General features: G+C 53.1%; 1 protein-coding gene and 1 long non-coding RNA gene across 2 annotated transcripts; one reads left to right on the forward strand and one right to left on the reverse strand.

The window, feature by feature from the left end:
- Positions 1-15,354: 15,354 nt before the first annotated feature.
- On the reverse strand, positions 15,355-29,125 carry LOC135364769 (uncharacterized). Its single transcript, XR_010412463.1, has 3 exons — positions 29,001-29,125; positions 28,055-28,226; positions 15,355-18,377 (listed from the first exon to the last, which is right to left on the reverse strand). It is a non-coding gene; the product is annotated as an uncharacterized LOC135364769 (long non-coding RNA).
- Positions 29,126-29,414: 289 nt separating this feature from the next.
- Positions 29,415-46,095, forward strand: LOC135364768 (collagen alpha-1(XIII) chain-like). The gene is made up of 2 exons (XM_064594744.1): positions 29,415-29,711; positions 45,983-46,095. Exons 1-2 carry the CDS (start codon positions 29,415-29,417, stop codon positions 46,073-46,075), a joined length of 390 nt encoding a protein of 129 aa, XP_064450814.1. The 3' UTR covers positions 46,076-46,095.
- Positions 46,096-70,666: the final 24,571 nt, after the last annotated feature.

Consider the following 70,666-nt stretch of genomic DNA (forward strand, 5'->3'; position numbering starts at 1 on the left):
GAGCCTCCCTGGGAGTGATGAGGGGGCCTGGCCTTCTGTCCCCATCTGTCACTGCAGCTCTGAGAGCCTATTCATCTCATCAGCAGTGGAGCTGATGCTGTGACTCAGCCCCCCATTCAGGCCATCACACTTAGCAGTGGCTTGTCCCCGCACCAACCCCACCAAGCATGGCCCATGGAATCACAGGGGGTTTCAGGATGCGAGACTCAAAGACCTGTGAGCATCTCCACGTTGTGCCTCTCTTCCCGAGCAGTCATTTTAGTGTTGCACTAGACTTTCAGACTCTGTGGTTGGCTCATTAAGGGGCTGTCAGTGCAAGGGGCCTGTGGCCTCAAGGGAGAGGCAAGTGGAGGACTTTCCAGAGAGGGCGCGTGCCAGTGGGTAGAATCGTCCTCCCCACCCCCCCGCACATTTGTGGCTAACCACCAGTGAGCTGGTTGCCCAGAGGCATTTTATCTCCAGGGTCTTGGTGCCTCCCTGCCTCCTGAGTTATGGGAGCTCAGAGACAGGAACAGAGCAGCTGAGTCTCTGCTGTAGCCCACGCTGCTGACTCCATCACCCCAACATGCGACCAGCAAGCACTCACTGCATCTCCGCACGTCAGGCACTGTGTGAGGCCCCCGCGGTCCAGGGAGGAAGAAGGCAGCAGGCTGCTCAGGGTCAATCTTAGGTCTCTAGCCAGCCTCGGTACCTCCTCCCAGTGGCAGGGCCCGCCGATGCCCCTGGGCACCCGCCCCAGGACAGGGCTGGCCTTGTGACAGAGGCAGCACGGAGACGGTGATGGTTAAATTGCATCCATCCCTGTGATTGAAGGGATTTTTTTTTCAGGCGTCCTGGGCTCTTCCAGCCTGGGGCCCGGAGTTCTCTGACTGTGGAAGTGTACAAGGAGAAGGTCTTAGAAGGAGGAGGGGATCCTGGAGGGAAAGACCAAGGGGAAGAGTTAAGTCCATCAGCAGAGACGCAGCACGGAGGCTGGAAGCAAGTCTCTGGGGTGGGGTAGCCCAGGATCAAAGCTCCGCATGGATGAACAGAGTGGACATAAGTGAGTGACTGAGCCTTGATGAGCCTCAGTTTCCTCATCTGTAAAATGGAGACAGTAAGAGTACCTGCCTCCTAGGATCACTGTGAGCCTGAACTGAGCTACCCTGTGCAAGTGTTTGGTTCAGTGTCTTGCACTTATTGAGGACCAAATGAATATGAGTTCTTATTATTGTTATTCCATAGGAACTGAGGAATGCCTCTAACCCCAACACTATCACAGGATATTAGGGCTCAGGGCACCCTCTATCTAAGCCAGTTCTTCCAAAAGGGCCATTTGACAGAATGGATGACTGAGGCCCAGATATGAGAAGTGACTTGCTTAAGGTCACATAGGTTTCCAATAAGATGCAAGGCTGGGGTCCAAACCCCAGTCTCTGACTCCCCACTTGGTGTCCTTTCCACTCTCTTTTGCTCTGCTTTTCTAGTGGAGTGAACTCAAGGAAGTCTCTGAAATGTCTACCCAGGGCTCCCTTTTTCTCCAGCTCTGCTCACGGGGAGATTGATGGGCTTCCCCCAGCAAGAGTCTCAGAAGCTGGTTCCACTCTGCGCCACAGGGCCTGAGGTGTGCAAAGGGACACAAACAGCAAGGAGCAGCAGACTCCTCCTTGAGTGGTTCCCACTCCTTCCCAGACTCTCTCTGGCCCATTTCCATGGCTGTCTGTACTGGGTTCCCAGGGGGTTTTGGGGGGCCAGAGGTTAATGATGACAGGTGAGCCAGTCATCTGGCCTCTAGCACCTGAGCACAAGTGCCCTTCCCGAGACGAGGCCATGAAAGCTGGCCCACAGCCTAGGGCCTGGGCTGGGGTCCATCATAGGGCATTTGGCACCAGAGGGAGACAGGGGTGCAGATGTAACATCCTTGCTTTCATCCGGAGTCTTGTCTGGCTGGACCTTCTTCCTGCCTCTCCTCCCTCACCACCACTTCCCATTCATCAAAATCCCAGCCCAATGACATGAAGCTCCTCCGTGAGGCCAAGGGAGGAGCAGGATGAAGCCATGGCTCCCATCGGGCTGGCCCACAGGAAGCGGGGAAGTCAGCTCACTGTGTTGGGGAGCTCCAGCCCTGGGTGCTGGTCCAAGATGAGCCACAATTCCCTGTGTGATCTTGGGCAAGTCACAGGTCCACTCGATCTTGTTTCTCCATCCAGAACTCCCTTAATGGCTCTTCCAGGTCTGATAGTTTCATATTCTTTTCTGATGCCTGCCCGCAAGGCTCGCCTGATAACCAAATACGAAGCACTCATTGTGTGCTGTGCACCGACTAAGTGCTCACTGCTCTACCCTGGCCGTCTAGCAGAAGAGTTATGTCAGTTAGCTACTGCCACCATAATGCTGCATAACAAATGACCCCAAGACTCAGTGACTTAGCACAATAATCCCTTATTCTCAGGGAGATTGGCTGAGACTCAACTGATCCAGGCTGGACTTGACCAAGGGCTCTACCTTGCGCTACTTCCCATCACAGGTCTGTGGGTTAGTTGGAGGGGTTCTACTCCTTGTCTCTCTTCTCCTCCCAGGACAAGGGGGTGGCCAGGGCATGTTCCCCTCATGGCAGTGACAGAAGTGTAAGAGGGAAGCAGAAACACATGCAGCCTCCTAAGGAGCAGGTGCATTTTCACTTCTGCTCTAGGCCATTGTCATATGGCCTCGCCCAGAGGAAAGAGGCAGAGAAAAATGCTCCACCGTAATGGGGCCATGACAAGGCATGGCTGCCAAGAGGGGTGAAGAAAGGAAGCTTGTCATCCAATCCAACACAAGAATGATTTAGCCTTTTTTTTAACTATAGTCATCACATTGTACATTGTATCCCTAGTATTTATTTATCTTATAGCTGGAAGTTTGTACCTTTTGACCACCTTCCTCCAATTCCCTTCCCCCAACCCCCTGCCTTGGTCCCACAAATCTGATCTCTTTTTCTATGAGTTTTGTTTTTGTATGTTTGGGGTTTTTTTTAGATTCCACAAATAAGTCAGATCGTACAATATTTGTCTTTCTCTGTCTGACTTATTTCACTTAGCATAATGCCCTCAGGGTCCATCCATGTTGTTGCAAATAGCAGGGTTTCCTTCTTTTTCGTGGCTGAATGATATTCCATTATTCATATATACCACCTCTTTATCCTTCATCTATTGGTGGACACGTGGCTGCTTCCTCATGTTGGCTATTGTAGATAATGCTGCAGTGCACTGGGGGTGTGCAGTGAAGTGGGGGTGAAGATATCTCTTCCACATCATGTTTTTGTTTTGTTTTGTTTTTAGATTTTATTTGTTTATTTATTTATTTGAGAGAGAGAGAGAGCAGGAGCAGAGGGAGAGGGAGAAGCAGGCTTGCCGCGGAGCAGAGAGCCCGATGCGGGACTCGATCCCAGGACCCTGAGATCATGACCTGAGCCGAAGGCAGATGCTTAACCATCTGAGCCACCCAGGCGCCCCACATCATGTTTTTGTTTCCTTCAGATATATGCCCAGAAGTAGGATTGCTGGATCACATAATAGTTCTATTTTTAATTCTTTGAGGAGCCTCTATACTGTTTTCCACAGTAGTTACACCAAGATTCATTCATACAGTCATTTTCCCATCCTTGTGCTTATACCCTGGGGACTTCTGTCGATGCTGGTTCTCTGGTACTCTGGTAATCACTTACGCCTTGTCGAAGGTCTTCTGTCCTCTAATGAGATGTTCTTTTTGAAGTGGCTTTTTAAAAATAACACTTCCTGGGGCGCCTGGGTGGCTCAGTTGGTTAAGCGTCTGCCTTCGGCTCAGGTCATGATCCCAGGGTCCTGGGATCGAGCCCCCCATCGGGCTCCCTGCTCAGCGGGGAGCCTGCTTCTCCCTCTGCCTGCAGCTCCCCCTGCTTGTGCTCTCTCTCTCTCAAATAAATACATAAAATCTTTAAAAAAAATAACACCTCCTGAATATAGGCTAGTTTTCTCACCAGGGCTCTCTTTAATTTGGAAGTTGAACTGTTTTTTTTTCCCCCATTCTCCATCACACTGGAAAAGGTTGGGTACAAATATTTCCTCTTACTTCCTCGTTTGAGGATTGGAGATTTTGAGGATTGGAGATTTGTCTATCATCAGGCAAAGGAAGCTGGTTTCTCAGTTGCTGGGAGGCTGAATGGGTCCTTAGGTGAAAGAACCTGAAGGAAATAAGGTCTAAGACCAGGGTGATGTTGGGAGAGGGTCTCCAGAGTCTGGGGTAAGGTGAAGGGAAAGGTATAGATGAGGGAGGCATGGGGACCAGAGTGTGGGAATGGTGCCCAAGAAGAGTCAAGTGAGCCGCCCTGGTGAGAGACCCTCATGGAAGTGTCACGTTTGAGGGCACAGGGGCCACAAGGGCTCTGAGTCTTCACCTGCCAACCCAAGAGCAAGAAATTCCCACCACATGTGCATAGGCCGATACTATTTGACCCATGACTTCAGTTTAATCATCAGGCCAGAAAGAAATAGCCACCCAGGCCACCAAACTTTTCTGAGCCCCTGTCTGATGACCCTGTATGAAAATTCTCACCACTTCCCCAGGGTACCCACAAGCAGGTGCCCCATCACTTGGGGGGTCCAGAATAAAAGTACAAATGGTGTCCCACATCCTATATGCCAGAAGTGTTCTCCTCACCATCTTCTCCAAGCTGGGAAGCATCTGTCCACGAGGTGCCCCCCAGTACCCACCCACAGGGAGAGCCCTGGTGAGAAAACTAGCCTATATTCAGGAAGTGTTATTTTTTTTTTTTAAGATTTTATTTATTTATTTGACAGAGAGAGAGAGCACAAGCTGGGGGAGCTGCAGGCAGAGGGAGAAGCAGGCTCCCCGCTGAGCAGGGAGCCCGATGGGGGGCTCGATCCCAGGACCCTGGGATCATGACCTGAGCCGAAGGCAGACGCTTAACCAACTGAGCCACCCAGGCGCCCCAGGAAGTGTTATTTTTAAAAAGCCACATCACATAATAGTTCATTAGAGGACAGAAGACCTTCGACAAGGCGTAAGTGATCACCAGAGTACCAGAGAACCAGCATCGACAGAAGTCCCCAGGGTATAAGCACAAGGATGGGAAAATGACTGTATGAATGAGTTCAGGACAGTTCACCCTTCATCTATTCAACATCTACCATGTGCTAGGCTCTGTAACAGGTACCCAGGAGACAACGTTGAATGGTTTCTGCTCTTGAGGCATTCACAATCCTAAAAGAAAGATCTGGAGAGGCTTTGTGGGAGGGAAGGGATTGAATCTACATTTTGAAGAATAGGAAAAATTGGGGTAGACAGAGGAGGAGGTGAACGCTTTCCAGGCAGAAGAAAGCAATTTTTGGAAGGAGAGAGGGACTTCCTTCCACAGGAAATTTGGCTTGTAAGAGTTCCACAGGAGAGGATGATGGATAGTCAAAAGGGGTGACTATCTAATGGTGGAATTTTGGTAAGAGTGGCAGTTGGCAGAAAGGGACAGTCCGACACCCCCCAAGTTGTCCACATCCACAGTCACACCCCTTATGGATGCTCAAGGCACATCCTGATTTCCATGGCCTAGAAAATTTTCCAGCAACTTCTCAGATCCATGCCATGCTCTGTTCACATTTTTTCTTCTTAAGCCATGATTCTTTGCTTCTGGAAACATAATACCCCTTCCAAGAGAAGTGCTATGGAAACTTCACCACAAATACACTCTTGTCCCTGATTGTACTAATTAAAGGAAAGTGCTGGTGGGAAAATGATTTTAAGGAAACACAGTTTTATTATTTTTAAGTTAATCTACTTACTCGAGTGAGCTAACCACTAAGCATTCCAGAGATGGTCTGTAGGAGACCAGCTCTAAGGGATTTATTGGGTGATTCATTTAGTTGTTAAACATTCATTGCACAACTACTATAGGCCACAGCCTGGGACTCAAGACTAAGTAAGTCCCAGTGTCTGCCCTCAAGGCACTCAGTCTGGAGGAGGAGAAAGACACACAACCATGCTTGCAAAGCGAAGTGGTAGGCATGGTAGGAGTGATGTGTATGAAGATTACTGGGGCACAGAAAAGGATAACTGTACAAGATTGGAGGTTGGTGTCACCATGGAAGATTCTAGATGAAGGAAAAGGTGACCCTCTACTTGGTAGGATGTATAGATGCTTGCAGGGAAAAAGTGGGGGATGGGGTAGAGTTGGCAGGTGGCATCTCAGGGAGGGCACAGCATTCACAAAGGCTCAGAGAGGAGAAGAAGCAGGGTGACTAAGGAGAGCAGCCACAAATTAGTGTTACTGGGATGTAACATGAAGACAGGGATTGGCAAGAGTTGGGGCAGAAGAAGTCAGCAGAGGCCAGAACCTGGAGCCTTGGTAAGGGTTTGGATTTCATCATATAAACAAGGGCAGGGGCATTAAAAGGTCCTAAGCAGGGGAATGATACAGATAAATTTGAGTTTCGGAAAGATAGATGCAGGGCAGAGGATGCACTGGAAGGAGGGGAGTGGCTGTGAGTAGCCCAGGAGAGAGGCGCCAGGGGCCTGTCCTCATTAGCAGTAGGAAAAACGGGAAGGAGGGGATGTATCTGAGAAATGCTTAGGGGACAAAATTAGTAGGACGTGGTGATTTATGGATATCAATAGAAGAGCGAAAGGGGAATTCCAGAATGACAGCCAGGCTTACAGTTTGGGTTACAAAGCAGATGGTGGTACTTTCAACTGAGGTTGAGAATCCTGAGGGAAGGCAGTTTAGGAGGGAAAATAAGATCGATTTTGGATGATGCATCTGAAGCACAGGGCAGGACGTCCTGTGGTGAGGACTGCAGGCAGTGGATGTCTGAGCTTGCCCCTGAGGGGGAAGATCTGCACTGGTGACAGTGACCTGAGCGGCATGAGTTTAGAAACCATAGAAGGAGGGGGGACCACCCTGTGTCCATCAGGAAGCTCTAGGCTTTGGGGAATAGAATGCACATCTAAAGGTGCCTAAAGCAAATAAAGGCATTTATTTATTTCACTTAATAAGTTTGGAGATAGGTCCTGGGCTCCTTTGTCATCTTGATATGTTATCAAGGACCCAGATCTTTAGCTCTGCCACCTCCATCATGTCTAACTGTATGCCCTGCAATAACATGATGACAGATGAAGGATCCAAAGGACTTGTAACCCCAGGAACAGAAAACACTAGAAAACTCTAGTTAGTAGCTATGATGCCTGCCTTTGGCTGCGCTTGGCAAGAGACAGAAAGGGATAGGGTCAGGAAAGAACCGGCTGGTTGACTAGCAGGAATGAGAGAGAATTAAATGTCCCCTAATTAGTGCTTGTGGGGTTGGAAGAGACAACTGCTGCTCAACCCCAAATGGTAAAATGTAAAATTGAGAAATGCTTTCAGTCAGCAAGGCTGAGGAAAACTTATCTTGTGTGGACTTCTGCTTTGGGCTATGATGGAGTCACAGATACTGGGCTAGCCCCTGCCCACCATAAACAAGTAGAGAACTGAATAAAATACACAAAACATCTGTTTTCAGACCCTGGATAACCAGCAGAACAAGACTGTGTTCCCTGAGGGAAGGAAAACAAATAAGATGAACTCACTGATCAATCTTTCCGCCTAGAGGCATTTACCAGACCAGGGCCTGGGAGGGGAAGCCCGAGTGGAGCACAGAAGTCTCACTGTTTTGGGAAGACAAGAGATCAGAATTCAGAGAACAGATGCAGCTGGAATTTGCAGAGCAGAGTATTGGAGATGAGGGAGCTATGCAGAGAAAGAGTTTCAGAAGGTTGCATAGGACTCATTTGGAGTCTTTGATTAATAACCACTCTGTGCACATGTACTGTGAGTCTCCATGAGGTTGGACAAGAACAAATATCGGAGACAGAGTAACCACTGGGTGTTGTAATCCAAACCACTCTCTGGGCTCAAACAGAGTTGGGAGATGTTCAGGTTCAGGCCAGGCAAGGTGGAGAAACCTCATTAAGCACCCAGAGTATTTAGTGGAAACTTCCAAAAGGCCACACCTAAGGAATAAAGCTAAACTAGCAAGTCCTAGAGTGAAGACTATTACAGACCCATCCTAACAAAGCGTACAGATGAGCTTTGAAAGGATCGAGCTGACCTCTGAGTAAATTGCCAGCATAAAACTCAACACTTTTTAAATAATGATAGAAAAATTCAGCCTTCAAGAAGATGTAATATTCAAAATGTCCATCTTCCAATCAAAAATCACCAGATATGAGAGGCAAAGAAATGATACTTACAACCAAAAGAAAAAAAAAAAATCAGTCCAAAGAAATCAACTCAGCCATGAGAGATGTGACAGAATTCGCAGACAAGAATTTCAAACAGCCATTATAAGTAGATTCAATTATGTAAAGGAAAATATGAAAATAATGAGAAAATAAATGAACATATTTTTAAGATGCACCAAATGCAACTTTAGAACTGAAAAATACAGGGTTAGGATAAATTTTATGTGTCACCTTCACTGAGGCCAGAATGGCCTTCACTGAGGCAGATGTCTCACTAAACATTATTTATGTATATGTTAGTGTGGGTGTTTCCAGAAGAAATTAGTGTTTGAATTCACGAACTGAGTAAAGCAGATTGCCCTCTCTAATGTGGTTGGGCATCATCCAATCCACTGAGAGTCCCCCAGTAGAGCAAAAAGATGAAAAATCATTGAATTTTCTCTCTCCACCTGACTACTCAAGCTAAGATATTGGTCTTCTCCCACGCTTGGCCGAGGCTTCTATTATCAGCACTCCTGGTTCTCAGGCCACTGGTTTTTCCCAACTTGCACATGGCAAATCATGGGACTTGTCAGCGTCCATAATTGTGTGAGCCTATTCCTTTTAATAAATCTCATTCTTGGATGGATATAGAGATAGAGATAGATTCTGTTGGTGCTGTCTCTCTGGAGAATCCTAACTAACACATACAATATATGAAATGAAAAATTCACTGGATGGCCTACATAGCAAATTAGACATGACAGAAAAAAGATCAATGAAACCTGAAGACAGGAAAAACTGAAGCACACAGAGAGGAAAAAAAAAAAAATCAGAGAAAAACATTAACAGAGCTTCACTGACCTGATGGACAAATGGTCATACACACATGTAATGAGAGTCCCAGGAAAAGAGTGTGGGTATTTGAAAAAAATAATGACCAACTAGTTTCCAACTTTGATGAAAAATATAAACCCATAGATTCAAGAAACTCGATGAATTTCAATCAGGATAAACACAAAGAAAACCACACCAAGACACATTACAATCAAATTGCTGAAACCAGTCACAAAGCAAAAATCCCCTTAAATGCAGCCAGAGAAAAATCTTAGCCTTGGCAACTATCAAATGGATGGCATGGCTGCATATCCATTGTTGAAACTCTGAAGAGACTAAGAAGCCAACTTTTCAATTGGACAAACTGACTTAGGGGAAAGAGACTGGAAGGAGGGCTCTCCTATCTAAGTCTGCCAGACTCAACTTACCTGTGATAAATTGCCCACAAACTTAGTGGTTTCAAGGAAGTGGGGCCAACGGGGGCAAGAGAGGAAAGAAATTCAGCCAATTTAAAATGAATATCTAGAATAAAAACTTACGATGTAGTTAATGGTACATGAAGTTGTGCAGAATCAAATAGGAAGATTGCTACATCTTTAAATGAGTGGTACTGGGAGAAAAAAAAATCACAGTCCTGGACTTAAAAGGTCTATGACTGTTCAAGGTTGAACTCTTGGGCTTGCTGAGAAAACTGCTCAGCCCCCAAGGAGGGCACCTTCTCCTGGGTTTGCTGTCAATGTGGCCAAGGAATATAATGGGGGAAAAAAAATGCACTTCCCAGAATAGCAGATGTTATAGCTCCAAGCATCATGCTTCACATGACATTTAAAAGCTGCAAGGCAAAAGGAGAGCCTCTCATTAATTTCCCTCCTTTTATTAGGAAGAGAAACTTTTCTCAGAGCACACAGCAGACTATTCCTCAGGTACCTAGGCCAGGGTTGGATCTTGTACCCATACTCTAGCTGCAAGGGAGGCTAGTAAACAAGTCTCTGGTATTTTCAGCCCCAACTATGGGAAGTGGATTCTGCCAGCAGGAGAGAAGTAGGGGGTGTGGGATGACTACTGGACAGGCAACCCATAGTGTTTGCCCCACCCCCGCAGGGCCAAGAGGGAGAAATGAGGTCACCCAGAGTGGAATCCCACAGAACAACAACATTTCATGGAGCTCCATTATGGGGTCAAGGAAAAGGACTCATTAATTTCTGAGTAACAAGTTGCCCTAAAACTTAGTAGCTTAAAGAAACAAACATTTATTTTCTCATAGTTTCTGAGGGTCAGGAACCTGGGAACCACTTAGCTGGGTGGCTCTGACTTAGGGTTTCTCATAAGGCTGCAGTCAAGCTGTTAGCTGGATCTGCATTATCTAAAGCCTTGATTTGGGCAGAGGATTCACTTCCAAGAAGGCTCGATTATGTGGCAATTGGTTGGAGTCCTCAGTTCCTCATGGCTATTGGCTGGAAGCCTCAGTTCCTTGAGAAGTGGGCCTCTCCACAGGCTACCTGAGGGTCCTCAATATATGGTCACTGGATTCTCCCAGAGTAAGTGAGCCAAGACAGAGAATGAGAGAAAGGCCAAAATGGAAAACACACGGTCTTTTATGACCTAATCTTGGAAGTGACATATCATTACTTCAGCCATATTCTACTGGTCATGCTGTCCAACTCTGTTACAATGTGGGAGGTGACTATGTAACTAGGTAAACTAGGTAAACTCCAGGCAGTGGGAATCTTTGGGGGCCATCTTGGAGACTGGCTACCACAGAGCTCTTGAAAGAGACAAAGAAGACAACAAGAAGTATGAGGTGATATCACAGAGGCCAAGGGAACAAGTTCCAGAAGAGCAGTGTTTGATAGTTAAGGATTATAAAAATTCCATTTGATTGGTCAATCAGGGTCATTAAAACATTGAGAGTAAAGAGCAACTTCAGTTGACAGTGGACTGAAGTATGAATGGGTGGACTGAGCAATGGGAGAATGCATGTGTGTACTACTTTTTAGAGAAGATTGGATGAGGATGGGAGGTTTAGACAGAAGCTAGCAGAGCATAAGGTGGGATTTAGGGGGTTTTTTTGCATATGAGAGGCCTGAGTATATTTTTAGGCAGAAGAGAAGCAGCCAGCGACTGGGAGAAGTGAAGATCCAAGAGAGGGAAGGATGACTGATGGGGTAGCCTCTCACAGGAGGCAGAAGAATTGGAGGTCAAAGACACAGGTGGGGTGGTTGGCTTTGAACAGAAAGATAGCTCATCCTCCGAGACTGCAGTGAGGGGAGCAGGATGAATCTGGCTGGTGCAAGGGCCGGGCATGAGGACTCCTGGGAATTGAGAACTCATACCTGATGACCTCCATTTTCTCAGGAAGAGTGGGAGGCAAGGTCTCGGTGAACAACGAGCTGGGAGTGAACAATGATGTCAATTACCAGGGTGATTGCTTTCATATGAAGGAAGGCTTGGAAACAGCCTGCTCTCATAGGTAAGGCAAGTCCTTCCCTTGTGATCTAATTTCACGTTCTAGCTCTCGTTTTTCAGACTTGCTGATGCCTTCAGGCAGCACCTGTCTAATTTAACACGAGATATGGATTAGTGGGATTGATTGAATGAAGGTGGAAGATACCAGAGCTCAGTGGGAGTGAAGAATCATGACATCTCAGGGGACAGACACCTTTGAGGTCTCACTGGATGTTCCATCCAAGGGTCTGTCTTACCATCAAAGTTTCATCATCCTCTGCTTCATCATTGCACTGACGGGGAACTCACCACATTTTGTTTCCATCTTCAGACAAATCCTTAGGTCTTCCCTTGAGCAGGACTGAAGTCTGACTCCCTGTGTCCCTTGGGTCTTGCAGAGAGTCCCAGAATAAGTGCTTTCCCCCCTACCCTGCTCCTTAACAGCTTTAAGAGATGCTTCACCTCTAGAAAAAAATCTTCCTTGTTTCTTCACCCTCCCTCATATGACAGCGTTCTCTGACCCCTCACCAAAGCCCACTTCTCCAGATTTCCTCCAAGAAAACAATGCTGCTCAAGAATCAGCTGGGACCTGGCTCAGCAGCTTTTTTCTGCTTGCTCAAAGTGCTTAGAAGCATGCCAGGCAGCTCGTGGGCAATGGATGGAAACTACTTCAGGTCTTTCTCTCCCAGGTCGGTCTAGTCAAACTGGTGGACACACAAGTTTTCTCACCATCCCTAAGCATGACCAAATACTGTATTTTGGCATCCAGAAGGAGGTTCCAGATTCTCATATTGGATCTGTCTGTGACTAGTGACATTACCTTTACAGCGTCACTTAAACCTCTCCAAATTTCAGGGGAGCCCTGACAACACTTCAGGTTAGTGTTTTGAAATATTAACCAATGTTTCCCCACCTCTGGTATTTCCCCCTCCCATACCTTGCTCCTTGCCTTGACTATAATTCCCGCATCCTTTGCTCCCTGCCCCATCATACTCCAGGTCCCTCCTGGCTCCTCAAGTCCCTTCATCTCCAACTAAACTGAATGCAGAACTATACCCAACAAGCCTTAACCACATCTGCATTTGCTTTAAATGATGAGATTCTGGACTTTGAGCTGATGTTTTCAGGGGGCCTGGGAAGCATGTGGGAGGGTCATGCATCATGGGGGCTGGCAGGAACACTGGGCTAGCTAGCCTCTTGACTCCTTCGGTGGGCACCCCCACACACATGGAATTAGGACAGACTTGTGTGACAAACGGAACACAGCAGAAGTGACAGTATGTGACTTCCAAGGGTAGATCATAAAAGGCACTGCGGTCTCCATGTTGGTCACTTGGATCCCTTACACTGGGGGAAGACAGCAGTCATGTCATGCGGATACTCGAGCAGCCTCGTGGAGATGTCACCTGGAAGGGAGCTGAGTCCTGCCACCAAAAGCCATTGACAGCTTGGAAGTGGATCCTCAAGCTTTCAGATGAGTACAACCCCGACTGACATCTGACTGCAACCTCACGAGAGACCCCAAGCTAGACCTGCCTAGCCAAGCTGCTCCTGAATTCCTGAACCACAGACACCATCGGAGATCATCAATTTTTTGCTGTTTTAAACCACTACGTTTTGTATGATTTGTTATGCAGTATTTGATCACTAATACATCATCACCCACTATCAGAGGTTCTAATTATTTTTTAAAAAGATTTTATTTATTTATTTGAGAGAGAAAGAGCACATGCACACAAATGGGGGGAGGGGCAGAAGGAGAGGGAGAGAGAGAATCCCAAGCAGACTCCCTGCTGAGCACGGAGCTGGATGTGGGGCTCAATCTCACGACCTCAAGATCACGACCTGAGCCAAAACCAAGAGTCAGACACTCAACCGACTGAGCCACCAGGGCGCCCCCCAATTATTTTTATCTCTCCTAAAGGAGGTGCAGGGAGGCTGAATGGTTGTCCCAAGCCCCATAGCAGAGCTAGTAAACTCCAGCAAATAATCAGTGTCTATGCCCCCAGATCCGGCTGCTGTGTCTGCCCCACCCCTCTTAGCTCCCCCTCTCCTCTCTGAGCAACGTCTTCACTCAGTGCATGCTCCCATCCCACCCCATCATCACCTTTTGGAAACAGATTCAGCCCCCCTTCTCGAATCCTTTGTGCTCAAAAGCCAACCCCCAACAGTATGGCAATGGTAACCACCACCACCACCAGCTCATGATCTCATGTGGCCAATTTGTGACAGATAGAGTCTGGAGCCACAATATTTGCCAGCGGTTTCTCCTGCAGTAAGCTGGGTTAGAAACCACCATGATGCTACAAGACATACAATTTTTGGCTTTGCTTTGAGCTTGTCGCATTGGCTCAAAGAAAGGAGAGTCCTGGCCAAGAAAGCAAGAACTTAATTAGGGATAGGAGCCATAATATGCCCGTGAAGTCTCAGTTTTGACAGTTAACCCCTTGAGCATGATATTTTCATGACCTCCTTTGAGCTTTAGATGCAGAAACACAGCCTAAGGAAGATGGGAGGAAAGATGATCACACGGCTTCGTATTATTTGCGTCCCTGCTCCACTGTTCCTTTGGCCTGGAGAGCCTCCCCGCTCTCCCTGGCATGAGTTTCTCCCACCATTGCAGGGTAAGTGCCAAGGCAGAACCTCTGAGTCCTGCCATGCCTGCATCCCCTCTCCCCCTGCTCCCAACATTCCCATGCTGCAACCCCAGCCCTCACGTGCCCTTATTTCTTTCAGCCTGGCGTAATAGCTTGTCGCCCTCACATCCTCCATCCCCCAGCTCTGAGCTCTCTGAGGCACAAGGGGTTGCATCTAATTCACATCAGTGCTCACCGAGGACCTGGCAGGGGAAGATGCTCGGTGACGTCGGCTCAGTTGGACACGATCAAAGCCACACAGAGGGACCATGGACACACAGTCCCTCCAGTTACGGGAGTCCATGAACTTGAATTCTGCAAGAAGAATGTCTCTATCGGGTTAAACTTGGCCGGCTGTGCCAGGCGGGCAAAGCAAATAGTGTGTGGAATGAAAAATACATAGCAAAGCTCTTCAGATTATTTAGCCATTTGAGGAAGGGCTTGTGTAGGAATTTGCAGCAAAGCCAGGCACATTCTCTTGGGAAACATTCCTAACAGCCAGGCTTAATTTCCCCAGGGAGTGGCCCATAGTTGCCCCAGCGATGTCTTTGTCAGGGTGACCCGTGCCTGCCTTTCTCTTCTGCTCCCATTGGAGCACCTCTTTCTTCAACACTTCATTGCAATGACCACAGTGATGATGGCCTGACCACATGACTTTAACCCATTATAGACAAATCTTTTTTCTTCTTAACAGACCTCATGTTTCAACACCCCCAGGAGGAAGCATTTGGCAGGGAAACCATGTCCTCATTGAAAGTCTGGGTCCTGCACAAAATAAATCAGTGGCTTTTAGCCCAAGGTGTGTGGGGGTGGGGTAAGTCAGACACATGCTCTACCAGTTAGGACACTTTGGGGTGCCAGGGAAAGAAAACCCAGTGCATCAGCCTTGGGCAAAAAGACAATTTTTGGAACATATTCCTGAAAATCCAAGACAGCTCCAGCTTTAGGGGCAGTTTGTTCCAGGGTTTCAAATTATCACTAAGAAGCAGTCATGGTCCACTTCCATTTCTCAGACTTACCATTTTCTGATTGTCTTTGTTTTCAGGCTCCCAGTTGTGGTAAGATGGATGTCAGCAGCTCCAGGAGACATGCTCCTGGATTCAAAGTCAACAGAAAAGAGGAGCTTCTGCTTCCCTAAGTATGGGAAACAAGCTCCTGGGCCTAGCGGTCACTGGCCCAGATTGGGTCATGTGTCTATCCTTGAACCAATCACTGAAACCAAGAAGGTGGCGCTGCATTGCTCTGCTAATCCTAGGTCACATTATTGCAACCCAAAGCCTTCTAACTGATTCACTCCAAACATTTTTGAGCTGCTTTCAAGTCTGGGCAGCCCACAAAAGTGTCCATATAAAAGTGCTAGGAAAAGAAATGTAGTGGGAAAGCACAGACATCTTGTTTGCATTTTATTTAAAACATTTTTTTTTCTTAGGGAAGCAATGTATGTTCATTGCCAAAAAAGTGGAAAATTCAGAATAGGCAGATCCATTCATCAATATCCCCCAAATCCTTCCTTGTGAAACAATGATGGTTTCTTTTGTGTGCATTTGAAAATATATACTGAGTCCTTGCTACGTACTGGGACCTTCACGCAGCAACCCCTTTCTGCAGAGAAGACAAGGGAGACTCAGGGCTGGTAGTGACCTATAGGGGGATGGGGGGGGTTGGGGGCGAAAGTGTAGTTGGACAGAGCCCGTGGCTTCTAACTCTGGACTCAGGTCTCCTTATCAGGCCCAGACCAACAAATTGATGTCAGAGTGTCTGGAGTTTGTGCTTTGAGGGGGCAGAGAGTGGCAGGTATGGGAGGAAATTAGGCCAGGATATCAAAGCCTTCCTTCTAGTTCTGGCTTTGCCATTTACTGGCTGGGTGATCTGGGACATATATTTTCTTTTTTCTTTTAGATTTTATTTATTTATTTATTTATTTATTTGACAGAGAGAGAGAGAGAGAGCACAAACAGGGAGAACAGCAGAGGGAGAGGGAGAAACAGGCTCCCCTCTGAGCAGGGAGCCTGATGTGGGGCTCGATCCCTGAGATCATGACCTGAGCCAAAGGGAGACACTCAACCAACTGAATATTTTCATTTGACCAGGGCCTGGGTGTGGGGTGCCGGACTCCTGGTCAACCTTGCTGAATTAAATAGGGTTAGTGAGTGCGGTGGTTTTGGATGCCTGCAGGGGGCATTGCTGAGAAGGAAAAAAAGAACTAAAAGGAAGGGAGTGGCCTCCTCCTCCTCCCCCAAAAGAGACATACCCTTTGCAGAGCCCCCAAAGGCCTCCCAGGGGCACTGGGGATGGGTGCTCGCTCCTGAGGCTGCTGTAGTCTCCAGCAAAGCTCCAACCACGTCAGGGTGGGGGCCGGAGCTGGAACTTCCTACGTCTGTGTAGAAGGCTTCATTTATCTTTCTTAGTTCTACTTGGCCCAGGGAAAAGACAGGAGAGTGTTTTACTTTCTTTTTTATTTTTTTAAGGAAAATTTTCCATTGTGGAAATGGCATGTGTTTATTTGTAAAAGTACAGCTACAGGAATCTGTAATTTCTGGGGGAGGGAGATGGATCTGGGGTCATTACTGACCCTCTTGTATTAAAGTCAGGTCTGGGTTTCTTGAGCCACAGGATTCTTCCCTCCTAGGCCTCTCTCCTTAGAGCAGAACAGAAATCTTGCTCATGAGTGAGAAGGGAAATGCGAAAGAAGAAAACTGAAGTCCAGGGAATTGATATATCAATATAAGAACTGGCTGACATTTATTGAGCGCTTCCTGTATGCCAGGCACTGGGCTGGACCCTTTATACATTGAATGCTCTCAACAACATGGGAAATGGGAATTATTGTCTACACCTTACAAGGGGGAAAATTGATTCTCAGAGAAATAGTTACCAGCCCAACTTGGTGAAGTGAAAATTATATACCCCAAAGTCTGACCCCAAAGCCACAGTCTTATGCCTGAGGCAGAAACATAGAGCTCACTACTGCTCACAAGAGCCTTCTATTTGAGAGGAGAAGTTAAACCCCAAGGGAGAGGTGGTGTCTTCCCAATACCCCAGCTCTCCTCCATCAGAGCTCCTCCCCACATGGGAAATGGCACGACAAGGCAGCCCCCTAAAGCCAGTGGCTTTTTCCGTGGGACCCACAGAACTACACTTTGTCCTTATTGGCCTTAGACCCTCCTTCTGGAAAATGCTTTCTTGGGTAAAATAGAATAGAAGGGGAGGCACTGGAGAAGGTCCTGGACCAGAAGCATTCCTGGTGCTCCTAACCCCCCTGAGCACATTTCCCAGAGGGGTAGGAGTCAAGGGATGGGATCCAGAGCCCAGACCGCCTGGCTTCCCACCCTGTCTTCCTTAACAATGTGGCTTTGGGTAAGCTACTTAACCTCTCTGCATCTCAGTGTTCTCATTTGTTACATGGCAAATAGAAATACGTACAGTTGGGAGGATTTCATCCTGCAAGATGATATATATAAAGCACTTAGAACAGTCCTTGGCACATAGTAAATGCTTAACAAAATTAGTTGCTATTATTCTCCAGAAGTAACTCATTTCCCCCAAGTAGACCATGATGAACAAATAGTCCCAGATCTCCACAGTTAAACTGTAAATGGTCAAACACAAGATGCAGTGATCTCTTATGTTTGCTGGCCCACCCCAAGTTCATCTTGCCTGATGTCTGAACCCCTAGAGGAACCTGGGATTCTCAAAAGGACCTGGTTGGGGATGCTGGGTCTTTCTGTTCCAGAAGGTTCCAACATAGCTATGAAGTTCTACGGGGTACCATCCGTGACCCTCTTCTCCGGGTCCAGGTTCAACTAGGATTTATTGAGTTAAGAAAAAGGGCAGCGCTTGACATTCTGGAAAAATTTGTTCTCCTTCACCCATCATTTCTTTGTGGTCATTTCTTGAATCTTTTGGACCTGTGTTTCTCAGACATATACCCAGATTAGGCTGGCAAAGCCTTAGCCTCTTCACCTTGATTCTCATGATCGATCACATGACCACCACCATCATCACCACTATCATTCCCATTGATGTCACCATCTGATGTAAACCACGTTTACCATGACCTCTGATATGAGCAGCAGTTCATCACCATAGCCACCTCCAACACTGATGTTGTCTTTGCTATTTTCATTGTCATCTCTACTGTCATCACTGTTAGGCTTCCTCTCATGTGATCATCTAAACACCTCCACGATCACCTTCTGCTCATGGTCCGTCGGAGCCCTTTGGTAGGAAGTGACAGAAACCTAAGTCAATGAGCTTAAAGAGAGAGAGAAAAAGACAGAGAGATGAGGGTTTACACACCCAAAATCAAAAGGGCAAGACCATCCCAGGGATAATGATGCCCAGGGCACTCAACATCCAAAAGCCAAAAGGATGCTTTCCTTCTCTCCATCTCTTATCCCTGCTTCTCTCTGCTGTTCATTTAATTCTCTCCTTCTGCAGACAGACCCCTGTCCAAGTGAGCCAGAGATTTACATCCTTACTGCATAGTGACCCAAAAGTAAAAGAATTTCTGTCTTCCAACTTCAGATTGGAAAATTCTGAGCAAAGTCCCTGATTGGTTGTGACTTGTTCATCCTTTGGACCAATCACAATGGCAAGATACATGTGTTCTTGCAATCGGTCCAGCTTGGTCATGTGCTGAGTACAGATGTGGCAACTGGGAGAAATTTGGTGAGCAGGTGGGTATCCTAGTTTGTATACACATTCACCTATCCCATTTACTCCCATCACCTCCACCATGACCACCATAACTACCACCACCGCCGCCACCATCACCACCTCCGCTACCACCATCACCTTCACTACTATCATCACCACCACCATCACCTCCACCACCACCACCACCATCACCACCACCACCATCTCTACCACCATCATCACCACCACCATCACCATCTCCACCACCACCACCACCACCATCTCTACCACCATCACCACCATCTCTACCACCATCATCACCACCACCACCATCACCACCACCATTACCACCGCCACCATCTCCACCACCACCACCACCATCACCACCATCACTACCACCACCATCTCTACCACCATCACCACCATCACCAACAGCTCTACCACCATCATCACCACCACCACCATCACCACCACCATTACCACCGCCACCATCTCCACCACCACCACCACCATCACCACCAGCTCTACCACCACCATCTCTACCACCATCACCACCACCACCACCATCTCTACCACCATCATCACCACCACCACCATCACCACCACCATTACCACCGCCACCATCTCCACCACCATCACCACCATCACCACCATCTCTACCACCACCATCTCTACCACCATCACCACCACCACCATCATCACCACCACCACCATCACCACCACCACCATCTCTACCACCATCATCACCACCACCACCATCACCACCACCATTACCACCACCACCATCTCTACCACCATCATCACCACCACCACCACCACCATCTCTACTACCACCATCACCACCATCACCACCACCACCACCACCATCACCACCATTATTACTCTTTTCCTGAGAATTATAAGGTGCTGAGCCCTGAACTTCACATTTGGAACCTCAACAAATTTGAATTTGATGAAGTCTCCAGACTTTCAGGAATTTTCCATCTCTGGGAAACAAGAAAGGTGACATGTTCAAGGAGCTGTACTCCTAGTCCTTGGCCATAGGACGGGAACCAAAAGGGAAGTTGTGCAAACTGGGTCCAGCACCTCTGCAGCACTGTCCCTAATCCCTGGGCAGGCCCAGCATGACAGGCGTTGTGTCCAGCCCCAAAGGGGAGCTGCTCTTTCCGATGTGCCAGGCTCCCACCCTCGCCCAGCACCCACAGCCTGCCACAACCTTCCGCACATCTGCCCCCCTTCCCTGGGGGCGGGGCCTTGCTTTTGGCCTAGTGCCTCCTACTCCTGCTCCATCTCCAAGCAAACATCTGTTCCCAGATGTTGTCCCAGAGCCTTAAAAAGCTGAGGGAAGACAAAAGTTAACACAACCACAGCCGACCTGACTGTCAGCAGCGAGCTCATGTCAGGAATGAATTGCTCAAAGAAAGCAAGACCCCTCATTTCCTGATGGAGGGTGGGGTGTGTAGGAAAGACAAACAGGGCATTTCTCTCTCCAACTTCAGAAATAACCTTAACAAAGCTACAGGCTTTAGGAAAAAGAGAAAGGAAAAAAGGCCTTCGTAATGAGGTTTACAGGAGTAATGTTCCAGGCAGTTCTGCGTTCATAGCTACTGCGGGAAAAGGAACTAGAGGGCAAAGCATCCTCTGGATTTACTGGCCATTGGCTGCAGTGCAGACACTGGGATAGGCTTAAACTTGGGGGCTGTGCAATGCCTGGTAGAGAAGAGGCCTGGCCCAGCTCTGGCTCTGCACTAGTGTGCTGTGTGACCTTGGACCACACTCTGACCTCTCTGTGCAGTTTCTGCAGGTGCCATATGCTCGTGGAGACTTGGGGGATTTACCAAGTTTCTTCTGGGCAAGGCATAGGGATACTCCCCACTTCACACCAGGAGAGCTGCTCCTAAGGGAAGACTCGATGACTGAGCTCCACGGTCAAGACGAAGACTGTCACGGTGGTGGCAGGGGTGGCTGGTGGGAGTGGCAGAGGGCGGGGAACAGTTGAGCACCCAGAGACATGACACCATAACTTGCAGCTCCCAGATGCTGGTAAACAGGAATCGGCTTCAGTAAACTAATTGTGCTCTTCCTTACCCATCTGTCATCAACCAGAAACATCTGTCTCTTCACCCGCAGTTGCTTGTCTTTCTGACAGCTCTTCCCCCCATCAGGGAGAGCCCAAATCCTGGGCTGCTCCTCCAAGCACATGCTCGGGATGCCCTTCCGCCCTCCCCGTGCCGAGGCCCAGATTCTGAGCCCTGTGTTCACAGCTGACAGCTCAGAGGGTCTGCCCCTCACTCCCACCCCTCAACTGATTGTTCTTACTCCAAAAAGCTGCAAATGGGACCCAAATGGATGCCTTTGCTCATGGTTTCTGACGTCTGTCAGTGGCACGATCGTCATCATCATCTCTTATGGATTTTGTACTGTATTAGAGCCTCACACACATGATCTCATTTGAGGCTCCCAGGTTCCTCTGAATAGGAATTAACATTCCCCTGCCCCCGGCGGGAGGCTGAGATCCAGAGGGGTAAAGACACTGAAAGCCATGCAGTTTGCACATGGAGAGGCCAGGACTCAGAGTTTCGAGGTTTCAAAGATGGTGCTTTATTTCAACTTAACCTGAGTCAGCAGAATGTTTTCACCCCAAGCACTAACCTCGGCTGGTTGATAATAGCTTCCTGGTTTGAGAAGCCTAAGGGGTGTGTGTGTAGTGGTGTTCTGTAATTGATTAGTAATGTCTGCCCATGGCATGGGAATGGGAGTGTTTGTATGTATGCCAAACATGACCTGCCCCTGCCACCCGAGAAGAAAGAGATGGAAGACACAGATGGTTGGGGCTATTGGGGCCCAGGGGATCACGTGATACATCCCTGGCAAAAATCAACCACAAGAGTTTGGAAGTTCTGTTCTATCCTCTCAGCCCTTTTTAAAAATCTGGATCCTTCCATGCTCCAGAACCCTGCTCAGGACTCACCTCCTCCAGGAACACTTCCTGCATCTTCTCCCCAAATCCAAGTCTCCATCCATCTCCTCTTCTCCAAATCCCAAGTCACTCATCTGTCTGTATTTTTGGCCTTCTGCTCATGCTGCCTGGCATGGCACGTAGGTCCCTACAGAGGCCCCATGAGATTGCAGACCCTGTGAGCACTGACTCTGGGTTTTGTTTCCACCCAGGAGCTCAGTAATAGGTGTGGACAGAATGATGGGTCAGTGACCTCCACCATCCCTCCTCTCAGCAGTAGGAACACAGGATTTGAGGGGAGGTATGGACTTTTGTTTGGTCTTTGTCATGCATCCCCAAATCTCTGCAGTATTATAGTGGCAATGATGGTCTCGTGTTGAGTGCTGACGTGGCGCTTAGCATGACCACTGCATCCAATCCTCATGATGGCCCTACGAGATAGGACGTGTTCTCACCAGATTTTGGATTTTAAAACCAGGTGCAGAGAGGTGACATTATTTGTCCAAAGTCACACTGTCAGTAAACAGTGGAGCCAGTTCCCGAAACCACTCAGAACAGCCTCCAAGTGAGCAGAAAATGGGTCCCCGAGCTGCATCTGCCCGGTGATGGAATGATGCCACGTAGGAGAAGTCTGCTGAGTTATTCTTGGACCACCAGAGACCAGAGGGATGTGGGCTGCTTGGAGCCTCCAGTTACTGGTCTAGGGAAGGTCTGGGCACTAGGGTGGACAGTTGGGCATGGCCTTTGCAAACACAATATGCCCCAAATCCTACTTTTACGAGTCAAATGAACTTATAGCAGGTCCTACCAAACATTTGTCTCAGACTGGGGGAGACAGTTACATCTGTGGCTTCCAAGGGACCACACCTCCTGGATCAGCCTCTTGGGTAGTCCCCGCCCACATGTATCTGGCCTTGGCCATGTGACTTGTTTGGGCTACATGTTGGACATGAGCAAGTGTCATCCAAGCAGAGGCATCATAAGCACTTGCTCACTGGGGTTGTCCTATTGGAATTCTCCCTTTGAAAGACAGCCACCAGGCTGTAAAGACTCTGGAATGATGAGAAGCCACGTAGAGTGGCCCCTGGAGAAGGAGAGGCCATCTAGAATGTTGCAGCCCCAGACGAGCCTGTGCCAAGCTTCCCCAACACAGCCACGACTCCATGGAACAGAAGAACCACTCCGCTGAACCCTATCAACTCCCAGAATTGTAAGAAACAGTAAATCATCCTGTTGAGGGCACTAAGTCTCGGGGTGGTTTGCTATGCAGCTACAGAGGACTGCAGTACTGTCCTTGGTCACAGCCACACTCACTCCAAGACAGTTCGGGACCCCAACTGCTCAGAAGCAGGCACGTGTTCCTGTACGCACATCTGGACCAAAGCCGATTATACACACGAGGTCAGCACACACCCCTTTCTGGGCACATGCACACATGCTCGCATACACACACACACACACACACACGGGGAATGGCTTGGAGACAGCCCACCGGCACTGTTGGGCAGCTCTGGTCAGCCATGGCATTTGCACTCCCTTGCACATGCCTTCTCGTGCGTGGATGCAGAAATGAGCATGACGTCACGTGCACCGAAACACAATAGCAGATAAAGGCGAGTATACGCAGTGAGTCTAGCTAGATGGCAGCTGGGGTCACACCCACCCCTAGACATGCACACAGTCGATCATGGCCCGAAACCACGTGCGCCCAAACGCCTCCAAGCCCTGCGGCTGGCTTGAAGGGGCCCCTGGCGATGTCATCAGTGCAGCCTCCGCACCTGGCTCCGCTCTCTACTTAATGAGAGAGTTTGTTTTGGCCCCAGTTAACAAGGCTCCCAGGGCCCCCTGGGCTGGTTGGCCCTCCCCCGCACATCTGCAGCCCCTGCCCCTTGACCCCCATCCCCTGCTCTGCAGCCACAGCCGGTGAACTGATTGGCGTGGCTGTGTGGGAAGGAAGTGGAGACTCAGGAAAAGGCATTTCCAAATTTCTGATCTGCAGCTCCAAGTGGGGGCCCTCGGCTGGCCCCCAAACCCCAAAGCACTCTCCCTGGAGACACTGCATGCTACTGTACTCTAGCCGGGGCAGACGTTTCATTCAAAGCTTGTGCAAAGGCAGGATTGACGGCTGGAGCCCAAGAGAACTGTCTTGCTCCCCGTTTCTCTACCCAGACCTCAGCTCATGCTCTTTGGGAGATGGGTCAGTAGCTTCCAATACCCAGCACAGGGGTACCCTTCGCCCTCAGGACAGAGTCCAAACCTCTCATCTTGCCCAGGCCTTGCTTGCCTCTTCACCCTAAGCCCTCACTCCTCCACGCTGTGTATTTCAAGCACGGTGAGCCACTCACAGTTTCCCCACAGTGCCATGCTCCTTCTTACCTCTGGGCCTTTGCACAGGCAGATCCTTCTGCTGAGCAAGCCCTCCCCACACTGCAGTATCTGACTAACTCGGCTCACCCTTCAGGCCTCACACCCCAAGCTTAGGAGGGGCTCCTCTTTTGCACTCCCCAAGCAGCCCCCATGACCTGCATTGTAGCACTGTCCCTGTGCACCTCCACCACAAGCCTCCCATGTGGCACAGTCGTGTCCCCAGCACCAGCTGGGGGCCTGGCAACAGAAAGCACTCCATAAATATTCACTGAGTGGATGAATTTTCGAGCTGGGAAGGCCTTATCCATCCCAGTTCTCCTTTCCCTCCCTCGCCCTAAATCTTACGAAAGAGGAAGCAGCAGCACAAGGTAAGCAATACGGCTGGGAGAGAGCAGGAACCAGAGCTTATCTGTCGTCCACTCCTTTGTGCATTCACTCAAACGTCATCTCTTGGGCATCTACACTGTGCCGAGTGCTGAGCATACAGAGATAACCACAGTTGACCCCTGCTCTCTAGAAACTCACAGCCTAGGGGAGAGGGCAGCCACAGGTCATAGGACATGGTTTAGGTGACACAAGACAGACCAGAATAACAGTGGCTCAAATGAGACAGGTTACTCTCCTTCACATGGAAGTCTAGGCTTGTCTGGCAACTCAATCCCACAAAGCCACCGGGGGCCCAGGCCCCTTCTATCTCGTTGCTCGCTACATGCAAAAGTCAGAAACAGAGCTGGGAGGAGCGCTGTCTGTGCCAGCCATCATAAAGCCTGGGAGAGAAGTAAGCAACAGGGAGTGTGCAGTGCATGGGGAATGTTCTGGCAGGTCCCGGGCCAGGCCACCTTGGGCTCGGTTTCACTATTATGCGGGAAAGTTGGGTCAGCTTAGATGCTAGGCATGGGACAGGCAGTGGGAGGAGAGGAATCCAAGAGGAGGAACAGATCTGAAAGAAACTAAGGAGATGGAATTGACAGGACTTGGTCCCAAATGGATGAAGGATGTAAGGGCGAAGGAGAAGGCACCCATCCAGCCTGAGCAGCAGGATGATGCCAATGCCACACACCAGGGGAATGACAGGGAGGAAGAACAGGGGACACTGAGTATGAGGAGAGCTGGTGGGGAGGGGAGCCCTTAACGGAGCTGCCAGGAAGCAGCTGGAGGTGGGTGAGGAGTGCTGGGCATGGGCTGTGGGTTCACACTGGATAGTCATCATCAACAAGACAGAAACCGGAGCTTGGGAGGGACACGTTCACCCCAGGAGAAGTGCTCAGCGCAGTGACTTTCTACCTTGCATGCACACCCCAAAGTGTCAGGGATCTTCTATAAACAGGATGGGAGACTGGGATTCCCTGTGCCCCTACTCTGACCATAAAGTTTCTGACTCACTCTCTAAGGTGGGGAGCCCTTATCTGTGACTCTAGGTTCTTTTACTTGTGAGAGAAGACACCCAACTCAAACTAGCTTGAGCAAAAATGACTCCTGTAATTGAAAAGTGCAGGCATGGATGAACTTCAGGCACAATTTGATCCAGGAGTTTAAATAACATCTTCAGGACTCAGTCTCTCTGCACCTCTGCTTGCCTCCATGCTCGCTTCATGTTCAGGTAAGATCTTTATGAATTGTGGCAAGATGCCTCCTGCAGCTCTGGTTGGTACTCTCTTAAAAAGCCCTTCCCAATCTTAGAAGATAAGAGTCGGGCATGGGGTCAGTCCCATCAGAGCCACATGGACTGGGAGTAAGGGGTCCCCTAGGGGAAACTGAGCCACAGTTATGGGGAGAAGTGAGAATAGGCTCTGGAGATAAAACAACAGGGATCCACACTCCTGTGGCCTCTATGGGTGATTCTGATGTGCAGTCAGATTAAGAGCTGTGGGAGCACAGCCGAGCAGAGTCTCTGTGACTGTCCTGAGGAGACATAACCCCCATTTTGACCCAGGGAGAGGAAGAGGAGTCTTCAGGAAGGACTAAAAATCAGGCCGGAGGGACAGGAGTAGACAAAGCAGTGGGCTCTCAGAATCCAGGATGGTAACAGGTTCAGGAAGTGTGAGGTCGACGCTGTCAAAGCCCCAAACAAGGAGAAAAGAAGTGGAGTTTGTGGGTGAATGACAGGATTTTCAGGTGCAGAGAGCTGATGAGCGAAGGGTGGACGTTCTGACAGAGAGTCCAGCAGGAGCAAATATGGGGAAGCAGAAAAACACAGAAAATACTTAATGAACAGCACAGCCTATGTGCATAGGAGCATTTTTTTCTTAACTCTCTATCCGGGTACCCAGAATATCTCTTTTTCTCTAGGAGTAGAAGCATGGCCACAGAGCAAGTTCAAAGTCTTTGGGTTAACGTTGAAAGCCTTCTTCTTGGTACAAACAAGAAATTCTTCCTGAGCTACGGGACCCCTGCCCTTCTTCCTGGGAATCCCCAAAGCACTTTCTTGTGGCCTGTGCACTGTTTTGTGGATTTTCACTGTTCTGCTTCATGTGGCCATTGTTTTTGCACATATCCAATCTTCCCCACTGGATTTCGAGCTCCTGGAAAGTAGGGTCTTTTCAGCCCTGTGTCCCTGGGTCCCAGCCCCCACTTCTGCAGAAAGAGCATTCAAGATAAGCCCAGTTCCTCTGTGCCTGTGGTAGGCAATGCTTCACTGGAAGGCGGAATTCCCCAGAACATACAGGGAGAAGGGAAGGGACATCTGGGGATAGGGCCCCCCACTCAGCTACTACCCCCAGTCATGGGAAAATGGAGACTGTGACTCATTTGCTTTCTCTTGGGACTGACATTTCTTTCTGTTTCACAACTGGGAGCCCAGAAGTGGCTGCATCTTGGCTGGGACGAGCAACCCTGAATCCTAAAGAAGCAGATGCCATTTCTGAGAGCCTGCTCGGTTTCAGGCACCGTTGAGAGCTTTACAGGCATCACCTCATTAAGTTCCCCAAGCTTGACACAACTGTGATTTAGACCCAGGTTTCTCTGACTCTAGAGTCCCCTGGAAGCCCCCAAGGCTCAGACATATCTGTTGGGATGCTTGGGTCAGGCTAGCACTGCACGTCCTTCCTTGTTTCCAGCCACGGAGGATGCTCCAGCCCCAAATCAGTGTTTTCACTGCCTTAGCATTCCTGAGAGCTCCTTAAGTCCTGAAAGGGGAAAGCTCAGCCTGTGGAAGGCGGAAGGAATGAAACTAGCCCCCCCCCAGGTTCAGTCCCTCCATTCCCACTTGTCTGGGGGTGGGGTGGGGGTGGAGGTAGAGGATCCAAGTCCCCCAATCTCTGGCACTTAACCTTAGTGCAGAAATTCTCTGGCGCCCCCTGGTGGTCTCCAACACCAGCGTGTTCTCTCAGGGATTGCGTGCACAGCCCAGTGGAGACATCCATCACGGGTGGGGAAACATGGGTTTCCCACATCAAGGAAATGCTAGAGCTGGCACTGACCTGGAACTCCTGGCCACCAGCGCTTTCCACAGCATCACTTTCTGTCCCTGTAGTCCTCCATGTGGCTGACTGACCCAGCGGACGAGGCTATAGCATGGATTACGTATGAGTAATAGATGTGCCACACTGTGAGGTGTGCCCTGATACTCTGTTATATATCGGGCTCCACCAAGTCAATATATACAATGTGAAGTTGGCACAGCTGTTATTCTAAAATGGAATCACAACACTCTTGTCACCCCCACCCGCAGTTCACATCCCAAAGGCCAGCCTTTCATCCCCTGCCCACTGTTCCTGGGAGGTGGGCTTTCTCCAGGAACTCAGTCCCACCACCTCATTTGCAGGAATGTCAAGAGGCGCAGGGAGATAAGGTCCTGGGATACAACGTTACTTAAAGTGGGGGAGGTGACAAGAGAGGAAACTACAAAATGCCCTCCAGCCACCAGTTTTTCTTGACCAGAGCCTAAGAAATGACTGCAGGAGGGAGCGGGGGTAGCGAAGGACCCTTGCACCGGGAGGGAGTCTGAGTGCGTGTAAGAAGTGCTCACCTTCCTTCGATGGCTGGGCTGTTTGGGCAGGCTGTTCTGATGGCAGAGGGATGGAGTGGGTCTCAGATCAGTGCCAGGCAGGAAGGAGAGGAATCAGGACCTGACTCTCTGATACCTTGGAATGAACCTTTCTGCTCAGTTTTATTCTCCTGTACCTTGTTATGTCTTGGTCCTGAAAGAGAGAAAAGAAGGTCAGTTCCGCTGCCCCCTGGAGGGCTGACTTTTCACCCCAGAGTAAAGATGTTAAAGATGTAGTAGGTGGAATGAGCCCCCACCAAAGGCTTGGGGCTGCAGGGCGCAGGAGGTACAGAACACAATGTGAAACTGATTGGGGGTGAGAGGGAGGGGATGAGACCCAAGACACCTGGGGGTGGGAGCAATGGTGGCCGAAGGGATTTAGATCGTCCTGCTGAAGATCTAGAAATCCATCCAGGTGCCCGACAAGAACACAGCCACGCTCCTTGGAGGATCCCTAAGGCTGCCTTTGCCAACTTTTCGGAAAGCAGAGTGATCCTGGCCCCTGACTTTGGTGGAAGGCAGAGGTCCCTCGGTGTGAATCCGGAGAAAGGGAGAGAAGTAAAGCCCCCGCTCCACTCCACACCCCACTCCACACCCCCTTCCTGCCTATAAATAACCCCAAGTGTCACTTCAAAGGGGACAGGGAGCGCGGGAGAGGGGCTCCCGGGCCGGCGAGTTGGGGCGGCGGGCCCAGCACACCACGCCCCCCACCCCGGGCGAGTTTGCATAAATAAATAAATCCAAACCGTCGGCCCCGCAGGAGGTGGAGGAGAAGAGGGGAGGAGGAGGAGGAGGGAGGGAGGTGGGAGAGATTAGTTTGGGAAGTAGCACGGATTGCTCATCCGATCCGTTCAGCCGCAGCTAGTGTGTCAAGTTACAGAGGCGCCGGAATCGGCCCCAACGCTCCTCGGCAGCGGCCACGACCCACCTCTGCCCATGGGGCCCTCCATGCGCGCTCCTTCGCCCCGGGACTGAAACCGGCTCGCCCGGGAGACGCGAGACACCAAGAAGGACGGACAGCGCAGAACCAACTCCAGGACTCTGCAGACACTTGAAGGGAAAAACGGGGCGGAGAGAAGGAGAGCCGTCCAGATTCCCCTAACTTTCCTGGACTTGGAACGTTCTTCGAAGTAACTTTCTTCTCACCTGGGTGCACCCCGATTACCGCTGGTTGTGTCTTTTTCGGCTTTCCCCCTCCTGCCGCTAATTTTTCCATCCCCTGCCGGGAGCAAAGGAAAGGGACATTTCCCCCCTGCCAGCAGCTCGGATCGCGCCTCGGGGCAGCGGCTCGCGCCTTTATTTATTCTATTTATTTATTTATTGGTTCTCAAGACGCGAGGGGATGGTAGCGGAGCGCGCCCGCAAAGCGGCAGCCGCCGGTGCCCGCGGCCCCGGGGAGCCGGGCGCGCCCGCGGCGGGGGCGCTGGCGGCGGCGGCGCCGGCCGAGCGCTGCGCGCGGCTGCCGAGCCCGGGGTCGTGCGGGCTGCTGGCGCTGGCCCTGTGCTCGCTGGCGCTCAGCCTGCTCGCCCACTTTCGGACCGCCGAGCTGCAGGCCCGGGTGCTGCGCCTGGAAGCGGAGCGTGGGGAGCAGCAAATGGAGACGGCTATTTTGGGACGAGTCAACCAACTGCTGGATGAGGTCTGTGCTCTTTGTTGCTGGCTTTTATCCCTCCCCGCGGCGCCCCCTCGCGCAGCCTCCAAACTTCCGACCAGCGGGCGCCCGCGGGCGCTTGCTCTCCTCCCGGCGGCGCGGAGCGCCCGGGCCCCGCAGGGGCTGTCTGCGGGGGCGTGGGGGCGGGGAAGGACGCTGCCCTGCGGGGCCTCGGAGGACCCCGAGGACCCCGGCGGCTTGCGTGGGACCCCTCAGCTCCCGCGGCCCGCAGGCGCCCCCCAAGGCCCGCGCTGAGAGCGCCGGGGCGCGCGGGGCAGGTGGAGGAAGGCGAGGCGCGCGGAGGCTGCCAGGCCCCACTTCTCCCGCCCGGCACCCCGCCAGGGCCGTGTGAAGGCCGCGCAGCGCCCACGCGGCGGGATGTGTGCCCGGTGGCCCTGGCGGAGGCTTGCTGGGCCCCCGCGGCCCTCGCCTCCATCCCTTGAGGATCAGCGTTGCCTGACTTTTATTGCCATGTTCAGCGGGGAAGAGAGAGTGAGCGAGTGAGTCATCCAAGGGGCCGAGGGGGACAGACGGGGCTGTCCTTGCAGGGAGTGGTGTCCTGGTCCCTGCCCACTGCCCCAGACCGCTAGGGCCCAGGTGGGGGTCTCCCTGATTCTGCTGTCCTGGGGCTCGAATAAGCCCAAACCTCTTGTTTCTAAGCCACGTTTCCTATCCCTGGTCCCCTCGAATGGTCCCCATCATTTTATGTTTGTGTGTTTTTCTGGGAAGAGGATGCTGAGCTTTCCCCCCTTCTGAAATGTCCTTGAACCTAAGCAGCTTAAAAGCCATCAGTGTTGCTTAGCCATGGCGATCTTAGGAGTACATGAAGAGAGCTCCCCCCCACCCCAAACCCCCCCCCCCCCAGGAAGGAGGGACAGGCAGCCTTATTGGTGCCACCAGAGGAAGAACTGGCCAGTTCGAATGGGAGTCCTCGTGACAGCACAAGGGATCCAGGGCCCAAATGAAGGAGAGGACCCACTGGCGAGGGTTGCAGTGGTCTGGGAAGAGGTTCTAGAACGGGCTGGCCAAAGAAGGTTTCCCTGAGGAAGAACTGGGGGGCCCTCTTCCTTCGTCCAAGGGGCTGTGGAACAGTAAAGAGCAGGTAGAAGGTTTTTATCCCCACTCTGCTACTTAGAAGCTATGCGACCTGCAGCAGATACCCTCACCCCTCTGAGCTCACAAACTGGTTGTGATGGTGGTTAGCATGGGAACCCAGTTCTAACTGTGGTGGGCGCTATGGCCATTCTGGCCCGAGGCTCTGGTGCCCTGCAGCCGGGCTCCTCTCGGGTTCCGCTGCCAGGCAAAGGCTCTCTGGTGTGGTCAAGGAGAGGGAGGTCACAGGACCAGAGCAGAGAGGGTGGTCCCAGTGCTGCCGGCAGCTCATTCCCATGCCCTGCCAGGACCCAGGGGATCCAGGACTCTGCCAGGCCACCCGCAAGTCCCCTGGGAAGTGTCTGCACTCAGCAGCGCGAGCCAGCGCCCTCTGCTAGCTGTCTGAGAGCGCATGTGGGACTGGCAGGGTGGTGGAGATGGTGTCAGGGCAGTGAGGGCTCCCCCAGGAATCTCAGGGGCCCTGGCAGCTGAGGGGCAAGCATTTGACCCTGGGAGCTCCTCCGCTCAGTGCCTCTCTCCATCCTCTCCCCTCCCTGGCCCCCGCTGCTGGCCAGGGCATGCCGCAGATCCTTGCTTCCTCCCCTTGAGACTTAGCCCTGTCAAGTCTCATGCTCACAGGCCCTGGGGACTGACAGTGTTACTGGACGTGCTGATTCCTCGTCTGCCAACCATAGCATCCGCTGCACCCACTGACTTCTAGACCTCTCATCTGCCAGAGCATCTGACCTGACCCCCATCTTACAGATGGGGAAATGAAGGCCCACAGAGGGGCCGTGGGTTACCCCGGTCACATGGCGAGATCCAGCACTAGAACCCAAGTTCCTGACCCCACTTCCAGTGCTCTTCACTATGTCCTGCTTCCTTCCTCTGTCCGTTTTCATTCAGTCAGGCAGCAAGTGTTTCCTGAGAGCCGGCTATGGATCGGGCATTGTAGGGAACACACTTCTGCCCTCCTACTCATGGGCAAATAGGGCACAAAGAAGACCCAGGTGGTGACCCTGTCATGTGAAAAATGCTAGGGTGACGGGAGCCGAGGAGGTCTGGGGAATGTATTAACATGCAGCCTACGTGAGGGCAGAGGCTTGCTGGGAAAGCGATTTTCGAGTAATGTCTTAAAGGGTGAATCGGAGACTTCCAGGCCAAAGGGGATGAGTGGAGGGGCTTTGTTCCAAGGGACAAAGGGAACAGAGTCTGAAGGTTGGAAGCCAGAGGGAAGGGTTGGCCTTGGGGAACGGAGTGGTGGAAGATTTGGCTGCAGAGGGTCAGGGCATCTGAGTCAACAGGGGCCTCGGAGACGTTAGATCTATGTGAGAGCACTGAGGAGCCATGGAAGGGCTTGAGGAGGGAGTTGTGTCTCTAGAATGGGAGGGAGAGCAGGGCAGAGCAGGAAGGCCAAACGAGAGGCTGGCACAGGCCACAGGGGGCTGGGGCCCAGACTGGGCTGCAGGTAGGGACAGAGTGAGGTGAATGGGAACGGGGGCTGCCGCGGGGGGCACTGAGGTCGGTAGCCGAGGGCCCTGGAGCCAGAGGGAGGGCCGGTCCTGGGAGTGGAGGTGGTGGGTGGCCTCCTCCATGGGGAGATGGCCCTAGGCGGCATCCCCTGGGTGGGACCTACAGTCCGGGCTTCATGAAATGACGCTCAAAGGTCTGCATGGTCCCATACAGTTACATGTGACTCATTATCCTTACATGAATTCAAATCAAGTACAATTTAAAATTAAGTTTATCAGTCACACTGACCACCTTTCAGGTCAGTGCTCAAGAGACACCCAAGGCTAGTGGCTACCAGTTGGACAGTGCAGATAGAGAGCATCTGCATGATCGTAGAAAGTTCTGTAGGACAGCATTGCACTAGGAGCAAGCCACTTCTGGGCCAGCAAAGGTGTCTTGGAGCAACTCAAGGCCTCCCTCCACCCTCGGCCTTCTCTTTCCTACGTGTGCTCTTCCAAGTCAGAGCAAAGGGCAAAGGTGAGGAAGTGGAGAGTCAGAGAAGAGAGAAGGTTGACCGGAGGAAAGCCAGTGAGAAGAAAAGGCAGAGGAGAGCCGGGCAGGCAGTTTTGTTAACAGAGTAATTCTGTGGCACAGACTTACAGAGGGTTCCTTCTCTAAAGGGTGCATAGGCACTCCATGAGTGTCGGGGTCCCAAACCAGGGTTTTGGCTGGGCTTTGCCAGCCATGTGGCCTTCGGCAAGCCATGCCACCCTCCAACCTCAGGTTCCTTCTCTTGGGGGTGCTGTCAGACTCTCGGGATATGGCAGGTAGGAGGATGCACTAGAAGGTGCCACCACCGAAGGCCAGGCCCAGGATGGTATGAGTGCTCCCAGAGGGCTCCCCAGGATCTGGGGCAGGCAAGCCATGCTGGAGCAGGTGCACCTGGGCCACTCCCTGAAGAACGGAAGAAGGGCATTGGACAGGGCAGTCCTGGGGAAGCCCACAGCCTACTTGGTGGCCTGGAGGCCGGATCCCAGGGGCACATGCACACCACCCATCCCAGGGGGGAAAGCAGCATGCTGGGCAGAGACCAAATCTGGGAGGCGGGTGGAAGGCCAGGCCGAGGGGACCCAGTGGGAGAGGAGCCTGGAAGGAGGCAGTCCAGAGGCAGATGCAAGCAGAAGGCCTGGATCTGAGCGGCCTGGCCACTGGGAGGGGAGGGTCAGGGTGGGGAGAGGAGGACGGGGGCGGGGAGCCAGCTTGCGGGGAGCTGGCAGTGTGGCTTCCAGACCTCACGCCCCCACTGCTCCCCCATCAGTGCCTCTCTCCTAGGCTGGGACCCTTAATGAGCGCTCCAGCTGCCTGTTGCTTGGTTTGCTTGCTGTAAAGAAAGGAACTGGAATGTCCCAAACGGAGGAAATCAGATGTCACCCAGGGCTGGGCAGTGGGTGTGCGTGAAAGAGAAGGGTCTGGAGCTGAGAATAGCCAAGTCCATGTTGTTGGCCAAGGGAGAGCAATGGGAGTCAGCAGCCACCTTCCAGGTGGGCATTGGGGGATGCTCGGCAGACTCCCCTTCCCTGACAGTAAGAGTAACGGCCTCCCCTGATGGGAGTGTCTCACGTTTATATGGTACATCCGGCAGCCAATGCTGTACGTGATACCTCTTCCAATCCTCACGGCCTCCCTAAGGGGTGGACACTCTCATCGCCCCATTTTACAGATGAGAAGACTGATGTCACTGTACCCTCCAACCTGCTATCAATGATCTAATCCTTTGGGTGTTAAGGGCGTTTTCCACCTCCAGGAATTTCCTGGGGGTTGGGGGGTGTTGAAGCTTCCAGGCTAAAATGTTGAGGAACCTGGGGCAGACTCTCTCATCCCTAAAAACAACAATGCCCACCACTGTAACAGAAATGTCTCCCATTTATAGGGTGTGTACAGGGGTCTTTTATTGATTTTCTTTTTTTTTCCCAGAGGGGCATTCAGGGGAAAGATCAAAGCGGTGTCTGAAAGACTGGGCTCCAGATGGGGGAGTCCTATCTCAGTCCCCTAGGATGGAAATGCTGGAACGGGGATGGCAGTGGGGCCTTACGGGGGATGTATGTGCGCTGCGGTGTGACCTGGGCCTCGGGAATCAGATAGACCCTGGATCCAAGCACCCGCGCATGCAGCCAGCCATGAAGCCAGCCTCCACTGCGTCTGACTCTGCGTGTATCGGTGCATGAGTGATCTTGTGGGGAGTTAATGGAGGGAAGATCCTCAGAGCCCCTCAGTCCCAGCCCCCTCTCTTCTGTTTTCTAAGAAAACTGGTCTGAAGTCTCTGCAACCAGGTTCCACACCACACCTTCTCCCTCCCATGTAGTTAGTTGTCTGGTCAAGTGGTGGTAAAGACTGGGCATGCCTCGTGTGCTTCACTCCGTTCCCTGGCCTCAGCAGACATTGCTAATCAATTGCAGCACACTTTCCCATTGAGCTTATGTATAGTCTCAGAATCCTTCTCAACACTGCTCCAGGAAGCTATCACTAAGTAGTGAGAGTTGGTGTTCAAGATCAAGAGCAATTTCTTGACTCTCAGTTAAAAGAAAAATACAAAGCAATATTTATTACAGATAACGCCAGGGGGAGTTGTTAACGTTTTACAGCTTCTCCGAAGGCCTTAAAACTAGCAGGTAGCTCCGAACCAGACTGAGGACCTCATTAAGTAGCCACCCCTCATAGGAAGCTGGTGGGAATGTCAAAGCATCTGAGACAAGATGCCATCTGCCTTAAGCATAGTCTCACCATTTGACACTCTCGGAACGATGCCTTTTTCCCCTTACTCGTGATCATTTTCAACTTGCCCCAACGCCCTCTGGAAAACCTTCCCCAGACCACTCCATCCCTAAATGGGCTCTCTCCCTGCTCTGACTTCCTGCAGAACTTGCTGGCCATGCCAAACATCCAGCTCAGAGAAGGAAAATGTAGACATGGTGTGTGCTGACTTCTCTCGTCCCAGAATCAAAGCAGCCATTCCTAAGCCCTCAACACACTCCCCGTGAGCCTAGATGGACCTCAGAATCCTTCTCAACACAGACTCCAGACTACCACTCCCTGTTAGACTCAATGTGCATCTAATTGCCATCCAGGGCTCAGCCTTAAGCTCATTGTGCAGTGTGTTCTCCTCTCTATTGCCTTTAAATATCTTGTCTCTGCATTTGATCACCCACAATCCAGGGGGGAGAAGGGCCCATGGTCACCAGGTCCCTTACTGAGCCTCACCCAGGACTTTGCACGTAGTAGGCAGCCCTCACCACTTCGTTGATGGTTTAAGGTCCCTCTGCTAGAGGCTGGTGAAGTCATCTCCCTTGGCTGCCCTCCCCACACCCTGACCCCAGACCCAGCTGTAGGCTCAGCTTTTGCTCAGGGCCGCCCCCTGGAGGTGGGTGTTTCCCAGCAACCAGCAGAGAGGAAAGGATGAACTCTTGCTAAGTCAGGGCTGCACCCTGGTGCTGGCTGGGAGAGTGGGGATGGCTCAGTGGGCTGGGTTCCCGACTGGACAGAGCAGCTGGGGGCATCCATCCCTTCCCATCCCCTATGCCCAACAGTCAGGAGCTTCCTCTTCACCTGCCCAGACTGCCCGGCACATTTTTGGTTTAGGCAAAAGAGTAAAGTAGGCAAGCCCACAGCATGTGATGTCACTTGGACCTCTGCCACTCGCTGGTCATGTGACCTGAGCTTCAGAGTCCTGATCTGGAAAATGGGGATGCCAACATCCTCCTCACGGGGTGGTTGCAGAATTAAATGAAATCATTCAGTTAATGGCAGCTGTAATCATGACCACCTCCCTCAGCATTGGAGGAGGAGGTAAGATGGGGTTGTTGTACCTTGTCCATAACTTTTATTAATACCTAATATCTATTGAGCACTGTTCAAAGATTTCTACCATCTATTGATTCATTTAATTCTCAAAATGATCCTCTGAAGGGGTTATATATTGGTATTTTTTTCTATTTTCTATTTTATTTTATATTGTTACAGAAGAGAAAAATGGAGTCCCAGAGAAGGGAAGTGACTTTCCCAAGGTCACAGAGCTTCAAGTAGCAGAGCCAGGCCTTGAACCCAAGCAGTCTGGCCCCAGAGCTGACACTCTGAAGCCACTAGTATACACCCTCTGTATGAAGTCCATTCCCTACTAGATCAGCTGAGGCAGGTCGTAGAGACCAGGGGCTAGGGACCCATTCAGTCTGGTTCAGCTCCCACAGAAGTGGTGTTGACCGAACTGACTTGGCATCAGGCCTGCATTACCGTCTTTGCTGTAAAATGACGCGGGGGACACCATTTGTGACATCAGGCCTCAGTGAGGAGGAGCCTTAGGAAAATCCCTGTCCAGCCTTGGTTTCCAGAATGCTTGGCTTCCCAGGAGGGATGGATCAGTCTTGTCTCTTGGACATTGAAAGCTTAGCACCAAATCTGGGTTTCACCCTGTGGCACAGGCTAGTCCATCTGGCAGAAGTTTCTGCCTAAGCCCCAACCCCAGTTCCTGGTAATCACCTTGCCCTTGCTTTCTCTTTGTTTCCCTTACCTCCCAACTCCCTTACAGTACAATCCATGTCTGGCTGGTTGTCCATGCACCAAAGTGCCTCCTTAGAGCAAAACAGGAGTAGAAGCTCTACAACAACTAAACTCTATTTAAAGTTACTCTCCCTTCTTCACATCTGCACACCTTCAAAGACCTGGCCCAGCTCCCTGGGGAGTAGTACAACACACCAAGGCTGACCCCCTGCCCCAAATCCCAAAGTGAATCCCCGTGGCAAGGGTCTTGCAGTGAGGTGTTTAACAAGCCCCGTGGCTGGCAGCCCCGGGGACGGCGGGACACAGAATCTAGCTGTGGCCCCATGCCCGGGCCTCCTGTGCATCTGAACCCAGACCCCTCCCGGGTCCCAAGCAGAGCCGAGAGGCCAGGGCTGGCAGTCACGAGGGTCACAGAGGTGTCAATAAAAGCGCTACCACGCGCTGCACAGTTTGAAAGTCGAGGGGGCTTAAAGAAGGGGGTTGACTGGGGGCTTGTTCTGTTTTGTTTTTGAAAAATCACATCAGCGGAGGGTTTGCCATCCAGAAGGAAGGTTTCAGAAGCCTCAGGAATCCCCCCCACCTCCTTCAGTGGGGTTATGCCCCTTTCAGAAGCAGCTTGTAGAGTCCTCAGTGAGTAAAGGACGTCAGCAGGCTTCTCCGAGGGAAACTGAGGCCGGGATCTGGGGAGGGCCTGGGAAGGCTGGGGCAGACAGGGGTCCCCCGCTCTCCTGGGTGTTGTCTGGCTGCCTGCAGAGTCTGGCAGCAGCTCCAGGCTGACTCTCCCCCCGCCTCCCATCTGCATGCCAAATGCCCCCTGCTCTGGGTGGGGGCCTCCCTGCAGAAAATTCTTTGTGGCCAAAAGGGTGGGGATAAGGCTGCTGGCAGCAGGGGCTCCCCTTCAAAGGGCAAGGGCAAGCCACACACAAAGGGGAGGAACTGCCTGCCTGAGAGGCTGGGCGCAGCCTTCCAGGGGCACCCGGGGCCCCTGTCTCCTCTCCTAGAGCCTATTGTGGGCTTTCCTGAAGCCCCGCGTGGCTAGAGCCCACACAGCCTGGGCCTCTGCTGCCTCTTCAGCCTCTTTTCCTCCCCTCCACGCCCCTGCCCACCCCAGCCTCTGGCCTCTTCAGTGCCCCCAGGCCCTTTGCTCAGACTTCCCCTGTCCAGCCTGCCCTCCCGCCACGAGGCTCCCACCTCTCTGTTGGTTCAGTTACAACAGGGGAGGCCTTGCTGGCCCCAGAGGACACATCTTCCCCAGGAAAGCTGTTGCAGGGCCTGGGGTTCTGCCATCCAGGGGACTCCACTCCTGGACTTGCCTATTACGCTGAAGATGCCCCGGGAAGGTGCCACTAAGCTGTCATGGGGAGGTGTTCTGCATCGGGTCATGCTCTGACAAGGTGGCCTAGACGACAGGATGGGAAGGGGACCTCTGGGGACAAGGATGCAGAAAGGGGGCTGGTTAAAGGGGCATTAGCTGGGGCTCTTCCAGGAAGAGCCTTAGTCCCTGTGAGCTGGCCTTTGTGGTTTCCTGGGGGTAGGGGGAGACTCAGAGATATGGGAGGTCAGAGGATGGTCCTGCTACCTGCAGCCTCTCCCCCACTCCATAAAATCAGAGTGTTAGAGGAAAGGGAGCCATGAACTATACCAGGAATTTCCTACAACATCACTGGTTCTCAGGCTTACACCCCCCCCCCCCCCAATGACAGGGAGCTCACTACCCGATGCAGCTGACTGTTCCGGCTATAAAGTGTATGTTCTTCATCTTGTCAGAGCACCAGACCCTTCTTGACACCTACCACCCCACCCCTCCTGCATGTCTTGAAAGCACCTCAAACTCAACATGCTAAACTGAACAGGAAGCCCACCCCTCCCCAGACCCCTTCATCTGGGGAGGTGCTGATCTCCAGCTGCACCTACTCCAGGCCCGGCCGCCTGCACCATTCAGCCTCCTGCAGACCTGTCCCCTTCTCTCCATCACTGTGTGCCCTTCCCCAGCCGGCTACCCACAGTCTCCTGGGCTGTGGCAGGAGCCTCCTAACTCACCTGCTCCCGTTCACTCTGCCCTGTCCCTTTCAGTATCCACACAGCAACATGGGCGATCTTTCAAAAGCTCTAAATAGTCACCACATTCCCCTAATTACAGCTCTTCAGTAACTTCCTATTGTTCTCAGGCCAGAGACTAAATTTCTTAATGTGGGAGCGCCTGGGTGGCTCAGCCATTAAGCGTCTGCCTTCGGCTCAGGTCATGATCCCAGGGTCCTGGGACCGAGCCCCGCATCGGGCTCCCTGCTCTGTGGGAAGCCTGCTTCTCCCTCCCCCACTCCCCCTGCTTGTGTTCCCTCTCTTGCTGTGTCTCTCTCTGTCAAATAAATAAAATCTTAATAAATAAATAAATTTCTTAATGTGGTCCAGGAGGCCTGAAGAGCTCGGGCCCTTGCCCCCCTCTCTTGCCTCAGAGCTCCCCTTCCCCCACTTTCAGAGTTCAGCCACATGGCCGTACCCTGGCATAGTTAGGAGCACAGACTGTAGAGCCAGACTGCTGGGTTCAAGTCCAGCTCGGCTAGTTCCTGGCTGTATGATGCTGGATGAGTTGTTTAACCTCTCTGTGCTTTGGGTTGTCCCTCTAAAACATGGGGTGATGATAATGAAGAGTATCTCCCTTTTATTGAGTGCTGTTTTTAGAATTTAAAAAGGTAAAATGAGTGCTTTGAGCAGTGCCTGGCCTTCCAGTAATCGGTATGGCCGTCTCCTGGAAAGAGTCAAACCCGCCCCTGCCCCGCACCCCCCCCCCCCATCACAGGTGTGCAGTGGAGGGACCTGGGCTCTGAACCCGGCTTCCTGGTTCAGATCCTGCCTCTGCCCACCCCCCTTACCCCCCACCGGCCGCCTGTCACTATGCAAGTCAGTAGGCCCCTCCCTGTCTCCAGTTCCTCCTTCAGAGTGGTGGCTGGGAGTGCAGAATGGATTCATCTAGGCAGGAGCCCTGCCTGTGTTATAAGAAGCCCATGATGGTGTCAGGTGTCAGCCGTTTTCCCTGCGCCTGGGCCCTCCCCTGGGTGAGCTGCTGGTCACCCTCAGGTGTCCACCCTGCCGTCACTTCCCCACGATGAACCAGCCTGGAGAGCCTCACCCCTGCTCACCAGAGCTCGATGACAGTGGCAGTTGGTCGGTGTGTGTGGTTTGTAGACTCCGTGTGCCCCTGCCTGGAGAGTAAGGGCCCCAGGGCCGCCTCTGTGTCTGCTCTGCTCCTGCATGTCCTGGCACTTTGCATGGCTCCCATCTACATAGATGCTCAACGCCCATTTGCTGCAAGGAGGGAAGGAGGGAAGAGGTTCTTGGCTTCCACTCCAGCACTCTCACCCCAGCCCCTCATTGCTCCGTGTCCGGGACTCTGCTTCATCCTGCACCGGGTCCCGAGACAACCCCAGGCCCCTTGAACCTGTGGTCTCCGGCCCCGTGCCAGCCTGGCTCCCACGCCCATTTACATCATTCCAGGGCCCCACTCCCTGACTCTCCGAGGCAGCAGCAGGGCTGGAGGTTAGCTGAAAGGAAGGACTTTCTCATAAGAAGGTTGGAAAGCTCACACACGGGCATTCACCTCCTTCCCCCGACTTCTGATCTGCAGAGCCTGGAGCCACAGGCTGCGTGGGTCTGGTGAAACGGGGGCAGAGACAGCCCGTGGCAACTGGCGGACCCTCGGGCCCCTGTGTCATGGCCCTGGGAGTCTGTGATTGGGTGCCAGGTCTGTGGCACAAAGAGTATTGTGGAGGGAGGAAGAAGACAGTTCCCCAGGCGCACCCCATGGCACCCCCTCCCAGCCCCCAGGGCAGACCGGGTGAGTCCAGTTTGGGCGGATGTGGGCTGAGTGTCTCAATTTCCTCCATTTTGATTTCCCTACGCTGATCTGCCTGTGCTCCAGGGCATGCAGCTGCCCATGGGCCTGTCCCCTTAACAAAGCTGGTCTGTGGGGCCAGCCCCCTCCTGCCGTCCCTGCGATTGGGCCCAGGGGCTGGCTCCTAACAGCTTCCGTCCTGCGTCTGAGCCTTTGCTCCTCACCGGAATGCCCTCCCTCTCCCATCTCCATCCATCCAAATGCTCCCGAAGCCTACATCCGCCTAGCACCCCAGGGATGGGTGCTAGGGGGCGGACCTCAACGTGATTCATTCAGTTCAAGTGTGGATCAAAACACCAAACCAGGCCCTGCCCTCAAAAAGCTGGCTTGGTCTCCCACGGGGCGCCAGCTCAGCAGTATGGTTGAGGGGTAATGAAAAGGGCTCTAGCAGATGGCATCGAGCACCACTCTGTGCCAGGCATTGTAATCAGACGCTGCTGCAGGGACTGGAGCTTTGCTCGATGTGGTCATTTCAATGAGCAGCTCCTTTTTTCAGCCTCTAGTCCTCAAAGGGCAGGGTGGCAGGCAGGAAGGACCCTCACTCTCCCTCCCTCTTCCAGGAAGAGGGGTTTGGTGTTTCCCAGGAACAGGAGCATGGCAGGAGACTTGACCACATGTCCCCAGCAGGGCCTGAGGCCGGGCCAGCCTCACTGTGGCCGATGGGAGGAGACAGGCCTAGGACCAGCTCAAGAGGGAAGGGGCCTTCACCTGGCCACCAAGAAAAACAAGCTAGCATAGCAGGTGCTCACCGTTCTTCACATCTGGACACTCTTTTTGTTTTTTTATCTCATCTCATTTTATCCCTCCATCCGTCCTGTGTAGTCTAGTGGTTAACTGATATTAGCCCCATTTTATAGATGAGGAAATCGAAGTCTGGAGGGATTATATCTCTTGCTTAATACACAGCAGGAGAGCTGGGAGCAGATCCCAAGGTCCTGGTACTCCCAAATGTAGCGCAGGCCCATATCAACACTGCCCAGCTCTGCGTGTGGTGGATCCTTCAGCAGAGTTTGAAGCTGTCTGTGCTAACCCCAAATAGAGTCCTATCCCAGCCTCCAAGGGCAGGTGGGTCCTGATAGGAGTCATACACTAATAATATCAAAAATTAACTATTAAATGACATTTTCCACCCAAATACTTAGCACAGTGCCTGATACATACTGCTCAATATGTGTAGCTATTATTATTAATAGTAACGTATTTAATAATTCCTCCTGGTAAGTGCTTTATGGTTTCCAAGGCACTTTCCCCAGCAACACTTAGGCAGCTGGCTGCGGGGCAACGGCCTCATTTTACAGACTCCCCCAGAGGGGAGGTACCAGGGTCAAGGTCCCAGCTGTGGAGTGCGGAGTCACCTGCTCTGGGCTCCATCCTCCACACCAAGACTTGGAACCACCCACCTATTACAGAGGCCCAGGTAGAGCCTGAGCCCTTTAAGAGCCCTGGGACCGAGTGCAGGGAGAAACCCAAGGCCAGGCCTCTCCGCATGCTCTGGGGGGAGTGAGTAGCCGCCTGGCATTTTCCCTTTGATACTGATACAGGCATTTTAATAGCTGCAAAGATCAGGCGGGTGCTGTTTCGGCTCTGGCCATGCAGGGCATTCCAGGAGGCCCTGGCCGCCAGCAGGGGTGGAGCGGGACGGCTGCTCTGTCCAGGGCAGCTGGGGGTCCACACCAGGGCCTTAGAAGGTTTTCTACCCACCCTGAGCCTCAGCCTGGGCATGTCCCACCAGGAGCCTCCAACTCAGATGCCTAAGGGGGCCAGGCTGGTGGGCTCAGTAGGTGAAGCTGACTAGGGAGAGGGTACTGTGGTGACTTGGGCAGCACACGCCCACCTACCTAACAGGGGCAGCCATCACTCAGCCTCACCCAGTCATCACCATGGCCCAGTATCACCAGATCCTTCCACTGTACAAGGGAGACCAAAAATCCAGACCTTTATGTGAAATCTCCTGATTTGTAAGCAACAGCTATTTATTGAGCACCTACCATATGTCAGGCCTTGTTCTAGGCACTGGGGATATGGCAGTGAATAAAACAGACCAAAATATCCATGTCCTTGTGGAACTTACTTTCTATTTTTTTTTAAGATTTTATTTATTTATTTGAGAGAGAGAATGAGACAGAGAGAGCATGAGAGGGGGGAGGATCAGAGGGAGAAGCAGACTCCCCGCTGAGCAGGGAGTCTGACGCGGGACTCGATCCCTGGACTCCAGGATCATGACCTGAGCCGAAGGCAGTCGCTTAACCAACTGAGCCACCCAGGCACCCTGGAACTTACTTTCTAGTGATTGCAGTAGACAGTAAGCGAGATAAATGAACCAACAATACAACAAAATCCAGAGGAAAAAGATAAAACAGGGAAGAAGGATAGCAAGTATATTGCAGGAGGGCGCTGGGGGCAGAGGAGGCCTCACTGAGAGGGAGATGGTGGTTAGCCAGGAAATGAACTTCCCAGGTAGGCAGGCCAGCAAGTTCAAAGGCCCTGAGGTAGGAGAAAGCCAGGCATGCGCAGGAGTATCTAGGAGGCCTGTGTGGCCCCCTGGTGGCCGTGTTGAGAATGCTCTGTGGGGCAAAGGCAGGGGGACTCATCAAAAGGTTATCGCCGTGACCAGGCCAGAGATGACCAGGCTCAACTGGGTGTAGTGTGGAGGTTGTGGAAAGGGGTCAGATCCTGGATGTGTCTAGAAAGTAGAGAGCAGGAGTTGCTGACCAAATGGGCGTGGAGTGAGAGAGAAGGAGGCATCCCTGATGATCTCAAGGTCTGGCAAGATGGAGTCGCCATTCCCTATGACAAGGAAGACAGCAGAGGGGTAGGCCTGGGGGTGGTGGGGACAGAATATGAGGAGTCCGGTTTTGCAGAGCTCATTGTGCTCAAGTAGGCAGCTGGATATGTGCGTCTGGGTCTGGGGGAAGATCCGGGTTAGAGGCGCAGGGAGCGTGGCATAGTCACCTACAGATGGTATTGAAGACATGAGGCAGGGTGAGGGTCCCCAGGAGCCAGGGCAGAGAGGAAAGCAGTGAGGCTGGACCCTGCGGCCTCCACAGAGATGAGAAGCAACCGGCAGAGGAGATAGAAGGAGCACTGAGTGCCAGGAGGGAAACTGGGAGAGGGGCATCCTGCTGCCCAGTGAGGAAAGTGTGTCAGGGAGAAGGCAGGGCTAGCAAACACCATGACAGGCTGGGATGAGAAGGACAGTCCCCTGGGCTTAGCAGCACCGAGGTCACCGGTGACCTGGGGGATAGCACCGGGCGGAGGGTGAGTAGGAGCCCGGCAGGAGTGCTCCAGGAGAGAGAGAGGAGGAGTTTGCCCAGGACAGAGCTTGGTCAGGAGAGGATTTTTCTTTTCCTTTCTTTTTCATGGTGGGAGGAACACCAGCATGTTGGCCCAGTGATGATGTCAGGAGTGGGTAAGTGACCACTGCATCCCGCCCGAAGCCTGTTTGTGTAAATATGTCTTTATGGGAACACAGCTGTGCTTCTTTGGTTTTCAAGTTTTCTGTGGCTGCCTCTCACCTCCGACAGTAGAGCTGAGGAGTTGTGTCGCCATGTGCCTCACACAGCCCGGAATAGTCACTCGCTGGCCCTTTACAGAGAAGACGGAGCCTGATGCGAGCTAGGGATGGAGTCCGGAGGAGACCACTGCTGATGCAGGCGGGTGGGGAAGGCCCCGTGCGCAGCTGGACGGCTGGCCTCGCGTGGGAGGAGCAGCGAGAAGGGGCAGGTGTGGTCACAGCATGGGTGGCCCGGTCGCCTGGTGGCAGGAGCCTCTGCAGGCCTCTTCTGCTTGCTTTTCTCTCAGGACCGTCCGTTGACAGGGGCATGGGGGGAGGGGTGCTGGGCTGGGAGCGTGGAAGCCTGGAGAAGCAGGGCCCTCAAGCTGAGCTGATGGGCCAGGGAGACACCGTCTGCCTGCGGGGCTCTCATCTGGATCGTGGCGGTGAATAAAAGCGAGGCCAGTGGGCGAGGCCTGGATGGTGCACCATGGCATCTAACTTGTGCTAGTCTCATGGCTGTCACGAAGCCGTGGGAATGTCAAGGGTCTGTGTCACTAGAAATTCAGGCTCTGCCAGTGAGGAGGCCAATGATGGAGAAATGTTTATGGCAGGGTGGCCGATTCCTATGGCAGGAACTTTAGTATTCTGGTCATAGTCAATAACTGTGAGCCGCGGGACAGGCCCCCCCCGTGGCCAGGTCTACATGTGAAATCAGTCACTTCAAACTGCTGGACACAGATCCAATGGGGGGGGCGGGGAACAAACCACTGTAGGAACCAAATAAAATACATCTACAGGCCAACGTGGCCTGGGAGCTACCAGGTTCTCGCTGCTAGGCTAGCATCAGAGAGCATGGTGCCACTGTCCACCTCTGACCTTGGCCGTGCTCATCTCCCTGCCCCCCGCCCCGCCTTGCACCTTGGGTTCCTCCCCTGTAACTCGAGGATCACAAGTGCCCTCCGGGTGTCAGGCACCTTCCCTTCCATGCATCGACCATCCCAGTCCTCCCACGAACCCGGTGACGTAGGGACTCGAATCTGCCCAGGGTCCGAGAACTGCACATGAACCTCGGCAGCCTCTTCCTGGACGCATTGCTTGCAACCCCTGGGCAAGTGGGGCCCACCCTGTGTGGCTCAGCACGCTGCCCTTTGAAAAGCAGGCAGCCCAGGCCCTGGTGCTTGCGACCGTGTACCCGTCTGTCCGCCACCGTGGAAATGGCAGCTCCTGGGGAGCAGGAGATGTCCCGGTCTACTCGTTGCCACTTCCTTGGGGCCTTCCTGATTGGTTCAATGATTTGCAAAGAAGAGGTTCGAGAGCGGGGCAGGTGGCCTACTCAGCCCCCTATCCCCTACCCCTGACCAGCCTGCCTGGGCCTGGCTGTGAGGGACCCCAGAAAAACAGTCACTGTCCCTGACACCGGGATCAATCAAGAGCCCAGACCTAGACAGGAAACAATTAGCAGAGAGCCGAGAAAAGCAGGTCATTGTGCCCATGATGGTGGGGTGCAGGAAGGCCACAGCTGGTTTATAGGGCCCTGGGGTTGGGGTTAATTTCTTTAAGAGCACTCCTAAGACATCAGACACTGAGATTCCCTAGATGGGACCTTCTCCATCTGCTTCTTATTACGCAGACGCCCATGGCCAGTCTTTGATCCCGGAACAGTCCTCCTGCCAGCCCCCAGGCGGCCCTTTCTCCCCCTCCGTCCCCACCAGCCTGCAGACCCTTCCCAGGGCTTGGCCTTCCATTTCCGTGACTCCTCTCCTCTGTCTCCTTTTGCAGAGATGGAAGCTCCACTCTCGGAGGCGCCGGGAGGCCCTCCCGAAGCCGTCTTCAGGGTGTCACTGTCCGCCAGGTAAGGAGCTCTGCGAATAGCGGACGAGGATGGGGACAGGCACCAGAAGCCCTCTTAGTGGGTATGCTGTAGCCGCCCCTGCTCAGAGCGTCCCTTTTCACGTGAAAGACGGGAATGACAAAATCTGTGAGGCTTACCTTCCCTCTGCGGGTTTCATTTATTCAAGCGTTCATTCATTCGTCAACTCTTCTATGGGGGTGCGCGCCAGGTGGTGAAATCAGATACGATGGTGGGCGTGGCCATGTTCAGGACATCATGAAGCTTTACCACGAGGGCAGGGACCTGGCTCATCCAGTTCACAGTTGTGCCCCCAACTCCCGACACATAGTAGGTGTACAAACGTGTCACACGGATGAATGGATTACTCCATCCTTGTAAGACTTGCCTGCCCGAGCTAGACGGCTCAGGTGCGTTCGGGGCGAGGCATCGAGGCTGTACGCATTAATGCACACAAGCTAAGGGCTGCAAGGTGATGCGGGGCGTCAGCTGGACTCAGAGTCTGCTCTTGCCGTTGACCAGCCCTCTCGGCTCTGGTCGTTGGTGAGGATGCCCGCTCCAGTACTCTTCCTCCGCGTCTCGCCCGGAGCTCCTGCTCTGTTCTGGGTGCCCTGATGGATGTTGGGCTCAATGGCACTGTCCGCCATTAATAACGGTGACAAGTTACAGCTCACGAGGACTTTTCTAGGTTGCTGGCCATATGATTAAGCTATGAGAATGACAGACGGGCAAGTCTCATTGTTCCCATAAGTAACTGGAATGGACTGTCCTTCTTTGGGGGCGAGAGAGGAAACTTCCAAAAAGGATTTGTGGTGGGGAACACTTTGGAGTAATCACAGAGGGCCTCTGCCAGCTCCAGGTAGGCCCCTTGACACTCTCTGTGGGCATGTGACACGGGCAGGACACCCACAGGGCACAGGAGCTCAGGGGCCTTGGTAGTCCTCACCCAGGGGCCCCAGGCCAGGGAATGGAGGCCAACGGGTGGTGAGCATATAGGAAACGGAGGGCCCACGTTCTCAGAAGAGTGAGGGAGCTGGGCTGGGAGTCACAGTTCAGGGCGCTGCCCTGGGAAACGGTGGGGCCATGACGGAATTCAGCTGGCCCGTCGGGAGAGGGTCGCCCAGGTTAATTAAAAGGGTGTCTGAGTCCTGGGAAGCTCCCTCCCTCCCTCGGGGCCCAGGAGATTGAGCCCTGGCATCCGGGAAAGCTTCTGGGAGAAGAATGCCAAGGTTAATGAGATGGGATGAAGGTGAGGGAAGGGAAGCGGGGCCTGGGCAGAGCTCCCATAGCATCGGGATTTCTAAGGCAGCCGGGGCCTCAGATAAGCCTGTCCGTTCAGATAAGCCTGACCCGTAGCTCTCAGTCGATTGCAATCATCTTCCGCTCAAAGTCTATAATGCTGCTGAAGGGCAGGACCTTTGGAACCACAGAAAATAGAGGCTTGGGTCCAATCCTGACATTTACCAGGGGCGTGACCTTTAGAGAATGATTTAACCTCTCAGCCTCAGTTGCCTGGTGTGAAAAGTGGGGATAAGGGCCACCTTGCAGGTGTACGGTGGAGGTGGAGACCCAGTGAGCTAATCATGGAAAGTACTTAGTACCGTTCCTGATTGGTAGGAAGCACTATTACTGTTATTTCCTCAATTCCTCCTGTACTTAAAGATGTACAGAAATCCTATCAAATACCGTGTTCTGGTGCGGGGGGCGCTGTGGGTTGCACATTTATGGTAAGGCAAGCGGCTTGCTCTTCTCCCTCTCCGTCCTGATTGGGCTTCACGTGTCCTGCCCACCCTCCAAGTGGGTGTCTAACTAATAGGCGTCAATTTTGTGCTTGGGAGAGTCTGGCTCAGGTGGTCCTGGGAGGCTGGGCGGCTGGGGAGGGATGTGGTGGGAAGGAGGAAAATTCCAAAGCTGTTTCATCTCTCCTCACTTCTGGGAGTCTGTGGGCTCCCCGGGGGTCTTGGACAGGGAGGAGGAAGTGGCGAAGCCATGGTGAATGACTCAGAAGTGGGGGGAAGGAGGGACGCAGTGGGGAGCAGAAAAGGCTTGACGCTGGTCCTCTGTGGGGAGGAGCCACCAGCAGGGACCCAGCTGGCAGGAGATGGGAGGAGAGAGCCAGGGCTCCTGGGAGGGGTGTCCTGGGTGTTCGAGAATCACCCAAAGGGCAGTTTGGCCCAAATTAGAGATCAGCACCAGGTGGGTAGCACCAGGAGAATTTAATCAGAGGACGTAAAATTGAGGCAAAATCAGAAGAAGACTAAGATGCTCTCCCAGCTTTTTGGAGAGGCAGCAGGAAGGGACTGGAAGGGCTGCGAGGAGGCGTCTCAGACAATGGAACCACAGAGTAAAATGCATCTGCTGGGATGGGCTCGGTCCCGTTGGGTGGGTCCCTGCACCTGCCCCTTCTGCCCAACCAGGGGATTCTCACCACACGGTGAAGTTACTTCCTCCACACTGAAGCCTGCCCCCCAGGTGGCTGCCAAGCTGTCGTGAGTCATTGCACTTCCACCACAGCCCCTAACCCAGTACCTGCTACGTGTCAGGAACAGTACCGAGCACTTCATATTGATGGATGACCTTTCCAAGAACACTCCAAACAGGCAGAGTGGGTTTTTGACGTTCTAAAATAGTTGCAAACCTCCAAACTCAAGAGTAGAACGCCTCTCTCCTTCTTGGGCCTAAATGATGCATCTCAGATTATTTCCTTAAGGTCAGAGTTTATAAACCACTTTAGGAACCACTTTGAGGTTCCTGTTATTTGCAGAAGGACTTACACAACTGGAAAGTGCTACCCACAAAGTCAAAGCATTATCATTTTTGTCTTGCCAGCATCTCATAACATGCCTGTACATAGTAGATGCTCAATGCATCTCCAATAAAGGATCATTAATTACCCTTCCTGAGCAATTAGATTCTTTCCTGTGTTCTCCATCTGCCCTCTGGTTGGTTTCTGATACCTCCCCCTCCTTCACACACCACACATCCCACCCCACCCCACCCCAACACTGCCCTTCATCTTGCCTGATGCTGATCTTTCACTGCTTTTGGGACACAACACATAAACACGCATTCCTCCTGCCTTCTGTGGGATCCAAGCCTAGAATCTTGAGCCCGTGCCTGCCCCCAGTCCACCTCTGCGGCTGGCTGGGCTAAGGCGGAGTCCTGGGTGTGTTCTTCCTCGTGGCAGCCTTGGGCCCCTGGACGGCCTCCAGAGGGCTCAGGACACATAATCATGGGCAGAAAACCCACCTCCTTCCCCTCCTACTCTGACCTCACCAGCATCCTCCCAGGATCCTCCCTGTCCCAAAATAGCCATGCACTCCCCGAGATCTGGCTGTTCCTGGGCCCCATGCACTGTGTTCCACGGTTGTGATGGGCCTGCAGGCCTGGGCCAGGGTGCTGAAGGGTGGGCCTCGCTAGGATCGTCACAGCCTCTAGAAGTTCAGGGGAGTAAGCCTGGGCCATTCGCAAAGCATACGGCCCGGTGGGACGGGAGAAGGGCCTTGGGAACAAATCTACCCACCGTGAGACTTCCCAGGCCACTTGAGAAGAATACAAAGATTAGGGAAACTCCCATTTCGGTCCCTGTTCTCAGTACCAAATGAGGAGCAGGACAATACGGGCTCCAGGCAGCAAGAAAGCAGCTCCTTCAGGCCCGCCACGCTGGGGCTGGGCAGGGCTGGCGGTAGGAAGGAGCCCCGACAGGCAGCTGCGGGGGTAGGTGGCTCCATGATGTGGGCTTCATCTCCGAGGGAAGAGAGGAGCCCAGAGTCCCAGAGGTCTGGACTGCAAAAGCAGGGACGAGGGGGTGGCATGGTGGGGTCTGTGCATTCGCACCTGAGCCAGCCGTGGTTCGGAGCATGGATGAACCGGAGAGAGGTGGCCCTCAGGCTGGCTTGCGGGAGAGACCGTGGCCATCCCCTGGTTCACGGTGTGCTAACGAGCCAGCGAGCCCAGAGGAGCCTGGGGCTCGGGGAGAGCTTCACTGCGGAGGTGGCACTGGTGGTCGGCGGTAGGGCATCTGGTTAGCGTAGAGCCTCAGCTGCCGCCGTAACGACAGAGCTCCCGACACAGGGACTCCAACAAGGCGGAGCGGAGGTCTCTCCCTCTGCAGGCCAGACGGCGGTGGCGCCGGGCGGGGAAGGTGGCCTTGCCATCTCCTTCATGCGGCACGATGCTGGCAATTGCTTTGTTCTCACCATCCCAAGTTTTCAAGAGCAAAACGTGAAGGGGAAAAAAAAAATCCCACCTGCATCACTTCTGCTCGTATCCCATTGGCCAGCACTTAGTCACATGGTTACCAGCTCCGCGGGAGGCCAGGCAGGGGTTTTCTGCTGGGCAGCCAGGCGCCCAGACACAAGTCTGTTGCTGGGGCGGGTGTGGGGGCGCAGATAACGGAGGAAAGACTAGCAATCTGCGTAGACGCCGTTCCACCCGCACGGGCAGAGGCTCTGAGAAGAAGAAAAAGGCGGAATATGTGGGAACGACAAGCAGCTGGAGGAAGCTGGAGCATAGATCTGAAATAAGGGTGGGAAATGACAGCAAAGGGCCAGGCCGAGGAGTTGCAGCTCTCCCCCTGCCAAGAGAGGGAAACGGTTTTCATCCTGAGGGTGACTGATTAGTAATGGCTGCCCGGAGGGTGCAGCGTGGATTCGGAGGCTACATCAGGCTCCGTGGACGATGTGGTCATCGCTTAGGGATGTCTGTTGTGGGTGCAGGTGTGGCGAGCAGTAACACGTGCTCTGGCCTCAGGAGGTGATGGGGCATCAGGGAAGGGCTGGGGAGCAGGGATGAGACCTGATCCCGTTTGTAGTCTAGAACCGTATCTAGCAATGACGTGGAGGCTGGCTTGAGGGCAGAGAAGCCCCTTCCAGCAACGAAAGTTGGCAATTGATGTTCAGGCTGAAACAGCCCCTCTGGGCTTGGTTAGCTTCCATAAGTGGTAAGAGCTGGTGTCCACATGTCCTGAAGCCCTTTCTTTGTCTAGCCTTACCCTGGTTGCCCTGGTGGCGGATCTCCCCCTCCCCAGCAGTCTCAGGGCATTTTCACGGGCAGGGACTATGGCCAGAGCTTCCATCCTAGACTGAGCTCCCCTCAGCTCTCTTGGACTACAGCAGAGCAGACCCACAGCGCCCCCTACCCTGTGGTTCTCCTCTGTTTAGACTCAGCTAACCCAGAAAAGGGAGCATTTAGACCAAAGTGTCCCTGGGTGCCATTAATAAAGAAAAAGACTGCAGAGCTGATGGTTGCATTAGGCAGAACATTTCCACTAAAGAAATACTGTTTTCAGGTAACCTCTGCTTTATATGCAAATAATTGATGGGTTAATTCTGAGTCATTCCTGGCTAATCCTCAAAGCACATCCCTGAGGGCCAGCCTGATAAGAGACCCTCCGATAGGATTCCAACTCTCCCTCTTTCTGCCTCGGCCAAGCTTTTGTGCTGTGTCAGCTCCCTTCCCCCTCGGCCACCCGCCCCCTCCTCCTCCTCCCGCCATTCTGTCTCATGGCCCATCTGACCTCCTAGACCCCCAGGCTCTAACCCCAGGCAGCATCAATGCCTCCTTCTCCTTCACCCACATACTCCATCATCACTGTGTCCTATCAATTCCACTCAACTGCTCAGAAACCATCCATGGCTCCCTAGTGATCATACACACCCCATCCCAATCATAAGGACTTTTATCTCTCAAGCCTGGGCTCTGACCAGCCTCCTGTTATGCTGTACTCCTTGTCTTTCAGTAAAACTGGACCACTCACCTGCCCTGCCCCTACACCAGTGTCTCACCCATTCACATCCATTCATGCTGTTCTCATGGCTTTGTTCTGTTTCTACCTGATGGACTCTTTTTTTTTTTGACAGACTCTTAACCCCTCCAGGCTTGCTACCGCATCCCCGCAGCTCCTTCCATCCTTTTCTCCTACCAGAGCCTTGCTTCTTCCTTCTGCTATTTGGTTACCATGCTAACAGAATGCCTGGTGTGTGCTCAGCATATAATCCAAGCAAAACCACCTACTGGGACAACTAAAGTGTCTTCAAGTGGGACGTGAAAACAGACCAGGATGTATACACCTGTGACGGTTTCTCTTTGGCTGTGATCACTGACCATTTGATTTAGATTCTGCAGGCACTTGACCGCAAAACTCAGCATGAGCCTCTTACACACTGGGGGGAGCCTCTGTGGGTTTTCGGGCAGGGAGAACCTTCGAACCTACCTACACACCACACCAGGCAGCCTCCATGACATCTCCCCCTGGACACGTCACAGGTCGCCCGTCCTCAAAGCGCACACAGCTGAAGCCAGCATCTTTGTCCCAAACCTGGCCCGTAGCCAACATCCCCAGTCCTGGGGAATGGCGCCACCACCACCACACGGGTCCAGCACCGAGGCTGGAACCTGGGGTTCAGTCCAGACCCCGCCATTTCCCTCACATCCCACCCACCACCAAGCCCCGCTGATCCCGCCCCGCCGGTTGCCCCCGGCGCCTCCACCAGCACACCTGTTGCGGTCGCCACCATCTCTCACCTTACTCCCTGCAGGAGCCCCCCACGGCTCCTCCTCGGATCCCTGAATGGTGTTTGAAAAATGAATGCACAACCCTCCTTAAAGCACGTCCTCCTTTCATTCGCCCTTAGGTTAAAGGTCCCAATCCCTAATGTGGCCTGCTGCCCCCGCAGGCCTCCCCTCCTGCCAGTGTCCCTCCTGCATGCCCAGCAGGCTCCCTGGTGACAGCCATGCGCTGGAGCTGAGGCTGCAGGTAAAGGGAGCCAGGGCCGAACCAGAGCCAGGATGTTGTGCTTTAGAAATCAGACAGCCAGTCAGTAAAGCTCAGACCCTGGGTTCCAGATGCAGGCACTTCCTGCGGCCTTTTGGCTCCGTTTCAGGCAAGCAGCTAGCCGGGTGGGAGGTTGGCTGTTACCTCGAGGAGGTAAGGAAGTCCCCAGTGAGGGGGGCCAGCGTGGGAAGGGCCTCTCCTCCCAAGGCTGCCCTTCTCAGCACTTCGGAGCTGCCTGGGGCATTCTCCAAAGTTCATCTCTTCCCTGTTTCCTCCCGAAAGCACTGCCAGATCCCCAGCCCTCCTGGACAGCACTGATAATGTGTTTCTCCTAGATCGGCTCTGATAAGGCCCGCTGGGTGGTCGCTGGGATTTGCAGCGAAATAAAAATAAGGAAATGGAGGGTTCTGGAAAGGCAGTGTGCTGTGCCTAGAAGAGCCTTGGGCTGGGCATCCGTCCCAGACCCTGAGGGACTCTGAGCAGGTCACTTCCTCTCTCTGGGCCTCAGTTTCCTTACGTGTGAGGAAATAATGGGACACTATTTGACAAAGTGTGTGATGGCCCCCACAGAGCCGCCCCTCCTGAGAAACACTCACTCGTGCATAAGGGAGGACAGGGTGTTCCCTGTGGCCCCGTTGTGCACTGCGGGGAAAGGGAAAAGAAAACCTAAATATTTGTCAGAAGCAGAGTGGAGACACACACTGTAGGATGTAAAACTGTGGTACTTTCACCAACGAAATACCATACACAGGGAGCGTGGATGAACTTGACCTCAAGGCCAAGCAATACCAGGGGTGAATCTCATCCTAGCGAGGGGAAAAAAAGCAAATTACAAGAGAATATGTACAATATAATTCATTTATATAAAGTTTAAAAACACAAAACAACAAGACACATTATTCAGGGAATATTTGCCTAAGCAATAAGTGTATAGAGAAATGCACTGGAGTTGGGTGCCTGGGTGGCTCAGTTGGTTAAGCGACTGCCTTCGGCTCAGGTCATGATCCTGGAGTCCCGGGATCGAGTCCTGCATCGGGCTCCCTGCTCAGCAGGGAGTCTGCTTCTCCCTCTGACCCTCACCCTCTCCTGCTCTTTGTCTCTCATTCTCTCTCTCTCTCAAATAAATAAATAAAATTTAAAAAAAAAAAAAAAAGAAAAGAAATGCACCGGAGTGATAAGCATCACATTCTGGGGGGGGCGGGGGGGAGCGACGAGGTGGGGCTGGGGTCGCTGAGGGTTTGGCTATATTGGTAACTCTTTTTTATTTCTTTTAAAAGATTTTATTTATTTATTTATTTATTTATTTATTTATTTATTTATTTATAGAGCAAGCACGAGTGGGGGAGGGGCAAAGGGAGGGGGAGGCAGAGGGACGGGGAGAAAGAATCTCAAGCAGACTCCCTACTGAGTGCGGAGCACGCCCAACACTGGGCTCCATCTCAGGACCCAGAGATCACCACCAAGCTGAAATCAAGAGTCGGATGCTTAACTGACTGAGCCACCCAGGCGCCCCTATATTGGTAACATTTAAGCTGGATGGAGGCTATGCCAGGTTCATGCTATTTCTTGGTAACAACTTCATTGAGATATAATTTGCATTATATTATCCATTTAAAGTGTACAATATGATGGTTTCTGGTCTGTTCACAGAGCCGTGGAACCATCACCATAATTAAGTTTAGAACATTCCATCACCTCCCAGAAGAAACCCTGGACCCTTTAGCTGTCACCCCCACACCCCTACTAATCTACTTCCTAGTTCTATGGATTTAGTGTCACGTTTTCAAGGTTCATCCATGCTGTAACATGTAACAATCCTTCATTCCTTTTTATTGCCCAGTAATACATTATATTATGTTTATTGCTCATTGAATGTCTGAAATATTTCAAGATAAAACATTATTTAATTATAAGGCTGAATAGAGGATGTTGTTGGATCAGAGGAAGTGGGAGGAGCCCTTCGGGCTGGACTCTGTGACTAATTGGCTATGGTGGCCTTTTCCATGGGGCAGGAGCCCCCCGTGTGAACCCCTCTCTGTGCCTAGCTCTTCAGCATTGGAAAAGCCACTAACCCCTTTGAGTTTCCATTAGCTAATCTCTTACATATAAATAATGATCTCACAGGGTTACGGCAAGAGCGCTCGGTCAACTATGGAGTCCTACACTGTGCTTGCCCACAATGCAATTACTTAGCGGGATGTAGGCTGTGTGAGTGCTGGGGGACACAGAGAGCCATGGACTGTGGCAGAGGGAGGGGTAGTCACAAGTAGGGTGATGGTTGGCTCCTTGGATGGGGTGTTTGAGATCACCGCTGATACCGTGGGTCAAGGACCTTGCAGTTGGGGTTTATGAAGAGACTCACCCTCCCTGTGTCCAGCCACAGCCTGGAGCGGGAACCACTGGGCGGTGGGACTTTTCTGAAGGGTCGTGTTCACGCTCCTTACCCATATGGAGGCAGGCTGTCAGCTTCGCTCTGCGTCCTGAGAGAGAAACGAGCCATGTTTGCAGCAGCTGCTGCATGGGGTGTGGGTGACTCTGGAATTTTGCAGAAACTCCAAAGAATCAGGGATGGCTGTCTGACGGGAGGGCAGGGGGTGGGGGTGGAGCTCACAGGTAGACAGCAGCACCCACTGTGTGTCCATTTCTCTCTGTCTGTCCACCTGCCTGTGTCAGAGAGGCCAGCAGAGGAGACCAGGAGAAAGAAGAGACCATACTGCCTGAGGTCCCAGAGAGCCATCCAAGCCTGTGATGATCACACATGTTTGTAGCAGACGTTCAGCTGTCAGAGTCTTTCCCTTACAACCTGCCCTGTGAGGGCAGACACTGTGCCCAGAGGAATTAAGTGAACCCCCACCTTCCACCTCCTAATCCCAACCCCGCAGAGGTAGGCCACACCCCAGTGGACAAACTATATATTCTTTACAGCTCTGGGCTGCTCGTGGGCTACATCAGCAAGTGACCTTGACCCACAGAGGGCTAGCAGCTGCTCAGTGCCCTGGGGATACCAGGTAAATCATAGTCCCTCCTGTCCAGAGTTAGGTAAATGCTAAACAGGGTTGGAGAATGCAAGAGAAGGACCGATCACTTTTAAAGGGAGGGATCTAGAAAGGCTTCGTGGAAGAAGGGTCATTTAAAGCAAGCCTTGAAAGACAAGTAAATCGTCAGTAAATAAAAACTCATATAAAGACATTGTGAGCTAAGGGAACAGTGTAGTGAAAGTGTAGAGACCTAAGGACCAGGCTTTTTCACTCCCTCCCCACTCTGGGAATGGAGGAATGATCCAGAATGACTGTAGCAAGCTCCCACAGAAGGATAGAGTAAGAGATAAGGCTGGAAAGAAAAGTTGGGGTGGGAGAGGTAGCCATGGAGGGGGTTGGACATCACCCTGAAGAGGCCGTGAGGGTTTCTAGGAAAGGATAGAACATGATCCAGCTGTGAGAAGCTGCAGCTGAGGACGAGTTAGAGCCAAGGAAGGAGCCAGGAAGAGGCTGCATGGCCCCACTAAGAGAAGATGTGGAGTAGCATGTGGAAGGGGCCAAGGGGAGTGGTAAAAATCACAGAAGGAAAATGGGCAAGTGTTGGCCATTTGTTACATGTGGGCAAGGGACAGCGCAAGGCAATGACAAGCCTGTGAGCTCAGGTAATGACCACGCTGGTATTTACATTAAGAGAGAACATCCTACCTCATGCCTGCAACACAGTACAGCTTACAAACAGTCTGCAATGTGGGGCTGTGGTTCTCCCCAGGTCGAAGCTGAGGCCACTGAGACTCCGATGTCTACGGATCACACAGGGGTGGTGGCTGGGACGCGGAGCCAGGACTTGAGCCCAAGGCTTCGAAGGCTAGTGCCTTTGCCCACAAGGAGAGAGCTGAGGGCTCGGATAGAGAGGAAGGGTGCAGAGCTCTATTCTGGAGTATCTGGGGTGGGCTGGGTGGGAAGGCAGGATGTCCTTGTGGAAGTGCTAAGGGCCCTGGGAGGGCTTGTCCCGGGGACAGTGGAGTAGGAAAGTTCTGATCCTTTGGCCTTAGAGAAGAAAGGCCTTCATCTGGCTGGCTGCAGAGGTCCCTGCTCAGGGCGCAGAGAGGGCAGGGGCATGTTTTGCTGGAGAGTCACTCCTCCCACGCCAGCTCCAGCCCCATGTGTGCCGTGGAGCTAGGGCCTTGTGCCAAGCTGCCGAGGGCGGAGGGGCTCCCGGGCCCAGACTCCATGGAGGGTCCCCAGGTCTAGCCTCCGCCCACTCTGCCCCATACGGCTCTACCATAGTGTCGCTGGAAGAATATCAGTGCCGCTTTACAGAAGAGGGGCAGTCAACAGCAAGGGCCTGTGGCCCTTATAAGGGACTGGAAGGTGGGATATGCTGGGCACACGGATGCAGCCCTCACTTCCTCCTCCTGGAGCTTCCCGGCCGCCCACTCCGTCACGGGCTGCCCCCATGCCTCGTCACAACCCAGCCAGCCTCCCACCTCAGAGACTCCCTGGTGGGGTCCTGTCCCGCCATCAGGGCAGCCTGGATGGTCTCCGATCCAGCCAGCATGATTGCCCACGTTGTGCCTTGCACACCTCACGTCCTCCTCCCCACATCTCTCTGAGGTGAAGACTTCCGTGACCACGTTTTCCAGATGAGGACCCTGAAGCTCAGCGTGTTCCCATCCAGGATACAGGGTCAGACAGTGGCAGGGCTGGGACTGAAAACCAAGTCCGAAACATCTGAAGATGCGTGCTTCTGATGCACGTCCCCCAGGGTCCGTCCTGCAGCCGGCTGAGCGCTGCCCTGGGCCACGGCAAGCAAGCGAGGACTTGGCAATGGCCAGAATGCTCGTCCAGGGAGGCGCTGCCAGATGAGGCTGGAGGACGTTCATTAATAGTGGCAACAAAGCGTATCTGTGCCAGGCGCCGTTCTCAGCACCGTATCACATTACCTCCTGGAAGCCTCATACGTACTCTATACGGCAGATACTATGGTTATCTTCGTTTCACATGGGAGAAGGACTGAGGCCCAAAGAGGTGTGTAACGTGGCCAGGACCCCAGAGTTGGTATGTGCTGGAGCTACAGTGATGTCGCGCAGAGGGAACCAGAAGTCAAGGCAGACCTGCTTTCCCTCTCTCTGCCTCTCTGTCTCCGTGTCTTTCCGTCACTCACTCGACAAACAGGCCTGGAGCGCTGGCTCTGTGCCCTGGCCCGTCCTCAGGAGACTAAGAGGAGCTCACAGTCTGGCTGAAGGGATGCACATGCAGCAGAGGCTGCAGAGACCCAGGGCGCAGACGGGGCAGGCCCGCAGGTGGGGCGGGGGCGTGCTGCGCGAGCCGCCCAGCGGCAGTCCTGGGGTGGCCTGCACAGCTGGCCTTTTTCCTTAAGGCACCAGGACCCCAGGACTCAGCTCCTGGGTGAGAAGCAGGAGAGGCCCCCAGCGCAGAGGGTTGCTGGCTGGGCATGCAGGGGGGTGGCAGAGGCCGGGGTTGGGGGTAGTGGGTGGGAGGGGTGGGGCAGGGCAGACAAAGAAAGGAAGAGAGGATTCCAAAAGGGTCAGACCCTACAGAAGTTGAGTGGCAGCAGGGCTGGCTGTGGGCCTGCCTGCCATTCTTTCCAGCGCACTTCACAGACTTGCTTTCGGACTTGCCACCCCTCCAGCCTCTGCCCATCTGTCTGTGTGTGGCAGGGCCGGCCGGCCACTGTGGGAGTGTCCCCAGGGTGCGGGGGCGCGGCTGAAGGAGCGGGGGGTGGGGGGGTGGGAGGAGGGCCCTGGGCCGACTCCTCCCCCCAGTGGAGGCCCTGGGGAGGCCCCTGGAGGCGGGGATGGGGGTCGAGCCTGGGCAGAGGGCTCCAGCAGAGCCCGCCCGCCACTTCAACCCGCCCAAGTGGGGAGGAAATGCGATGAGCCGGCCTGGCGTGGAGCCCCAGGAAAATGCCCAGCAGGTGACGGGTATATAAGTGGACGCTGGCTCTCCGCATAGTTATGTGAGCTGTCACAGCGTAGCCAGCTCACCATGACAAGCCGGCAGGGAGGGCGGGGCAGGCCCCAGACGTCCTGGGAGCCGCGTGGACGGGGCAGCCGCGTGGACGGGGCAGAGTGGCCGTGTGTCCCCAGACCTGCCTGCGCGTTTGCACGGCGGGCTGGCCCATCTGTGTCCCCAGGCTCTGGGGCGCCCGGGGCTGGGGGGCTTTGGCAGCCAAAATTGCCTCCCTCATTGCCCTTTAGGCCTAGAACCTGGTGCCAGTCCTTCTGAAATGAAGAATTTCGGTTCCTTCACGGTGCTCGTGAGTCTGAACATGGCGGCCTTACCCATTAATCACAGTTGACGCAGGTTCCGGCCCACGGGTCCTGCATTCTCAGAGTTCCAGACACTTGACAACTTCACCCCGGGCTCTGTTCTTTGCTGATCGGCACTCAGAGGCAACGACCAGCATGCGATGCTCTGTTTTTACCTTAAGGGATGGGGGTGAGAAAGGGGTAGACGATTCGCGGGGCTAAATGTGCACTGACCAAGGCGTGGCACTGCAAGTCCATGGAGATCTTTCTTTCATCGCTGTTATGTCATTATTTTGAAGTTACGTGCCCTTATCTCCTAAAAGGGCCATGTTCTGGATAATCGAGTTTCCTTTCTGCTTAATCGAGGTTGGGTGTGCCCGTGATGCCCACTGTGCCTAATTTTTTGTAGGTAGAGATCATTCATTTCCTGTCTCCACTTCAGCCCTTTGTGCCTCCTCCATCTACCATGAGAGAGAACTTGACTTTGGAAGGTCTGTTCAACTCTAGAAGAATACAGCTCCCAACACATAGAGTTATAATATTGGCATCTGCCAACGTGCTCCCCAACTTAGCTGAGGGAAAAACAAGAGGAGCAAGCCACGAGTTAGGAGCCTTTACTCTGGGGGTGGGATTGGCCTAATCGTGCATCCAAGCAAGCCCTCCGACCAGGTATGGAGCAGGAGCGTCTGCCCTGCCAGTCCTGCCAGTGCCCCGTTCCACCCGAGGTGACCTCTGCCATCCCTTTGGTGTGGATGGGGCAGCTGTACATGGGACGCATGCGCCCCTTCGGGATGTAAAACCCGCTGGTGTCCACTTGTTCATCTTGCAGTTGGAGAAAAGCAGGCCCCCAGAGGGCGACGGGAGCTTGCCCTAACCTGCACAGCCACATGGGGACTGGAGGTATTCTCCATTCCTGCTGGACTCATCCCCCCACCACATCCTGTCCCCCAGACGGTCCCCAGAGCAACTGCTGGGGTCACAGGGAGGCGGGCGTTTTACGGAAATGAAGGCAAGACAGAGGGATATAGAACAGCCCATGACCAGTGTTAGCCAGCGCCACGGGGCCTTGCCGCCTCCCGAGGCCAAGAGCTCCAGCCAAGCTGGGTGTCTGGTTCCGGATGCCAGCAGACAGCCTGTTCTTCCTGACAGAACAAAACACACTGCCACATCCCTAAAACCGATGGGCCCTTAAAGCCACCACCCACCGCACAACTATTTCTAGGAATGAAGTCAGGTCCAACCTCCTCTGCTCTCCCTGGGGCGCTTGCTCACTCACCCTTCTATTGGCTTCTGCAAGGGTAACAGATCCCACAAAAGTTAGGAATTGGCCTTGGCACTAAGCTCTCCGTCCTCCATGCCCATCCCCCTTGAGGGGTGGACACTCGAGGCCATGCAATCATGTTTCTATAGAACAACAGGCTCAAAAATTCATGAAAGGAAGGAGGGAGGGAGGGAGGAAGAGACATACAGAGAAGGTACCAGATTTTATTATCCAAAGGCAGCGCAGGCTGGGATCCCATTTCTGATGTTCATTTCAGCGGCTCTGCAATGGGGTGTATATTCTTTATAGCATTTGCCCACCTTAACTCCCCCCACCCCACCCCGGTGGATATGATGAGTCACTTTCTTGGTAGCTCCAAGGTCTCCCAGCTCTCCTCCACTCCTGTGTACCCCTGGTCTCTGTCATCCAGCCAGCACAGGAGGCTGGGGCCCTGGGGATGAACTGTCCCTGGACGCTCCATCCATGGTGCCCTGGGCAGAGCACAGTCTGCCCCTGCCCCAAGACAAACAGGCAGGCCCTTCCTCAGGTTGCAGGGGCCACAGGAAACACCAGTGGCCACACATCCTGTCTCATCGCTCCTTGACTCGTGTTAAAGTCGGACAGGCCTAGACAAGATCTTGTATGAGCCGGGGCTTTACAGGTAGGCTCTAAAACCCAGAGAGGACAAGAGGCTCTTTCAGGGTCACCCAGCCACTTCTGGAAGCACCCTGACTAACCAGTGGCATGACTGTCTGCTGGCTGAGTTCCGGGATCCATCTGTGTTACAACGGGAAAGTGACTTAAGCTCTCCGAGCCTCAGCCTTTTCATCTGCAAAATGGGGGCAATGACGATTGCACTGCACTGTTGTGGGCATTAAGGAAATGTGTGTAAAGCACTTGGTACAGTGCCCGGCACAGGGAAGGTGCCTAATCAATGGTATTGAGCTGCGGTGACCCTGCTCTCCTGAACCCCAGCCCAGCACCCTTTTAACTGCTCACATTGCCTCTCTTCCCAAGTGCCCTGGGGACCAGCCCTTCCCGCGGGCTGTGAGCAGGAGCCTCTCTAGGCTGCCTGGCAGCTGCAGCAAACATGAATATCTCCACTGAGCCCCATGCTGTATCCAGAGCACCTGTGCTCAGGCGGACCCAGCCCTTTGTAAAGACTTGAGATCGGTGCTGGGAGATGGGGGCAAGTCTTGGCTTCTGTGCACACCGCGTGGCCCTGACTCTCTGGGCCTCAGCTCTTGCATCTGTCAAATGGGGCTATGACAGCCTCACTGAGTAGCTGGGTTCATATCTGGGCAGGTCCTTTGAAAGCTCTACAGTGGATTGCTATTTGCTCTGAACCTGCCAGTTGTTGTTTTCATATTTATATGAAGGTGGATAAGACCTGACCCCCTCCTTCTAGAAGCCATTCCCCTCACTGGGTCTCCAAGCAGTGTCCACAGGAAACATAGCCCACCTAGATCCTGTAGTTTGTACATGCCAGATGTGGGGTTTAGAATGCATGGTGGCCTTAGAAGCTTCTTGGGGAGAGGTGACCCCTTCATTCATTCCTTCTCATGGGCAGAAATGGTGCTAGGGTCCAGGGATATACGGATCAGTCTGACAGACAGGTCGGCCCTCCTGGAGCTTCCAGTCTGGTGGAAGAGATAGCCAGTAAGCACGTAAGGAAATAAATAAGAAAATACCATTGATTGTTATGATGAAAGTGAATCAAGACATACTTTCTATAGGGTCGGATTGGTGGGGAGCAGCATATCTGTGTTTGATGGTGATCAGGGAAGGCCCCCAAGAGAAGGGCGCATTTGACCTGACAAGAGGGAACTAGCCATGTGAAGAGTTAACAAATGAATCCGAACTCAAAACATGCTGAGAGTAAGCTTGGCATAGAATAAAGCACAATAAAAGTGCCGATTGAATAAATGAATTAAATAGTTAAATCAGAGGCTGGGGAGTGAGCGTTCTGAGCAGGAACAGTGTGTGCAAAGGCCCTGAGGTGGAAATGAGCTTGAAGTGTCTAAAGAAGAAAAAGGTCAGAGTGGCCTGACGGGATGAAGGAAAGAGAGAGAAAACGGGGAGCTCAGAGGGGTCGTGGGGCCAGCCCTGTGGCACCTTGCACACCTCTGGCGCTGGCTTTGTAAATTTCACCCTCAGTGAGCCAAGGGTTTTAAGAAGGGGAGCCACACACTCAGGTTTACATTTTACCTTCCTCTTGGCCTGCATGGAGAATGGATTACAGAGGTGGAAAAGCAGGGAGAGGAGAGCCCGTTGTGGGTGCCCAGGTGAGAGGCGACGGTGACAAAGGAGATGTTTTGGAGATGATGCTGGCCCGCCTTGCTGACGGGCTGCCTGTGGGGGTGGGAGAGGGAAGCGTGCAGCTGCAGTGTGAAGGGCAATGAAGAGGGGCTGCAGCCCGAGGTGCTGGGGGTGGGGGCCGCTGTCCAGGAGGGATGGGAAAGGACTGGAAGAACGGGCTGGACGGACAGGACAGTCGGTGGCATTGAAGGAGTCTGGTTGCTTGGGGGCCCTGTAACTGACACGCCCCCCGGCAGTGGTGTCCGTGTGCTAGAGGGAGAAGTCAGCTGAACGGCCTGGTTTCACCTCTGCTTCATCAGGCTTGCTCGGCTTAGACCCCGCAGAGAGGGCCTGGGCTTGGGGGGCAGGAAGAGATGGGCGGCCCGTCCTAACGGCTGTGGGAGTATAGCGTGTTGGCTGATGAGATGCAGAGGGCCCTGGAGTCAAAGATGTCCCGAGTTCCCCTTCCTGCATTTCCTTCCCCACTGACTCCCGAAATACTAGGATCATGGGCCCCCCTTTGAAACTTGAGCTATGTAAGTTTAGGACAAATTAAAGGAAGTCCTGCTTCTCATAGTGACTCGGGAGCTCAGGGGACTGGTTACCCCACGAGTTGGTCCAGGCTGGGAATGTCACAGGATCCCAAAGGGATCTGGGTAAAAAGACAAAACGGAGCCCTAAGTGGCTCCTGAGAAGAGACCTGGGATCTGTGTGACCTTTACGTTGACGTCAGAGAGGAAACCAGTCCCCTGAGGCTTCTGCTGGCAGTGGACTCCAGAACCCCCTCAACCTAGCCCCATGGGCCTCCTATCCCTGGGCGCCAGAGCTGGAGGGCCCCTAAACTGCCCACTCAGTCCTCTCCTTTGACGCAGGGCACTCCTCTGTCACCCCTCTGCCTGAAATCCCACAGTGGTATCAGTGCCTTCACAACAAAGTCTCACTCGGCCGTCTGGCCCCTTCTCTCCCCCGGCCCCCCGTCCACCTTGTGGGCTCGCTGCTGCTCAGCCTTCCTTGGGCTCTCTCCCTGCCAGGCCTTTGCCCCTGCTTTGCCCTTGGTCAGCGGGTCCTCCCACAGAAACTTATCTAGGGACACCCTCCCCGATTCCAAGGCTCGCCCCCACCAAATGCCTCTGTTAAATGCTTGCGGGTCTTCTGAGCAAAACCTTACCCTGCTGTGTCATCACGGCTGTTTGCATGTCTGTCTCCTCTCTAGACAGTCAGTCTGTGCCCTTCCCAGCATCTGGCATGGAGAAGATTCTCCACAAGTCATCACTTAAGGTATCAGGCCCAAAGAACAGATTTGCCTTGCACAAAATCACAATAGCATCCTTTCATCCATGCATGCATTCATGTGTTCAACTCTTGCTTTTGAGCACTCACCCCATGCCAGGTCTTTGCTAGGTGCTGGGGACCCAAGGGTGAGCAAACTATAACCCCTGCCTGACCTTACAGAACTTCTGGTTTAGTGGGGGAGGCAACTTCCATCAGTTGCACCAGCAAATGTAAAATTGCAATGGTAACCAGCCACACCAAAGGGACATACAGGGTTTCATGAAAAACTAGAAAAAGTCCTTAAGGTCAGGGAGGTCTAGGAAGGCTCCCTTGAGGCAGTGATCCTTAAGTAGTAGAAATTGAGGGCTCCAGGTGGCTCAGTCAGTTAAGCATCCACTTTCAGCTCAGGTCATGATCCCAGGGTCCTGGGATTGAGTCTCGAGTCGGGCTCCCTGCTCAGCAAGGAGCCTGTTTCTCTCTATGCCCCTCCCTCCTTCTCTGCTCTCTCTTGTTATCTCTCTCTCTCAAATAAATAAATATAATCTTAAAAAAAAAAAAAACCACAGTAGAAATTGACCAGGCAAAGAGGAACCGCTTGTGCAAGGGCCCTGGGGTGAGAAGGAATATGGCAAGAATGAGGAATAGAAGGAAGGAAGAGCAGGGTGGCCAGAGCAGGGAATTTGCAGACAGAGTGGTATGAGACAGGTTCGGAAGGCCAGCAAGTAGCTGGAGTGTACGGGGCTTTGCAGGCCATGTTAAGGTTTTGGTCTTTATGTTAAGAGCAACAGGGAACCACTGAAGTGTAGTGAGCAGAACCGGTTGGTGTCACGAAAAGCTCCCTGGCTTCTGTGCAGAGCAGGGACGAGAACCAGGTGTCCTCATACCCAGCCACCATGTGATGTTCATATTCTGTAGCCCTCCGCTCCCCCCCAGGTCATGGCATCTCTAAGGACTGTATCCCGCCCCCCGCAGCATTCATCTGACCAGGCTCACGGGGCACTAACATTATCCCCAGCCCAAACCCTGGCTTTCGACGATGCTGTAGTCTTCTCTACACCCTTGTTTCTAGGAGCCAGCACAGGCTGTGGGCGCCCAGATGCTGACCCCCATGCGGTGAGAGTAAACTCTTTATGTTCCCCAGCTTCAGAGCCTGTGGCCAAAGTCCTCTTGCAAAAAAACTGGTTTGTGGGATGTCTGTGCGGGAGGATGTGGGATCATCTCCTCTGTGCCCACTGTCAGAGCAGGAAGGGGACCCAGGGAGGTCCTGAGTCTCACATAGTTCGGGCACACTACACAAAGTGTCCCGGGATTCACCCGGGGGCTGCGGAGGTCACCCGCCTGCACTGGAACTGGTATGATGATGTTAACTCCTCCCCACTGCACCCACAATCTAGGGGCAAGGCAAGAAGATGGAGTTACAGCCTGGGGGTGGGGGGCCCAAGTCTGGGGGTCAGGGCCCGACCCCCCTGGCCATGAGTCCTCACCTTTACCATTTACCAGATGCGGGCTCTTGGACAAATTACCTAACCTCTTGGATCTTCCTTCGTCCACACGGCCATGTCCATTAGGACTGCCACTAGCTACATAGGAGTCTATATTTAAATTAATTAAAATTAAATAAAATTGAAATTTTAGTTCCTGGGTCACACCCGCCATATTTCAGGTACTCATGTGGCTCGTGGAAATTGTATGGGATGAGCACAGATGTAGAACATTCCATTACTGCAAAATGTTCTATTGGACAGCTTTGATCTGTACAGACAACGAGAAGGCTCGCTCTGTGGATCGTGACACGATTAAATGAGCCAACAAATGCACAGCCAGCCTCACGGCACCGAGCATATAGTTAGCGCTCAACTCATGTTTACTGGGATGGTGAGGACGGTGAGGAGGTTGATGGCAGGGCGCTCACTTCCACGTTCACTCTCAGCATCCTGCTGCAGCCACCGGGAGAGGTGCCGCCGGCCAAAAAGAACGTGCTGGACCTAGGCATCCATAGACCTGCATTTACCTGTCAGGGAAAATGTGTCGATCGTCTGCTCTGGGCCAGGCACTGTGGTAGGCCTGTGATAAGTCCCAAACTTAAACAAGACACGGTGCTCAACGTCCAGGAGAGATGCCCACAAATACACAGGGGCAATACCTCACGAAGGGAGCTGAGAACATCCCGCTGTCGAGATCGGTCCCGTCGCAAATACAAGGTGGTCTGAACCTGGTGCTTCGGTCCTCATCTGTAAAACAGGGAAATAATAGTAGCCACCCCAGTGGGTTGTTGTGCGGATTGAGCGGGTTAATGCATGTGGCATGCCTAGCATGGGAGCAGACACAGAGTGAACGTTACGGAAGGGTAATGTTCCCATAACCCTGTATCCAGTGGTGTCGGGCAGCAGGGAAGATGGAGAAGTCACGGGAGGGGCAGTCTGGGCCTGAGTTGCAAAGGAAGTCGCTGATGCAGAAGGGGCCATTGGCCAGGTCTTTGGGGCTCTGGCAGTCCCTGGGCCACCGAGCACCTCCAGTCTCCAGCTCCCCATACTTTTCCAATATTCAGATCCCAGGACATAGTCCCTGATTTCTGTACCCCAGAACTGCTCAGTCCTAGAGGATCCGTGGGAAGTGCCTGGTAGACCTCCCTAGTCTCCTGATACTGTCTGTTCTGTGTCATGGCTGAGCTCGCTCCTACTCACTCCTCAGGCCTTAGATGACATGTCCCATGCAAGGCGAGCTGTCTCGAACCCACACCCCGATTAGTTTAGGTCCCCCGAGTTTCTGGGCCTGGCACGGGGTCTGGCACATAGTAGGCCCTCAGCACATGATAAGAGCGCAGCTGAGGGGACAAAGGTTCTTGGTCCTCAGCACACATGTCCTACTCAGCTGCAAGCAGGCCTCGAGCACAAGCAAGGATGAGAACACACATCTCTCCTGAGACCCCAAGGGGCCACATGCACTCAGTAGAGATGGGGTAACAGGCCAGGAGCTGAAGAACAAAGAGAGGGAGAAGAGAGAGTCCCAGGTCCCCTCAGGCCTCGGTTTCCCTACCTGTAGCATGCCCAGCATGCCCCTGAGGCCTCGACCTGTGCTGCCCTTCCCTGAGTCTGGGCCAAGGCCGGGGTTTGGGGCTCCCCTCGGCCGTGTCCTGCTGGGTCCCACATGCTCTTCAAACTTCATGCTCTGTGACGTCTCTCTGCTGCCTCCTTTCTTCTCAAAATGTTCTCCTCTCTTCCGGGAGCCTGTTTCTCCTCGGTTTGCTCGCGCCTCCCTTCTCGGTCACCTTTGCTGCCTCCTCATCTCCTTGCAGTGTTGGGGCCCCTTGAGCCCACCCTGGCCCCCAAACCCTCCCGCCTAGTGACCTCGTCCACTCCAGTGACTCCCGTTTCCACGGACATCAGTGTTTCTCAAACTGCGGGTCCCCGCCTATCAGCATAAAATCAATTTAGGGGGCTGTGACCAGCATTGCTTTTAATTAAATGAAATCAAATAGAAACAAGTGAAGTAGAAAATATTAAGCGCATCACGCCTGGTTGGGGAGCTACTGCTTCATGAGGCTTTTTGCTTCTGCCGTGACTGAGCTTCCTATACTAGGTGAGTCGAAACTTTGAAAGCCACAAATACGTGGGCTCTGCCATCTCCCCAAATCCATATCTTTAGCCTGTTTTTCTTCCCTCGTCTGGATCTGTCTGTCCTGTTACCTGCCCACTGTCCATCTCTACTGAGATAGCCCACAGGGAGCTCCCAGTTACCGAGTCCAAAACCGAAGACTCCCCATCTTCCCCCTGAATCAGCGCATCCCTCTTGTATCTCCAGCCTCGGGGAGAAGCAGCCCTCTCCGCCCACCTCCGAGACTAGAAACTAAAGAGCCACTGTGGCTTCCTCCCTGGCCCTCCCCCTCCGTCCTCCAGGCACCATGTCCTGTGGACTCAGCCTCCTTGGCATTCCCTGTGACTCTCCACTCCTCCCCACCTCCTGCCACCATCTTACTGCGCCCTACCATCAGCCCTCATGGAGATTCTTGCCACGGCCTCCTAATACCTGCCCTCGCCTCCGTTCTGGTCCCCTCCACTCATGTGACTTGGCAACTAGAAAGGTCTCTCCAAACCGCAAACCCAAGCAAGACCTCCTTTGCTGAAGACATTACCCGTCCCCCGGGGTGCTTCCATGATTGCACTTTTGGCTCAGCCTGGTCTTTTCCTGTGTTCCAGCCATGCCACCCTCAGCCTCTGCACCCCGCTAGCCTGCTTCACCTTTCCTCTCCCTCAGCCTGCCCTCCCTCCCCAGCAGGAATCAGCTCAGGCCACCAGATCTGGAAAGCTCTTCCTGCCTCCTGCACCCGTCCCTACACCCCTTCCTGGCACTACCTCGGTCCCCTACTTGTTGGTCTTCTTCCAAATCAATGCCGACATCCACCTGCAGCAGAATCACCCACTCTGCTTAAAAATGCAGATGCCCAGGGCCCATACCAGACCTACAGCCTCAGAATCTCCAAGGGTGTGACCTAGAAATCTGCATCTGGATAAGCCTTCCCAGCCCTCCTTTTCCTGTTGAGTTCCGGAAGCCACTGTTCTATAGACATTTCATTTGAGCGAATTCTTTATGCTCTTCTTTCCTTCCCCCCGACCCCCGCTGGATGGCGAGGTCCCCGGGGGCAGGTCCTGAGGCAGGGACGGACACAAGGCCTCGCTATCCCGTTTCCCAGTGTCGGGCACAAGCCCTGGCACAGAGCCGTGCCCAGGCAGTTCTGAATGAACCATTCCTGGACGTGGCACGGATCCAGGCCCCCCTTCCAGCCTGTGCCGGAAATAACCTTTTATGAAGGCTTTCCTGAGTGCTTTGCGATCTCTCTGGGAGGCCGGGCAAGTTTCCCTTGGTTACAGGCGAACTTAGATGAAGAGTGGCCCAGCCCTGGGTGACAAGGGGCTGGGGGTGGCCCCAGGACAGGGAGCCTGGATGAGGAGGGGGTCTGGTCTGGCTGGAGGGGGCCTGGGGGAAGGCGTCCTGGTTCCTAATCAACAGGAAGGGCCTTCTTCCTCCAGGATCACTTTTCAGCCCAGCTGCTTGGACATAACCTGAGCTGGGGTTGGGGCAGTGGGGGAGGGGCGACGACAGACAGACAAGCTGATGGGAAGGCCAGCATGTGGACACACAGCCAAGGTCCCCGCACGCCTCCCCAGCTCCCACACACCCCCAGTGCCCGGGAAGGCCTGTCCAGGGGGAAGGCTCAGCTGGTAAACACTTACTGCCCTCCTGTTCCCCTCCCCCAGCGCTTTCCTCCCATCCTCTGCTCTCTCCAAGCCCAGGGACATTCAATCCCTCCTTTGATGGACAGCCAAGAAAAGACTTCTTCCACATCCTAAATTTGTTAGCACCAGCTAATCATCTTAACCTTCCTCCCTCCTGCGCTCCCAACAGGCGCCTCCTTAAAGACACAGGGTGCTTTTTTGATTCTCAGCAAGGAGCCCCCCGCCCCCGGGGTGGGCGGTGGGGGGGGGATTGTGGGGGGGACCAAATTCCCACCCCCTGAGCTCCCTCTGCAATGAGCAAGCTGTGCAGGAATTTGGGGTGGGGGCAGTCGTGGCAGCTCTGCTGCTCAGAACCCTCTAGATCTCCCTCCATCATTCTCAGCTGGGCCTTCCCAGCGGGAGTTGTCATCTGCTCTCCTCCTCCGCCTTCCACCATCCTTTAGGGGCTCCTCCCCACGATGCTGCTAGAAAACAGAAGCTGGCCAACTCGCAGGTGGAGACAGACGATGAGTTCTCGTGCTCAGACACTTCACCTTACCCTCTCCTATTTTCTTCCGTCTTTCCTGGCCTCTCCCCGTCCTCCCCATGACAGCCACCATCTCCTGCAGGCTTTCCAGTGTGCCATGCACCATACTGGGGGCTTGACTCCAGCTTCTCTAGAACTCTGGGAAGTAGAAATTCTCATACCCATTTTGCAGATGACAAAACGAAGGCTCAGAGAAGTGAAGGAATGTGTCTGTATACAAGGTCATCCCTTAAGAGTGAAGGCTGATGCTTGGACCACAGCCTGACTCAAGAGCCGTGCTGTTGACCACGACACCATCCTATTTCCCAGCACGTCTGCACTGCTCACGCGTGCACGTGGATTAGTGACCTGCCACAACCCGTTCAGTGTAAGCACCTGTGAACACCTCCTCCAAGACCAGGCGCAGAGTACACCCTCAACATAGGAGTGCCCCTCCCCCCTCCCGTCCCCTCATCTCTCTCTCTCTCTCTCTGCCCTTTCTCCTTCCCTCCCTGCTTACAACCCAGGTGAGAAGAGCCAGGACAGAAGAGAATGTGGCCACAATCTCATTCTGGCCCTAAGCCTCTCAATAAATAATGGGTCTGTGTATAAACCACTGGGTCTGCAGCATCTCAGCCTGGGAGGACAGGCATTTGCAGGGGAGGGATTCGGAGTCCTCCGAGGGAGGGACAGGGGCCTTTGGCCAAGGTGGGGGAGGGGCTCTTATTCTCCTTTACCCTCCCTGTCTGTGACCCACAAAAGCTGTGTGGCAGGCCCCACAAAATCAGCCAAGAAACTTAAAGAACGTTCGAAAGCTTTTCCCCATCAAGGTCCTCAGGGGGCTGGGGCTGGCCCACTGAGAGAGACGGAGGGTGGGGAGGGGGGCCCTCTCCCTGCACAAGGCTAGATCTTCACCCAGAGGAATGAGAGTCAGCCTCCTTCCTCTGCCCGGGTCTGGGTCCTATAGTGGGTTGAGCTCTAGGGTCATTGGCTCAAGCCCTCTAGATCAATGAGGGAGA

The sequence above is a fragment of the Mirounga angustirostris genome, unplaced genomic scaffold (genome assembly GCF_029215605.1).
Source record: "Mirounga angustirostris isolate CCGP_5_RB_7025 unplaced genomic scaffold, mMirAng1.0.hap1 SCAF_6, whole genome shotgun sequence".
In the NCBI taxonomy this organism is placed as follows: Eukaryota; Metazoa; Chordata; class Mammalia; order Carnivora; family Phocidae; genus Mirounga; species Mirounga angustirostris.

Excerpts from the sequence above, each read along its gene's own strand:
- LOC135364768 (XM_064594744.1), top strand. The coding sequence starts at position 29,415 with ATGGTAGCGGAGCGCGCCCGCAAAGCGGCAGCCGCCGGTGCCCGCGGC. Across the intron at positions 29,712-45,982 it reads TCAACCAACTGCTGGATGAG|AGATGGAAGCTCCACTCTCG; the intron begins GTCTGTGCTCTT and ends CTCCTTTTGCAG.